We start from the raw sequence: 72,089 nt of genomic DNA on the forward strand, positions 1-72,089 counted from the left end.
ATGTATTCAAAAGGGGAGAGAGACACACGAGAGCGGAATCATTGTGCTACATAAGACAATGGAGAAGACAAGATTTTCATTAAAGCTGTGATCACATGCACCCACTACTCATACACACATTGCAATCACAATGAGTCAAAATCAGCCCTCCCTCTTCCCCAAAGAGTCGATTCTGGGTGCCCCCTCTTGTTGATGTGTCTTGCAAATTGTTCTCCAACTACCAAGTGTCCACTTTGCCTATTTGGTTTGATTTCCTACTACCCACCAACTTATGAAGTCTCATCAAGGGGCTTGAATAACTTTAATTGAGCCTAGCCACTTCTTTATTAGTCAGATTCTATCATTCTAGTGATGATCCGTCCAACCATCTCGGGGCTTGAATAACTTTAACTGAGCCTAGCCACTTCTTTATTAGTCAGATTCTACCATTATAGTGATGATCCATCCAACCATCTTGTGGCTGCTTGGCCCTAACTCCCATGGGTGAAACTCTCAGCCAGCAACCGTTTCACACTAACCATGCAATGTTCGAGCATTTTTTATTTCAAAAAGTGGGTCTCAAAAATTAAATAAAAATGAAGGGAAGGAAACCAACAAATAAAGTTAGTGTTTGTCACAATCTTGTGACACATACCATGGCAGAGAAAATTTTCACATCATGCAATTAGGCAACTATGACACTCTTTTGGGCATGCCGTGGCATGACAAGAATGATGCAACCATCCTTATTCGGAACGACACCATCATTTTGTAGCAAAACTATAAGCCTCTCATCCTAAAAGTTCAACTCACAGAAACCAACCTTGAAAGATTTGAAGTTTGATTTGTATTAACATACTTCTTGAACCTTGTTTGAAAATACCGTCTATAAAATTACTTGAAATAGAAAAGATTTGTTTTGAGCTCACTTTGAGAATGCTTGATTCTAGTTTTGATGTTGGTTTCAATGATGTCTCAACATGCTTTCCTAAGAGGAGTGTTCATGTTTGATGTAGAATCTTTGAACAACATAGCTACGATTGTCGCAAAGTGATGATGTGGCATGACCAACTAGAAGAGAATTGGCCGAGTGGATGAGAAACTGAACCGATCAACTTGAAGAATTAACGAGCATCGATCGTGGGGCCAAGAACCCTTAAAACCCAAAGCTTGAACGTTGGAGGGGTTTTTCATAAATCGCACTGATGATGTTGCAGTTGTACAGACATCCGCATTTTGTGTTGTAACATGGTAGGATGTATGGAATATTGCAAATCATGCTAGTTGATTTCAAGGCTAGATTTTGGGAGCAGACGCTTTAGGGGTTCAATGCTTTTGAACCTGATGCTTTTGGGACTTTGCTTTTGGGCATCCCTTCTACTATTTATTAGAGCCCTTGGGGCCTCACTTTGTAGAGCATCTAGACGTAGATTCTGAAAGCAGAGGACCCTTGCGAGTTGTACCTTGATGTGATCAATAATAATAAAATACCAAAAGAGGTGCAAGTCTTTGGGGCCAGTGCTTGTGGGCGCGAACCCTTTCGTGTTGTGTCAACCCTCTCTCTCTCTCTCTCTCTCTCTCTCTCTCTCTCTCTCTCTCTCTCTCTATATATATATATATATATATATATATATATATATATATATATATATATATATATATATATATATATATATATATATTAAAGTTCAATGATTTTGACATTTTTGTTCATGTGTTGCTATTGACTTCTCGCTTGAGTGTCCAAGCTCATAACATCGATGGTCTATGGAGTGTTTAGTTATAAGCTAGAAACCTCTAAACAACACAAATTGGTAGTCTAGGGAGCGTTTAGTTGTACTTGGAGCCTCCAAGCGACGCATACTACGGTCTTGAGAGAGTTTGGTTGTATCAATCCTCTAATCTCATGGCTCGGCGGTTATTTACGGGGGGGGGGGGGGGGGGGGGGGGGGGGGGGGTGTGATGAGGTAGTCGTTAATTGCCTTCATTCCTAAGACCATTTGTCTAGGAGGAATGTTCAGCGATGTTGTTTTTTTTTATGTCATGTAACATGCATTTGTGTTGCATTGTGATGTAACATGCATCTATAAGCATGTGTGTTGCATCTACCACTAAATATTCCTAATTGGGTGAGCTTGCTTGGGTATGTAACTTTAGTGCATCAAGACACCCATTAAAAGATAAGCACAGTCTAGGTGTGATGGCTAATTTTGCTACGCCAAAATATCAAGTTATTTGCGAGGGGAGTGATGAGGTAGTCGTTAAATACCTTCATTCCTAAGACCTTTTGTCTAGGAGTGTTCAGTTGCATTGTTTGTTTTTTTGTCCTGTAACATGCATCTGTATGCATGTGTGTTGCATCGTGATGTGTCAACCACTAAATATTCCTAATTGGGTGAGATTTCTTGGGTATGTAACTTTAGTGCATCGAGACACCCATTCAAAGATCAGCACGGTCTAGGTGTGATGGCTAATTTTGCTACACCAGAATATCAAAAAGCTCCAATATGAAATGAGAAAACTAAATGGACCCTTGAGATGGACCCTTGGAATGACCGTCGAATAATTTTTATCTAACTTAAGTTGTTTTGTAGATGTAATCATGGACGATTACTCTTTCAAAATGGGGGGATGAAACCAAATCCTTTTAGAATTCAAATGGTGGATCAAAGGATATTCCAGGCCAGTGGCTTAGTTGAAAACCTTTAGATTAGGGTAAGCTCTGAGAAATTCAAAACCAATTTTCTATTATTAGATGTACAAGGAGCCTATAGTATTCTATTGGGAAGGTCTTTGGCTTAGGACTGTAGGAGCCATTCACAACTATGCAGGCCGAATGTTGACAATTCAAGGACCCAATAGGAGAATAATACAGGTAAAGAAAATAATAGCAAGAGCTAAAAGAGGGGAAAAATGAGGCCAGTAGGATTGTGTAATAAATCTGGAACGAAGAAGATCAAATGAATGTTAGCATCCATGAACATAGTTTCTACAGCAGAGATAGACTTAAATGCAGTACTTTTGAATAGGGAGAGTGTGGAGCATCAAAGGTAGCAATATCCACAGATTTTCACTCACATGATTCCAAGTGAAATACCGGTGAATCTAGACGGTAGGCCGCCACAAGAACCACGAGACCAGACTACGGAGAGGAGGCTAGACCAGATGGGGAACACATGCTACAAAGTGTAGATACACCTTGTCCGAATTGTATACAATCAAATAGGAAATCGAATTCAATAGGTATGGAAAATCACTTCAAGAAATATGTAGTGGGTAGATAAATGGATAAGGAGGCTGAATCTATGGAAAAAAGAAAAGATGGTGGAACAAGCTGGGTGTTTCTAGACGACCAAGAAATTGAGGAATGAAATCTTGGTTCAAAAGAAAATACTAAGATGGTCAAAATCAAAAAGCATCTAAAACCAGAGATAAAGAAGAAGGCCAAGTAGTCGTTACAAAAATATAAGGATGTATTGTTTTGGGAGCATACAAATCTAAAGGGAGTAGATCTAGAAGTATGTCAACATTGGATACTATTGAAACCAAATGCACGAGTAGCATGGCTTTAGAGTTACAGATGAATCCGAACTATGCCAAGAAGGTAAAGGAGGAAATTGACAATTTACTAAGGCAAGATTCATCACTAAAGTAGCGAGCAACGACTAGTTGTTTTCGATAGTGTTTGTTTTGAAGGAAAATGGGAAACTCATGGTCCGTGTCAACTATCAAAAGCTCAATGCTCACACCATTAAAGACCCATTTCCTCTACCATTTACCAATATGATGTTGGACGAGATTGTATGCCACAAAATGTATAGCTTCATAGATGGATATAGTGGGTACAATCAGCTGAAGATAGCACCAGAAGATAGGTTGAAAACAACATTCATCACTAAATGGGGAGCCTTCATGTTCTTAATAATTCCATTTGGATTGTTTAATGCTCCAACAACCTTTCAATGGTGTATGATGGGGAGTTTTCAATGAGTTTCTACATAAGTTTCTAGCGATATTTGTGGACGGCTTCATCATTTTCTCTACTAAGGATATGAATCTCCTATTTTTGGCAACATTCGTGGATGACTTCACTGTGTTCTCAACTGAAGATATGCATGTCTTATTTATAGAAATGGTGTTTGAGAGATGTAGAGAGAAAATAATTTTTCTGAATCCCTTCAAATCAATACTCATGATTAGAAGGGACAACTTTGGGACATATCATGAGCAGATTTGGAATTGAAATGGCTAAAGACAAAGTTTCGTGTGTCTAGCAATCTAGATCACCAAGAAGTGTGTTTGAGTTGCTCATTCTTGGGGTACATTAATTTCATTTATATACTTGCGACAAAAGACATTCCGCTATTGAATTAACCCAGAAGAGAGTGAAGTTTGTGTGGACCCCAAAATGCAAAGTAAGTTTCTAGTGTCTGAAAGAGGTCATTAGTATGAAGTTGATTCTTTGTTAGCTAGATTGGGAGGTTATATTCCATGTTCATATGGATACATTTGGTATGGAAATGGGGTCTATTTTGGCACAACCTGATGGGAAGACAGACTACCCATTATACTTTGCCAGTTGCAAATTCGGTATGGTAGATCAAGGGTATTGGGAATGATGTCACAGTGCAACAAAACTCAAAAATTATCTATTGGGAAACTTGTTCCACTTCGATGTAGACCATCAGGCTCTTTTATAAGCCATGAAAAACCCATTGCGTTGCCGACTTCTTTTCCAAAAACACTGAGGAAATTTCAGCCACATCATTAAGAGATGAACCAGTAGATACTAAACTTTTCCAGACTATGGCAATGGATGGGTCGGATCCAAAGTGGCAAGATGTGTATGATTTTCTCTAGTTTGGAGGCTTTCTAGAGGATTGGTCCAACTATGGCAATGGATGGGCCAAATCCAAAGTGGCAAGATGTATATGGTAACACCATTAAGAGATAAACTAGTAGATACTAAAATTTTCTACACTATGGCAACAAATGGGGCACATCCAAAGTGGCAAGATGTATAATTTTCTTTAGTTTGGAGGCTTTCCAGAGGATTGGTCCCAGTCCAACAAAAAGGCTCTAATTATCAAAATCCTAAAATTCACTATCATATTTGGGTCACTATGCATGCATTAGGAAGAGAATGGGCTCTAGCAGCTTAAAATTCACTATCATAGCTGGGTCACTATACATGCATTAGGAAGAGAATGGGCTCTAGAAGGGCCTAATTATTTGGCAATTTAAGGGAGTCAAATCTTTAGTATTAAAAAATTAATTAAAAAACATCTTTTGAATTCAAACAAGCAAAATGGCTAGTTTATTTGAATTCAAATTTTCCCTCCAAAATGAAGTTTAAAATCTAGTGGGTAACACATATCATGTAGCATATCTATAGAAGAACTCAACACGTTTTCCCTCCAAAATGAAGTTTAAAATCTAGCGGGTAAAACATATCATGTAGCATATCTATAGAAGAACTCAACACCTATATCATAGATCTATAATCTTGGCTCAAATAAGAGATTATATGAACATCAAAAATCATAAAATTATCCACCTCATTTTTAGGGAGAAAAGTGCATTCTTTGACCACTCTTACACATCTCTTACATACCCACCATTCTTGCACACATGGTATACACCTATTCGCGAAAATGTTTATCACCTTCATAATGTCATGGCAAATAAAGAGGCCCCCCTAGACCCCATCCTCTTCCTTCCGGCAGGGTTATGGTGGCAAAGCATGATGTCAAATGTTAGGGATTTTTGCAAAAGATGTGATATTTGCCAAAGAATGGGTAGACCAACTACAGCAGACATGACATCTCTAACCACAATACTAAACCATTGGGCAGCTTTATGGAATGGGGTCCGAAATTCATGAATCCATTCAAGCAATTCCACATGTTATGTGAGAAAATGGGTGGAAGCTAAAGGATATATCATAGCTAAGTCAATAGTACGACTCTTAGATGAAGGTTGTCTAATTGAGATAGTGTCTCTTAGCACCCATGCAACTTGTTGTGCAATTTCTATCTATCAATAAACTTCCCCCTTGATTGTGATATGCCCCTTAGTGCAAGAGTGTTACCATGTTTGGATTCCTAATGTTCTTACAATTCACCTCTTCCGTGAGTAAAGCACTAGCAATATCAAAATATTATATGCCACTAGTGGGTAATTGTTATTGATTGTTGCTACCTTAAAATTATTGCAACTATCAAGCAACATAATCAACAAAATCCTAGCTTTCAAGGAATCATTACGAGAAACCATTTTTGCTATCAATTGTTCCTTCATACAACCATCAAGTAAATCTAGCATTCTTTCTTCATACAACCATCAACTAACTTTTTTACTCCACAAACTTGAGAAGTACAATTGTCCTTCTCAATATCCAGAGACATAGAGAGGTACTCCTCGGTCACCTACCACCTCTAGCACAAGACCACACTCACAACTCATGGATTACTTCAATAGAGATATTCCAATACTCTCTCCTATCAAGCAAAGAGGAATCATCTTGTAGTAGGCAATGACTGTCCAAGCTCACAAGAAACGACCCAAAGGACCACAATATTGAGCCCAAAGAGTACACAAGGGTGAGATCCAAAAGATCCACACAAGAGGGAGATCCAAACACTATCCTCCATGTGATTTTCATCCCCTATCCACCCATGCACTTTTTCCTACACCCCAAGTTTGGTACTGGAAGGAGCTAGCTAGATACATGCATTTCATAATTGTACTCCACAAGCATGTACTTCTCATACCCTAGATGTAGAGCTCCATCCATTTCATTACTTACCTCCTCCCAACCCATGTTAACATCACCCTCACCTCATAGGCTTTTATGGATACCCAAGTACATACTCCTGTATATTGATTTGTCTCATAGGCCCACTTCCACCTTCAAAAGACGTCAATAAACGTCTCTCTCTCTCTCCCTCTCTCTCCCTCTCTCTCTCTCTCTCTCTCTCACACACACACACACACAGGCATGCGTGAAATTTGTGCATATGATTGAGAACACATGTTTGAAGTAACTTCCAAAACGTTACAATCTATTTATTCAAGACTATCTACATGAAAAGAAAACACTACATCATTCTATTTATTAGTTTAATTAGTCTAATAGTTATTGTTTGCATTGCATTCACTCAAAAGTTCATAAGAATTGTTATTATGCACATCATGACCTAAAATTCATAGGTACTTTTACAAGTGCCACTTTTGCATGCTTTGTGTAACATGATATGTGTACATACTATAACATGTTTTACCATACGCACATTTATATGTTCATTTGAAAATATAATGTATTTGGCATGTCAAATGACAAGAAGTTTTTCCCAACATTTGTTTTGACAGTTGACCGGAAAAACAACCGTCAATTTTTAGGCCCTGATGCACATTGTTAGTCTAGTTTGTTGCCAAAGCTCCAAAAACAAAAGCCCTCATTGTTCTATGAATTAATCATAATACAAATGAGATTTCCAAATCAAGACCACAAATGTGAGGACAAAAGCTTCAAGATATATGCATTAGGTTTCGACCATCTTAATCTAAAATGGGCCTTTTCAAATGGAATTTGTTTTCCTTTCAATAATATATTTCAATTGTAAATGTTTGTGCCAATTATACTACTGGATGGGCCAAGGCAACAAAAAATAGAAAAGAATTTCATGTGGAAGTTGGGAAATTGGTGTTTAGACGCATGTTGCATGCTTGTATCTTTCACTCTTCCATCCGGTAAAGAATGGAATAGATAATTTAAATTGCGAGTGTTTTGCAAGGTGGGTGAAGGTATGTACATAAATATACGGATCGTAGCAGCAAGAGTATGTAGTGTAAGATCTTGATATGAATTCCTCAATATCCAAGTGCAAAGAGCTAGTGGGAAGGTCGAGAAGCTCCAACTCAGGTCATCATTAAGTAAGGCCGGATCTATCCAACATTCATTGAGGTGGTCAGTTTCTTCCCTTCCAAATTGTGTCTGGCCAAGATGACTAGGGTCCCCACATTGTAACGATGTTGACTACATGCACTTCCTTTAAACAGACCAGGAAACATCAACTAAAACACAACCATAGAACCAGGAAACTGTTCAGCAGCAATGTGGGCACCCTTCCACACCTTCAGTGAAATACCTTCACCACTATTTCAACTCAAGGTGAACGAGCTGGATACTAGAAGAACTCGCATTCATGATTAAAAGAGGAGGCAAACACTCTCCTCTAGAAATATTGATAAACTATTTCCCTTCTTGGACAAGACAGCAAGGCCACCACTGTGAAACCGACAATGCACGATACGCTCTACACAGAGCACAACACAGCAGAGTTATAACCGAGACTGCCCACAAAAGGTGGACATTGAGAGCTAGAACAACGATGAGCCTCGTCAACATATACGTCTGATAAGAGTTCAAGCGTTCGGGAATTTGCATACTTGGCCACCCAAATATTGTTGGCTCAATCTGTAAATTGATAATCATTCTCTTGACACGTCGTCACGTTTTCAGATTGGCAGCCTTTGATGTAGTTGATGGAAGGCACCTACCAACAATCTTCGCTGATCCTCAAGGACCCGTCACAACATGGAAACCTTGCCTCTTTCACGGGATTGGTCTTGTTCCTTGCTATCAATAGAGCTTAGAACAGGCTGAGCTTCAAATTACACTTTTCCAGGGATATTCCTAATGAGAATAAAGTTCCAGCCCACTGGAGCACAACCGACAAGAGATGGGCCTGGATCATCGACATAAATAGGGGCATCAATAACTTGTTGCTTCTTGATGGTAGATTCCTCGTAGCCCTCCTTTGCTGCAGCGGAAGTATCACTTGCCTTCTTCTGCTTTGCCAACATCATTGTCTCCTGCCGCAATTCTTTGCATATTTCTCTGACTTGCTTGGTAACTGGCACAGCAATATCAACAGCTCAATACCAAATCATTTTCAAACATTCTGCGATATCAAAAATTCAGACAAAGATGAAAAAATACAAAAACCAACAGGGTCCTCTATTACTAAACACCGGTTTGCTGTATGATTGCTCAATACGCTCAATGACTTACGCAACAAACTGTTATGATAACAGTAACAAGAAACGTGAGGACAGAACTTTCCCTGCGTCGTTCATTAGCAAGAAACAGCGAACAAACATAAGAGAGTGACAATTTAGCTGTGAAAGGATGTTCGTCAACATAAGATATGCTTTTCTATTTACAACACAGCTATGTCCAGCCAACATGGAAAAAAATGGATCTGCCCTGAGCACAGCACTTTTTCCAGTGTTGTTTCACTTGTCCCCAACCCTAACAGGAGCAAATGCAAGTACAAATTCCAAAGGGGCACAACCTAATGCATGAGGGACATCTGAAAGCTGTTCCAAAAACATATATAAGGAAATTAAAGGCCCTTGTTCACTGAACTTCCATCAGCTTATATGGATGGAATGTGTGTACAGGGGTTGTAAACAAAAAGGCTGTCCACTGGAGTCTGCCCAGAATAGAACTCCATTATGCCTTGGGTCCAGAAATTTGACTATTGTGCTTCTTTGCTGAAAACACCTTTAGTCCATGATTATGTCATAAATGAAACCATCATTATTACTTGTAATACTATTACTAGTAGTAGTACTAACACTGTTATCCCTGCACACAAATTGTAAATAATACACCCCTTGGAAGTCTAAGTTCGTTTACTTTTTGTACAAAATAGATCCTTCTATTAGTTCAAAAACTGCCCATCACACTACGTCAACCCCTGTAGAGAGGGAACACGTACAAAGAGGGGAGACTCCCCCAAGCTAGAACCAAAATATACAATGTCAACCTCACAAAATGGGACAGAGAAGAGCCAAACAAGTGGCCTATAATGCCAGTAGAGACCATGCTACAGCCTACAGAAGAATCCTGGCTGCTAGAGGCTAATGAAGGCCTAGCGGCTCAGCTCCATCTAAGCTATACCTTAAATGTGATCATACTGTTCTCTGAGTGTACCGATCACTTTGAAAGAGGAGGCCCAAAGTTCAAACAATCAATACGGGTGGGCTTAGGCCACCCCTCAACTACTCATAAGCACCCCACCACCGAGATAAACAAATGGCAGGGTTGCTAATCAAACTCCATCCTAGATCTTTCTCCTAGATCCATGCCTCTGAAGAGAAATCCAGCATGGGAAACATGAGGCGCCTATCTTGTAACTGGATGGACAGATTGCTCAGCTCAGTGTAACAGACTTGGGCACCCCAAGTCGGAAATCTGGCACAACACACGAGAGAATCACTTAAAAATACTTCACAAACATAATCACAATTCACTTGAGTCGACACGGCCTAGCTTAGTTCCATGCCCAGAGATATTGGCCCCAAAGTCTGGGACCCCTTTCAATACTTATTTTTATATTAATGCTTGAGCAAAGTTACAAGGCCCGAGGGTCTGCTCTGCTCGATTGCTCATTAGCAAAATTAAGCAAGAGAGTGGCCCTGGGTTCATATTTAAAGGCCCCATGGCCTCTTCAAAAGCAGTACATGAAAAGCTTTCAAACTCAAAAGCTCTAGGCCCAAAACCTGCCAGCACAAAACGTGGAAATCCGTACGCTGCCACATCAGCACTGTCAGCGCGCTTTGCGGAGGTTCCGTACGATGTGGCACGTCAACAGTCAGCACGTTTTGCGGCATTCGTATAGCTGGCTAGTCAACGCTCTTTTATTTTCTTGTGTCACTTGGGCCCTGTCGGCTGGTGCCCATAAGTTGGGACAACTTTAAAAATTTGGTGTCCGGTTAGTAATGCCACATCATTGCTTTGTGACATACCCCCCTCTTGAAAGAATTGTAATCGCCCTCGATTACACCTGCAAAATCAGACATGACCCATAAACCAGTTCAATAGACAGTTACTGAACATCAAATCACTTTCAAATCAAATCACATAAAATCCATCGGGATCTAGGACCATGATTCCTGGCAACGTGTTTAGCAATCGCACCTAGATCCACACTGGACCTCACTGATGTCGGATTAACTAATTCTTATTGCGATCATGTCCATAGAATCTCAACTTCTCAAGACCGAAATGTTGCAATCAGTTCGTCTTTCATACCTGCACTCAAACAAAATCAGATGAGAGAGTATACATAAATCAGATTCATTTTTGAGAATCCCATTTCCAAGTTCTTCATTCATAAAGTCATACAGCAGAATACTGTCAACACATCAGTATCCCTGAAATCCAAAGGAAAATCAGTGACTTTATTCCATCGGGGTAATCTGTGACAAAGGAGCGGAGTAACACCCCTCTTGTGCAGTCCCATCTGCACCAGATTCAACCCTGCTGATCTACGTGATCTCTCAGAATAGATGCAGCTAGACCGAAAGCCTCAAGGTAAAGTTCCAATATCTAAGGAGTATTTGCGAAGTCCTCCTCCATCCACTTCACATCCAATGCCGGATAGTTCTTGAATTTCACTAAGAGCCGCCACATCACTTTACCTTCACTTTTCTTTCTTTGTGAGCTAGTATCTGTTCTGGAACGAGTATCTCCTCGCTCTCTTCCACTTCAGGTTGCTCATTAGGCTCCCTGTCAACTGGCACATCACCCTTAAAAGGTTTCAAGAGACTCACATGAAAAGCATTGTGTGTCACGTGACACATCCAACCCTATGTGTCCGTGGACAAGCTACACCATAACACGGTTCCCGTCAGTCCAATCAGTTTAGATTAGAAGTGATCTGGCACTTTTGTGAGTCTATTCGTAGACCATGCATGCCCAATCACTCAGTGTAGATGCATATCCTCTGGTTGCACACCGCATAAGCATAAACATTTCCATCAGAGTCGGTTTGGGGATTTTTTTAATGACTTTATCCTATTTTTCCCTATTTTTCACTTATTTATTAAGTGACTTTTGTTGGGAACTCGGTAGGGCAAATTGGGTAAGTTAATATATAAGCAAACCCAAGTTAGCACAATTGGGCAGATGAGCAAGGAGCACAGCAGGCTTTCCACGCAACAGGTGTTCCCTCCCTCTCTCAGCAAGAACCTCGTCAAGCTCGCTTGGTGAGGCCACCTCACTTCAGCCCTAGCGTTTTCTGGGATCGCCAGCCTTTCTCCATCCTTGGCGTTTTCCCCACCTCAGCCTATCACCAGCAGAGCCATCACCATTGGCGTTTTCCCCCTACAGGCAGCCAGCCATTGGCGTTTTTGGATCGCCAATTCCCTGCCAAATTCAGCGTTTTACCTCGGCCTTTCAGCATTGAAAAACGCAGCTTGAACAGGGTTTATTAGCAGGTCAAATCAGCCCTAAAACGCAGCCTAAGGCCTGATCCAGATAGCATTTTCAGCCTACGACTTCAAGCCCCCAAAAACGCAGCATTGTCCTGCTTATCCTCAGCGTTTTTGCCACCGCATGAACCCCGACAAAACCAGTCATTTTCAGCCATAAAAACAGCAGTAAATCAGTCAATTTCAGCCTCCCAAAGTGGTGCAGATTCTCAGCCAATACCCCTTTGTGGACAGCAGATAAAAGAGCATCGAATTCAGCCCTAAAGTCTTCATCGTCGTCATCGGCATAGTCCCCGTTTGCATCAGCCCATGCATCATCATTGTACACCTTTGTGCAATCAAAAGTAGACCACTCTCGCCGACGGGAGTGAGGCCTTCGGAGGAGGGTTTTACAAACTCTCGAGTGTCGTATCTCTCATCTCTCTCTCTCTCAGTCTCATAAACTTGCACGCACAATATCCACTCACTTTGTTCGTGATCATAGCACTCTGCATAAAGACGGAAGGCTCTCTCCTTCCCTAAGAACTAAAAGGAACCTTGAGCAAATATAGATCACTAATCTTGAGAAAATACAACATTCATTCCGCTGCACCTTACATTGTGAATCTTCCACGTATCTGGCAACTTCAATCTGAAGGATTTATGTTTTCTTGAATCTGGAAAGGGCCATAATATCTCATACTTAGCTTTGGAAAAAGCCACTCCTTTCCCTTTCTTTTCCTGAGGCGTGCCTTCTGAAATCGTAAGAGCACCCAATCATCTTCCTTCAAATGCAAGTCGTGTGGGGGAGCAGGAGAGAGAGCCCACTTGCTGTCCTATGCAATGAGAGTGAAGGAGAAGAGAAGAGAGGCGCTGAAGAAGCTCACGCAGAGAAAACGTGAGAGAGAGAGAGAGAGAGAGCTCGTTGAATTTTTGGGAAAAAGCCACGCTATTTCATTTTGGGCTTCACCTTTGAGTATATGAGTAAGTGACTAGGGGGCCATTCACACTTGGGCCCCCTCACTTATAAGTCTTTTTAACTTATAAGTTATAAGTACAAGGCACTTAGGCCTTTATTCCCTAACAACCTCCCACCTAAAGGCAATGTACCTTGGGAGATCAAAGAATCAGCTAACTATGATACAACAGCTGATCATGCACTTACTCATCCAACACCCATCATCTGACGGCAATATGCAAACCGCTCTGCTGGAAGACTCTTGGTCAAAAGATCTGCAGGGTTGTCATCTGTGTGCACCTTGACAAGTGTAATGCTCTTGTCATCAAGCACACTTCTGATAAAATGATACTTCACCTCTATGTGCTTTGTCTTGGCATGAAAAACAGGATTCCTTGCAAGCATAATAGCACTCTGACTATCACAGTGTAGCACAGGAACCGGTGACTTAATGCCAAGCTCTTCTACCAAACGCATGAGCCACAAAGCTTCTTTGCATGCCTCAGTGGCAGCCACATACTCAGCCTCAGTGGTAGACAAAGCAACACATTTTTGCAGTCTGGAAATCCAAGAAACTGCACCTCCTGTGAAAGTAAACACATATCCAGAGGTAGACTTCCTGCAATCTGGATGTCCAGCAAAATCTGCATCTGTAAAGCCATGCACAGATGTCTCACTCTTCCCAAAACAAATGCACAAGTCTTTAGTGCCTTTCAAGTATCTCAAGATACACTTCACTGCTTCCCAATGCTTTTTGCCAGGATTGCTCATGTACCTGCTTACTACTCCCACCGCAAATGCAATGTCCGGACGTGTAGCAACCATAGCATACATCAAACTGCCAACGGCTGATGCATAAGGAATCTTGGCCATTTCAGCCCGCATATCATCTGTGTTTGGGCAGTCATGTGCAGTCAGTTTTACATATGGAGGCAGCGGAGTACCAAGTGTCTTTCCCCCATCCATATGAAAACGATGTAGCACCTTATTAACATAATCTCGTTGAGATAGATACAGACGCCTGTTAGGTCTATCTCGAGAGATACGCATGCCCAAAATATGATCAGCATCACCAAGATCCTTCATGTCAAAGCGATTCTTTAAGCTTTGTTGTAATGCATCCAACTCCGTGACATTGTTACCCGCAATAAGCATGTCATCAACATACAAAATCAGCAATAGAAGAGATCCATCACTTGCCGTTTTTATATACAAACAGTGATCAGAATTACTTCTTTTGTATCCTTGAGACCTCATGAATGTATCAAACTTGTGATACCATGCACGGGGAGACTGTTTCAAACCATACAAGCTCTTCAAGAGTCTACATACTTTCTTCTCTTGCCCCTTTGACACAAAACCTTCTGGCTGCATCATATAGATCATCTCAAGCAAATCGCCATGCAAAAACGCTGTTTTGACATCCATTTGCTTTAACTCCATATCTTCAGAAGCAACCAGGCCTAAAACAAGACGTAATGTGGCAAGCTTTACAACAAGAGAAAAAATCTCATCAAAATCCACACCATGCTTTTGCTTGTACCCTTTAGCAACCAAACGTGCCTTGTACTTAGAAGAAGCATCAGATGTGACCTTGGTCTTGTAAACCCATTTACATGGCAGAGCCTTATGTCCTTTAGGCAAATCAACCAAGTCCCATGTATGGTTTTTCTCCAAAGACTGCATTTCCGAAACCATTGCTTTGAACCATTTCTTACTGTCTTCCCGTTGCATAGCCTCTTTATAGCAAGACGGCTCACCACAATCAGTAAGCATGACATAGTCCAAAGACGGTTCATATCTATCGGGGGGCCTTGTCACCCGAGTAGACCTACGCACCCAATGATCCATAACAGATGGATTTTCAGCCTGTAAACCATTAAAAACAGCAGGCTGTTCAGCCGGTTGCATCGCAACAACGGGCGGTCTAGGAGCATCAACCTGTTCCTCTACCTGTGGTGCATCAATGGCAACTTGTTGGGGCTGATTTTCAGCAGCTAATGGCTGATTTTCAGCACCATTTTCAGCATGTAAAGGCTGTTGAACATTGGGCCTTCTTGGCTGTCCATATGTAACATCTTCACGAAAAACAACCCGGCGCACTTCCTCGACCTTTGTGGGCTGTTTGTGCATGCAATTCTCATTGAAGATGACATCATTGCTGCGTATGATTTTCCGTAATGCGGGATCCCATAATCTATACCCCATTTCACCATCCTCACCATATCCTAGGAAAATGCATTTATGAGACTTTGGTTCTAGTTTGGTGCGCAGTTCACTCCGGATGTGAACATAGGCCTCACAACCAAACACTCTTAAATGTGCATATGAGGGTGGCTTGCCAGACCACACCTCCTCAGGCACCTTTCCACCCAAAGCCTTGCTAGGTGAGCGATTAATCAAGTGAATAGCTGTTTGCACAGCTTCTGCCCAAAAACCATGAGGTAATGCAGCATGTGACAGCATACTCCGAACTTTCTCTTGGATAGTCCGGTTCAATCTCTCTGCAACTCCATTCTGAGAGGGATTAAAAGGAGCCGTGAGCTCTCTTTTAATACCTTTAGTAGCACAAAAGTCAATAAATGCTTTTGATACATACTCCCCCCTATTGTCTGAGCGCAAAGACCTAAGCTTCTTGTCAGTTTGATTCTCAACAAACGCAAGAAACTTCTTGAAAGTATCCAAAACATCGCTTTTAGCACGTATTGGATACACCCACACCTTACGTGTAGCATCATCGATAAACAAGAAAAAATATTTCTTTCCCCCTAAAGACAACTGTGGCATTTCACATACATCGGAATGCACTAAGTCTAACCTGTCAGACTTCAAAGAAAGTGACCTTTTCTGCGGTGTTTGACTATGTTTTCCGTAAATACAGTGCTCACAATGAGAAAAATCAGCATACCTCAAACACGGCAAATAACCACAACGAGACAGAGTTTCCATTCCTCTTTTACTCATGTGTCCCAACCGGCCATGCCACAAAGAAACACTTGGCTGCTTGGTTACGGCGACAACATGGTCACGCACACTAGATACATGCAAAGGATACAAAGTGTCCGATTTACAACCCTTGGCTACAATCCGGGGCCCTTTACAAATTTTCCACTTACTATCACCAAAAGTGGTGTGATAGCCTGCATCATCTAGCTGCCCTGTACTAATCAAACTCTTCTTGAGTTGTGGCACATGACGCACTTTGTGCAAAACAAAAGTCATACCATCAGCAAAAGAAAACTGGACACTGCCAATACCTGCAATGTCACATGCATAGTTATCTCCCAAATAAACAGTGCCCTGCACCTCACCTGAGTACTGTGTAAACCAATCCCTATGAGGTGTTACATGAAAGGAGACACCTGAATCAAGAATCCAAGTATGCATGTCCACATCAGAACCCATAGCAAGGGTATGTGCATCCACAGAAGAGGCATTGAGTACGTCAGTGCTGCTGTCACTGTCACAACTGCTAGCAACATTGATTTCCTCAATCAACACAGTGCTCTTCTTGGCATTTCCCTTGTCCTTTGCATCAGTTTCAGCACCCTTGTTCTTCTCTTTCTTCCACTCATAGCATTCCCGTTTATAATGCCCTTTCTTTCCACAATGATGACACACAACATCTTTCCTACGAGATTTGCTGCGTGCCCTGTCCTTACTGTCAGATTTCTCCCTCTGTTGAGACCTGCCTCTCAAGTGCAATGCATTAGAAGACCCGCCTGTGGTGTTCTTCCTGTTCATCTCTTCCATCAAGAGAGAACTCTCTACATCTGCATACTTAAGTGACGCACTTGAGTTACTAAGAGCTGTCCGGAATACATCCCAACTCTCGGGCAATGTGCATAGCAGAAAAGTAGCTTTGAACTCCTCTTCAATCGTGAATTTCAGCTCTGTCAGTTGGCTGAAAATAGAATTGAATTCATTGAGGTGCACTGACATGTGCATACCCTCCTTCATGCGGAGATCCATAAGCTTCTTAAGCCAATACACTTTACTGGCAGCACTCTGCTGTGCATACAACTCGTCTAAACGCTTCCATATGCCCCATGCTGTCTGCTCATTCTCTACATTGAAGAGTAAATTGTCAGACACCGAAAGCATGATCGTAGAGCGAGCCAACTCGTCCACTTCTTCCCATTCTTCAACCTCCATATCAACCGGTTTCACACCCTGTAACTTAATAGGTTTCGCTTGTTTCTTCTGCAACATCACATTATAACATTGCTTCTTCCATATAGCAAAGTTATGGGCACCTTCAAGCTTGCGAATGTGCAACAAATTGCCACTTTCACTGCTAGAAGCCATTCTGAGTGATTGCAAACACTGAAACCCTGTTTTGCCGACCTAAACACGCCCAAATGTGCGCAATCGGGCAAAAAACAGCTTGCTGTTACAGAAAAACAGCGAGCAAATTTCACGCGAAATCACCCCAAAACGGCGTACATTCACTGCCAAGCCCTTACCAAAGGTTTCCACAAGGTGTATACATCATTTGCTTGCTGAATTCCCTGTTTTAGGGCAAAAATCAGACCTGTAAACACCTGTTTTGCTGAATTTTCAGAACCTCGTTGGTGGAAACACCTCTAAGATTGACCTGTGAGCCTTGCCCTAATGAAATTGCATCAAATTGACCCCGAAATTGGTCAATTTCAGCAGAAATAGGCTGCTGTTCGCCAATTTTTGAAACCCTAATTTTGGGGAAACTGTCACCGGAGGTCGATTCTACACGGTGAGAGGATCCCTTCACGATAGAGTTGATCGAAAACGGTTGAATATCCTTCCCGCAGCGAGCAAAAACAGAATTCTGATCTGTGTTGCGAAGATGGCTCTCTTGGAAACCCTAAAGCTCTGATACCATGTGTGGGGGAGCAGGAGAGAGAGCCCACTTGCTGTCCTATGCAATGAGAGTGAAGGAGAAGAGAAGAGAGGCGCTGAAGAAGCTCACGCAGAGAAAACGTGAGAGAGAGAGAGAGAGCTCGTTGAATTTTTGGGAAAAAGCCACGCTATTTCATTTTGGGCTTCACCTTTGAGTATATGAGTAAGTGACTAGGAGGCCATTCACACTTGGGCCCCCTCACTTATAAGTCTTTTTAACTTATAAGTTATAAGTACAAGGCACTTAGGCCTTTATTCCCTAACAAGTCGCATCAACTGCCTTCTTATGCCGTGCTTGAGACTTCTCAAGAGCCTCGTGAACCTTGGCAAAAGCAATGTCCAAATCTCTCATATACTGGTCTGCTTCAAAAATCTTATCTTTGGTGCTTAGAAATGGAGGAACAATCTTAGCACCCTCGATTACTTCAAATGGCACCTTCCCTATCGATGAATGAACCGTATAGTTGTAGGCAAATTCCACCAAGGGCAAGTACTTTTCCCACTAAGTCTTTTGATCCAAAATGTATGACTAAATCCAAGACCATTGACTTTACTATTTCAAACTGCCCGTCTGTCTATGGGTGGAATAAGAACAAGAACTTGAACTGCATGCCCATGTTCTCCCAGATTGCCCTCCAAAACAAACTCGTGAACCGAGACTAAGGACTCAGGCATGCCATATAACCGAAAAATCTATGAGATGAACAGTCTCGCCAAATGGTCAAGATTAACCGTCTTCTTTACCACAATAAAGTGAGCTTGCTTGCTAAATCTATCAATGACTGTCCAGATCCCATCATGCCCACTTTGGGTTTAGGGAAGATCAAAAAATGAAATCCATAGCAATGCTTTCCTAGGGGCGGGAGGGTATGGGTAAAGGCTAAAGAAGTCCTGGTCCCTTATGCCTATCAAACTTAACCTTTTGGCATACCAAGCAACTGCGAACAAACTTGTCCACATCCTTTTTGAGTATCGGCTAGTAAAAGTAACGTTCAATACCCTTCAAGGTGGTATCTATATTGCGGTGGCCTGAAAAAGGTGGACAATGGCACTCTGTCAAAACCTTTTCCCTCAAAGGCTGTGTAACAAACAACATCGTTTTCCGCATCAAATAGCCGTCCCGCATGGAATAGCCTGTGACTGTCTCCCCACTCTATATCCGATAAAAGATGTCGGCAAAATCAAGATATGTGGCGTACTAATCTACCATATCCTCAAAGCTTCGATGGTGTATCGCAGAAATAGCCAGAACCAAGGGCTTTCGAGACAATGCATCAGCCACTAAGTTCTTTTGTCCCTGAACATGGACTATCTGAAAGTGGAACTGTGACAATATGTTAGCCCACCTCATCTGCTTTTTCGAGAGTTGCTTCTGCGACAAGAAGTAGCATAAACTCTGATGATCTGTGAATAGAGTAAAATCAGCTCTGAGTAGATAGTGTCGCCATTGCGTAAGAGCATGGATAACTATCAATATCTCTCTCTCATAAATTTGTGCCACCAACTCAGGACGTGAATACATGCTGCTCTCGTAAGCAATGGCATGGCCTTCTTGCATCAAAACTGCTCCCAGACTGCGACCACAAGCATCACAATAAACTTCGAATGACTTTTGCAAGCCTAGCAAAGCCAACACTGGTTCTGTAGTCAACTTTTCTTTGAGAGTCTGAAAAGCGGTAATCTCTGTCGGTCCCTAAGTGAAAGGAACCCCTTTCTGAGTGAGTAAATGCAAAGGAGAAGCTATCTCTATAAACTTTTGAATAAACCACCGATAATAAGAGCACAAGCCCAGAAAGCTTCGAACTTCATGAATACCCTTTAAGTCAGGCCAATCACGAATAGTCTCAATTTAGGCCGGGTCCATCTTTACTCCTTCTGCTAAGACGATGTACCCCAACAAATGTATCTCAGGTAAGAAAAATTCGCTCTATTTCGCGTTGATAACCAATTTATGCTTCCGCAATGCCTGAAAGACCTGCAGCAAATGATGTCTCCGTGGAACAGGAGGTTTCTTCAGAGCTGACTTGACCGGAGAGTCGATGGCCGTACGCCATAGAGAATGCATCTCATCAATCGGGTGCTGGGTCAAAAATTTCACATACTAGGGATCCTTTGAATATTAATTGTCACAAACTGCTAATATATCAAAGCCCTAAAGAATGGAGCCAAATTGCAGATGCCGGCCGAGGGGCCTAAACCCTAGAAGAAGCAGAAGTAACAGAAGCAGCAACAACAAATTTCTGGAAATTCCGTTGACTGCTGGTGTGGCAGAACTGTACGGATTTCCGCTTTTCACGCTGGCAGTGCTAACGTGGCAGGACTGTACGGATTTCCGCTTTTCACGTTGGTAGTGATGACGTGGCAGAAATGTATGGATTTCCATGATTTACGCTAACAGCTTTTTGGCATTGCTTTTGGACCAGAAGCTCTTGAGTTTGAAGGCTTTTCGGTAAACTGCTTTTTATAGGCCAAGTGCCTTTAAATATGTGCTAAGGGCTCAATCTTTGGCATGCTTCCCACAGAAGGTCCAGAGTCTAGAGTATCGGCTTGTACTGTGTTGATGCAATATAAAGAACTACCGATGGCCAATACTCTCTGGGTGGAATTCTACCTCCGTGTCGCTTGTCGTCTCTCTCTCTCAGTTCAGTTGTTATTGAAGTGCTAAAAGTCTGTTCAGTCTGTTCTTTTCTATTGGCACGTGGTGCCTGTCTTGTGACATTGGTGCATCTGCTTCGCACAAGCATCAACTTGTTGTTGACATTGCATCTCCATTTGCCGATTGTTCTCGAGGCCGGAATTGACAGCACAGATTTATCAGAAAGAGCTTTTGGCGGTTATCCATGCTCTTACTCAGTGGCGGCACTACCTACTCGGAGCGGATTTTACTATCTTCACAGACCATCAGAGTTAACGCTACTTCTTGCCACAGAAGCATCTATCAAAAAAGCAGATGCGGTAGGAAACATCTTGTCACAGTTTCACTTCCAGATTGTCCATATGCAGGGACATAAGAATTTGGTGGCAGATGCTTTGTCTCGGAAGCCGTTGGTTCTGGATATTTCCGCGATTCATCATAGGAGCTTTGAGGATATGGTCGATCAGTATGCCACAGATACAGATTTTGCAGATATTTTTACACGGATACGGGATGGAGAGATAGTAGCGGGATATTCCATTCGGGATGGCTACTTGATGAGGAAAACCATGTTGTGCGTTACACAGCCGTTGAGGAAAAAGGTTATGACCGAACGCCACCGTCCACCTTTTACGGGTCACCGCGGTATTGCTACCACCTTGAAAGGGGTAGAGAGATACTTCTTTTGGCCGAGACTCAAGAAGGATGTAGACGAGTTTGTGCGCAGTTGCTTGGTATGCCAGAAGGCCAAGTTTGACAGGCATAAAGCACACGGATTGTTACAGCCTTTTACCCATATCCAGCCGCCCCTGGATTTAGCAAGCAGGCTCATTTCATTCCAATAAAGAAAACAGTCAAGCCAGATCATTTAGCAAGACTGTTTGTGGCCCAGATCTTCAGATTACATGGCATGCCCGGGACGATAGTCTCCGACAGGGACCCCAGATTCACGAGTTTGTTTTGGAAGGCAATTTGGGAGAACATTGGCACGCGGTTGCAGTTTTCGTTATCTTTTCACCCGCAGACTGACGGGCAATCTGAGATTGCCATTTCAATGGTTTTAGATTTATTGAAGTCTTATATCTCGGATCAGAAGACTCAATGGGAAAAGTATCTACCTTTGGTAGAATTTGCCTACAAAAACACGATACACTCTTCGACGGGGAAGGCACCATTTGAGATTATTGAAGGTGCTCCGAAGGCTCCACCCTTCCTAAGCACGAAAGATAAGATTTTTGAAGCCGATGACTACACGCGCAACTTGGACACGGCTTTTGCCAAGGTCCGTGAGGCTTTGCAAAAATCTCAGGAAAGAAAGAAAAAGGCAGCAGATCGCCATCGTCGCGATTTGAAATTGAAGGAGAATGATTGGGTGCTCTTATGTTTTGTGGAGGCACGCCTGAGAAAGAAGAAGGGAAAGGAGAGGCTTTTTCCAAAGCTTAGTATGCGATACTGCGGACCTTTCCAGATCTCTGAAAAGGTAAATGATGTCTCCTGTCGACTAAAACTGCCTGACACTTGGAGGATTCACAATGCATTTCATGTGAGTCTCTTGAAACCTTTTAAAGGTGATGTGCCTGAAGATGGGGAGCCTGATGAGAAACCCGAAGTGGAAGAAAACGAGGAGATCCTTGTTCCTCAACAGATATTGGCACATAAGGACACAAAGAATAAGGGTAAAGTGAGAAGGCGGTTCTTGGTTAAATTCAAGAACTATCCTGCATTGGATGCGGAGTGGATGGAGGAGGAAGACCTAGCAGATACTCCTCAGATTGTGAAACTTTACCTTGAAGCTTTTAGTTTAGAATAGTCTATTCCAAATGGAACCCCAAATTCAGCTTGGCTGGAGATATGGTGCAATGGGTTTGCACAAGAGGGGCGTTACTCCGCTCCTTTGTCAACAGATGCCTCAATTTTTGAATACTAGAGTCACTGATATCTCTTTGAGCTTCAGGGATACTGAGAGCTGACAGTATTCTGATGTATGACTTTATGAAATGGAATTCCGGAAAATATGAAACTGATTTGTTCTTGACTTGTTTAAGTGCAGGAACTGAGAGACGAAATGACTGCAGCATTTTGGTCTGAATGATCTCGATAGACGTGGTTGCAATAGGGATTAGTCAATCGGGCATCTATGAGGTCCTGAGTGGATCTAGATGCGATTGCTAATTGCATTGCCGATCAATCATGGTCCGAAATCCGAGTGAATGTTGAATGTGATTTGTCATGTAATGTCCTGTGATGTCAAAGGATGTCCTGTGATGTCGTGTGATGTGACTGTCGATTTGGTACATGTGTTAGATGTGTGTTCCTAGTGCGTCAGTACTAACATTCAGTGTCCACTAAGACAATTTATGGCTTTTGACTGTTTTGCAGGCGTAATCGACGGCGATTACAATGCTTTCAAGAGGGGGGTATGTCACAACTCTGTGACGTGGCTGCTCATTACACACACACACACCCTCTTGCAAAGGACCCCCCGGCTGGCGGACTAGCTGACAGGTGGCAGCCTGTACGAACATCTGCGATTTACGACGCTGTTTTTGGCAGTTTGCGTGGGTTGCTTTTCTACGCAAGAGATGAGTGAGAGAGAGAGAGCTTCTACTTTATTTCCAAAAGGGAGAGCTTGTGAGAGACAGTAAGTTTTTGCTTTATTTTTGGCAAGGCTTTTGATTTTCAGCTTTTGGGGCTCTGCTTTTGGCAACCCTTGTAAACTCTTTAAATAAGTGGGCAGGGCTTCCACTCTGCACAGCATTTGGACGCAGAGTCTGAGAGTGAGAGCCTCCCACTCACTTGTACTTTGAGTTGCAGATTAATACAAAAAGAAATACCGAAAGGGGCGTCAGTCTTTGGGGCCAATATCTCTAGGCACGGAACTCCGCCGGGCCAGTGTCGAATCAATTGTGAACTGTGAACTGTTTGAAGTAATTTTCTTGTGGTGTCGCGGTAGAATTTCGACTTGGAGTGTCCAAGTCTGTTACCATCTCTTGGGGTGGAACTCCGCCACTCCTCGTCTCGTGTCTTGTGCATCTCTTTCAATTCAGTATTAATTGAAGTGCTTAAAGGTGTTCAATCTGTTCTTTTCCGTTGGCACATGGTGCTCGTCCCCGTGACAGTGGTATGAGAGCTTCAAGCGTGTGCTTTTCTGAAAGCATACGTCCTACCAAAGAGCACAAGAAGCAAGATGGCGCTTCCAAGTTCTACAAGATATTTTACGAAAGAATCTTCGTGTGCCGACCCCACCCTTACCATCGCGCCTCAGGCCCGCTCCCGTCTGCATTGCTCTATCTTACAGGGCGTTCGCGCGCGAGCGTGTGTGTGTGTATGTGTGTGTGTGTGTGTGTGTGTGTGTCTCACGTGACACATCCCAACCCTGTGTCCGTGGACAAGCTACACCACAGCAGGGTTCAGTCATTCCAGTCAAGTTTAGATTAGCAGTGATCTGGCACTTTTGTGAGTCTATTCGTAGACCGTGCATGCCCAGTCACTTAGCATAGATGCATATCCTCCGGTTACACACAGCATGATCATCGGAATTCCCATTAGAATCCATTCGCATCAGTTAGGGGAATTTTCCAGTGCATTTAGCCTATTTTCCTATTTATTGGGATTTTCACTTATTATTTTTAAGTGACTTTCCTACAAAAGTAGGTAGGGCAATTTTGCTAAGTTAATATATAAGCAAACCAAAGTTCACACTTTCTGGCAGAAGAGGCAGCAGGAGCTTCCCACTCGACAGGCAACTTCTCAACAGTACCTTCCCCCCCCCCCCCTCATGACCCTCTAGCGTTTTGCTTCTCCCCCTCATCCCCGGCGTTGCCTACAGCAGCAGGCCTTCGCCATCGATCACCAGCACCATAGCGGTTGCAGATTCCTGCCATCGCCAGCATACTCCTCAGCACTACCATCAGCGTTTTTGACATCACTAACGCCAGCATGATCTCAGCTTTCCCAGCGTTTTTCAGCATGAACAAAAACGCAGATTTCAGCCATTGGAAAACGCAGGTTTTTAGCAGTTAGAACAGTAGCAGATCAGCCCCATTCAGTTGCAGATGATCCCCCAAGTTTAGCCCAAGAAAACGCAGCCAAAACAGTCATTTTCAGCCACCGAAACAGTCCCCGAATTCAACGATTAGAAGTCTACAGATTTCAGCCATCGAGTCGTCGTCGTCATCACCGTCGTCGTCGTCGGCATAGTCCCATTGCATCCGTCCATTGCATACGCATTGTACACCTTTGTGCAATCAAGTTAGACCACTCTCGCCGACGAGAGTGGGGCCTTCGGAGGAGGGTTTTACAACCTCTCGGGTGTCGTATCTCTTCTCTATCCTTCTCTCAGTCTCATTCACTTGCACGCACAATCCACTCACTTTGTTCGTGACCACAGCACTCTACAAGACGGAAAGCTCTCTCTTTCCCTAAGAACTAAAAGGAACCTTGAGCAATAAAGATCATTAATCTTGAGAAAATACAACATTCATTCCGCTGCACCTTACATCGGTATCAGAGCTTTGGAAGTGTACTGCATTACTCAAGGAAAGAACCACAAGAATTTTTTTTGTTTGTTGCGGTCGCACGAACCCAAGTTTACTTGGGCGTGGCGATTCCTAATCGTGTTTTGTTGAAGAGTGACAGGAATCCCAAGAAAGAAGGGCTTGTCCAACCTCCCCTTGTGTCTCTTTTCACTCATTGAGAGCGGACCGTGCACTTAGCGGCCGGCCAATCGACGTGAGGTGATAAAAAGCAACCTTGGTGTGAGCGTAAGGCCGCCAAGGGGTGCGCCCGTAAAAAGGAGTAGAACTCGGGTGAAGAGAAGCTCCTTCTCCAACGCGATTTGCAAGCGAAAGAAAACCTCAAGAACCCCAAGAACCCAAGACCCTCAAGACCTCAAGAACCCAAGATTCTCACGAATCAAGGACCCCAAGAACCCAAGACCCCCAAGAACCCAAGTTCCTCGTGAACTTAAGAACCTACAAGAACCCACGACTTCAGAATGATCATCACTCGAAGCGGAATGGATACTTCGCTTGGAGGTGATGAGCATGAGAGAGGCGAAGAAGAATTTTCCCCACCAGGAGGTTTTTCCGACCCTTCCCCATCTACGACAAAGATTGCACTAACTCCTATGGAGAAGTTAAAGCAAATGTTTATGGAAAGAATGGCAGAAATGAAACGCAGACACGCAGAAGAAAAAGCAGAAAAAGAAGCCGAAAGAAAGGCAAGCCAAGAACGGCGCGACCGACACATGCAAGAGTTCTTGCGACTCTTGCATCCCGTGCCGACACAGATGCAAGAAATTCAGGGGACGGAGACTCTCTCAGTCTCTTCTTCTCCAAAGCATGACACACAGGATTTGCATGATTGTGTAAAGCATGATGATGATTTGATTGACAATAACTTGTATGATGTTTTGATTGACAATGATAAGCACAATGATTTGGATGACAAAGATAAGTATGATGATTTGAATGATATTGCTAAGCATGACGATTTGGATGACAATGACAAGCATGATGATTTGCATGATCAAGATGTGATTTCTCACGAGCATGATGAATTGCATGATCAAGATGTGATTTCTCCCAAGCATGATGAGTTGCATGAAGATGATGTGATTGTTCACAAGGATGATGAGTTAGTGAATGCTTTTTCTAGCGAAGCTAACCCCGTTGTAGATTCGATCAATCACGAAGAGTCGATCTTGGCTTTCGAGTCGAGGTCCACAAATTTCTCACAAGAAGATTCGATAGATCTTGAGGAACCTATCTTGGCTCTCGAGCCTTGGTCCAACGAACCCTCACAGGAAGTATTGTGTGTTCGCATGATTGATACACACGCATTGTTCGAATGTTTCATTCGTGATCGTTTCCTGTATTTTAGTCAACATCGTTATGTGATCCCTTTTCCTAGGCATGACATAACGTATATTGAGCACGTTCACTCATGGATGAGCACGAATGTATGCGGATTGTTCATGAAAAGCTGAAAAGTTTGTATGTAAGGAAGTCGCATTAAATGTCTCTTTCTTGGCATGACACAGTTTCCGAAAGATCAAATGATAGTATGAGCACCAAGCATGGGCATTTCCATTGTGATTTGCCACAATTGATTGATTTTGATCAAATAGAAAAAATTCGATCTCATTGTTTGCATGTGTTTGATGAACGGGTTGTCACTCCGTCTCTATGTTCATCCACATTGCATACACAGTCTTTAGAGAAGACAAGATTTTTTTCCTTCACTTTACATGGAATGGGTATGTTCATGGTTTTGTGTTGGAGATTGTTTCAGGAATTTTCAGCCATGGAGATTCTTGAAGACGAAAGAAGTAGGACTCTAGACGAAGTTGAAGCAAGAAAGGAGATTTGGAAGACTTTGTGTCGCTTTCGGCGCGGCCCAAAGAAGCAAGCGTTGCAGACCTTTATGAAGTTCAAGTACCGCTCGACCCACACAGCAGAGTGGGCCGGCGAAGACTCCCTTCCAGGATTCAGAATACTGTTGGCGATCTCCCTCGACGCCATACAGTTCGTACCAGTACCTCACTTTGAAAAGGAGGGGATGTCACGTGACACATCCCAACCCTATGTGTCCGTGGACAAGCTACACCACAGCAGTGTTCAATCAGTCCAGTCAAGTTTAGATTAGCAGTGATCTGGCACTTTTGTGAGTCTATTCGTAGACCGTGCATGCCCAGTCACTTAGCATAGATGCATATCCTCCGGTTGCACACAGCATGATCATCGGAATTCCCATCAGAATCCATTCGCATCAGTTAGGGGAATTTTCCAATGCATTTAGCCTATTTTCCTATTTATTGGGATTTTCACTTATTATTTTTAAGTGACTTTCCTACAAAAGTAGGTAGGGCAATTTTGCTAAGTTAATATATAAGCAAACCAAAGTTCACACTTTCTGGCAGAAGAGGCAGCAGGAGCTTCCCGCTCGACAGGAAACTTCTCAACAGTACCTCCCCCCCCCTCATGACCCTCTAGAGTTTTGCTTCTCCCCCTCATCCCTAGCGTTTCCTACAGCAGCAGGCCTTCGCCATCGATCACCAGCACCATAGCGGTTGCAAATTCCTGCCATCGCCAACATACTCCTCAGCACTACCATCAGCGTTTTTGACATCACTAACACCAGCATGATCTCAGATTTCCCAGCGTTTCAGCATGAACAAAAATGCAGATTTCAACCATTGGAAAACGCAGGTTTTTAGCAGTCAGAACTGTCACTAGCCAGTGGCAATTCCATTTTTTTAATTTTCTCTTTCTTTGGGGAATTTCGTTTGTTTTATTTTTTGGAAACACCCCTCTGGAAATCTAACTGCCCTGCATTGCATAGCCAGTGTGGAACTGTTCAGAGAGAGTCCAGGCCTGAGGGCTAAAGAGCACTAAGGTTGGACAAGGACTATGGTTAGCCAAAGTGGGGTCATTGGCCAGCCAAAGCGGAATCCTTTGCTACATAGGCTACATTTCAGTTCTGGGTGTGGCTGCAGTGTACAAAGAGGGTCAGATGACCTAGAAGAATGTAATGGCAGAAACTCCTAAATTTTAGGGACTGCTATTTTTGGACGGCAAAATGTCTTCGCGTCATTACGTGCAATTTGACATGGGGATCATTTGGTTACTTTGTGGCCAAGTCAACAGAGGCTGAGTGACACTTGGCACTCTGAGGTCAGTTTACTACTTAAAGAGAAGGCAAAAACGTGATTTTCAGCTGTGAGCTCGTTTTTGAGTGCTGTCACAGGTGGGAGAGCTTCAATGGAGTGCTGGCTTACCCTCTATGTACAGTGAGGTGCAGGATGTCATGACCTGCACACCTCTCACTGCTCTCTCTCTCCCCTATTCTTTATGGTTATGCCCCTCTAGTGGGTTTTTCATTTGACCAATGTACAGTTATGTGGGTTCATGCGCGATTGCCGAGGCAAGAGCCTCTTGCACAGGTACTGGATTAGCTAGCGGCTAGTCCCCCGCAGGTACAAGTGATTCGGAGAGGTTTCACGTGCCAAATCTTGTCCGATTCAAGGGGCAAGTAGCCCTACAGGTGCGGGAGCTCGAGGACTTGCTACAGATACGACCCGCACGCGAAACGGAGCCCAAAACAGGGAATTACAGCCTGCTGAATATTTTTGCAGGTTTAGGGTTTTGGCCCTAAACGGACCCTAATACCCCCAGGAGGTTCGGGGACGCAAGGGGACCGCTGTACAGGTGATCTGGTGCATTTTCAGGGCAGAAAACAGAGAATTCAGCGTGCTGCAGATTCTCGCCAGGTTTTGTAAAGTGTCCGTATGCGTCGGGAAAGTCATCTAATGCGTGGGGATACTGACTGTGAAGCGTCCTAGTACAGTTATGCTGCTGAAATCGGGCCAGAACAGAAGAAATTCAGCCCAGATTGTGCGGGGCAGCTTGTAGGGAACCACAGCTTTTATTCCCTCTTTTAAAGAATAAAGAAATACCGAAAGGGGCGCCTATTTAGGGGCCGATCTGGTGTGTGACTCGCATACAGATGCATTCTAGCATCTGTATCCCATTCCCCTCTCTTGTGTCATTATAGCACAGGTAGAATAGACGACTAATAATGGGTGAAAGCTAAATCAAGGTTTGAAGTAAAGTCTACCGCCCTTTTTGAAGTTAACAGGCAGGTTTCATTGTTCCATCGACGGGATTAAATCACTTTTTCCTCAAAAAGTGAGCCTTGGTCACTTTGGGTTAAAGACACAGAGAGAGTTTGGGATGACCTTAAAAACACAGAGAGTTTGGGATGACCTTAAAAACACAGAGAGTTTGAAAGTAGATCGAGTGGATTTACAGGTGAGAAAGGCTATGAGAGTCTTTCTTTGGATACAGATGAGAAAGGCTACGAGAGTCTTTCTTTGGATACAGGTGAGAAAGGCTACGAGTCTTTCTTTGGATACAGGATGGATGGCAACAAGGAAGAGGGTTCCTCTTCAGAGGATAGACAACCTATTCCAACTGCACATGAAATTGGCGAGAGTTCAGGCCAAGCAGAGAAAGCTTTGCAGGTTGTTACTGCTGTGACCATGTTCAAGCAATTGATGGAGAATCCAAGATTTATGGAGTTCATACAATCTTCATCAATAGCACATCAAGTTCAAGGCAGTTTTGGCATGCCAAGAACAGTGCTTAGGGGTATGCAAGGCATGGTGCCCAACCCCATGTATGCAAACATTGGTTTGCACCCAGGATTTCAGGGCACACAAGGTCAGTTTGGGGTGTCACAAGGCAACTTGGGTATTGTTGGTTTTTCAATCCCATCAGTGAATAGGACACCTGGACATCAACATGTTACTGGCCAGGGAGTACAGATGGCTCCCACAGGTGTACCCATTATGCAAACTGTCTCTTTTGACAATTTGGAGTCAATGGATAAGCTAAATCCATATAAAGAAGATAATCAGTGAGTCCATTGACACATTCAATGGCTTTGATGAGAGGACAAAGGTTTTCTCTTTCCTCGAACAGTTTGACAAAACATTTGTTGGAAGGAGTATTTAAAGTCAGGAAAGCTGCCACTTTTCTGGAAAAAAAAGATGCAAGTCAGTGGTGGAATACACTGTTGTTACAAGGACAGACTCCTTCCACTTGGAATGATTTCATACATGTACCGAATTAGCTAAAGGCTAATTCAAAACAAGTACAGGATGAGATTTCTTGCGAGAAATCTCATGTAAATCAAAGGGCAAGTAGTCCTACTGATGCAGAAGATCAAAGGCTACGAATTGGTGCGATTGGCACGCAAAACAGAGCCCGAAAGAGGAAAATACAGCTTGCTGTATTTTTCTGCAGATTTAGGGTTTTGATCCTATTTGATGCCTTTTTGTCCCAACAGCTTCGAGGAAGCTAGAGGACAATAATACAAGTGATATGGAGCATTTTAGGAGCTAAAAACAGAGAATTCAGCGTGCTGAATTTCCAGGACAGGTTTGCAAAAGTGCTCTATTATGCGAGGATAATCACTTGGATATGTGGATTTTTGGTTGTGAAGGTTTCTACTACAGTTATGCTGCCAAAATTGGGTCAAAAAGAGAATTCTCAGCCCAATAAAAGTGACAGCATAAGGGTAGATCACAGATTAATCTCCAAAGATCAAGATGAAGAGCAGAGAAAGATTGTTTTCGATGCTCAGTATGCAAATCAGTGATATTGTATAAAGGCTGAAATTGCCTAAGAGTTGGAAGATTCACAATGCGTTTCACGTGAGTCTTCTCAGACCCTATGTGGGTGATGTGCCAGAAGATATGCCAGCTAAAGTTCAGCCGGAAGTCGAGGAACTTGACAAGATCTTGGTCTCGGAACAGATTTTGGCACATAAAGAAAGAAAAGAAAAGGCAAGGTTGCAAGGTGCTGTTTGGTGAAGTTCAAAAGCTATTCACCTCGGGATGTCAAGTGGATGGAAAAAAGTGAACTTGCAGAGTCACTAAAAGTATGGGAGCTTAAAACCTTGGTTTGCAACCTACCTTGACCCTTTGAGATTCAGTGCTACATGGATTGTCAGTGTGACAATGGCTTCTGAAAGAAATGATGTACATGTTACTTACAGTGAGCTCAAATGAAGTGCATGTTACATGAATGTTAGAGCTGTACACATTGTCAGTTTGGCAATTGCTCTTATGGAATGTCCAAAAGTTTGGTTAGTGCTATAGAAGTGAGTATTTCTTGTCAGTTTGTCAAGGATACAGTAATTGCTTCTATTAAAGGGCACATGTGTAACTGCATTCTTAAACTGTCGCTTTGGGTATGCTCGAAGTGTTACTGGATCCAACATGTATTAAAAGACACTGGCAAAATGTGACGCTTCCATTTTGTCATTGGAAAGTTATGGACTCAAAGCAATGGCAGAGTGTGAAGCTACCACTATGTCATTGGGACAGGGTTCACACGCAGGCAATACATGTGTCAACGAGGTGTTGACTGTGAGCATGTATGTGTCGTACATGTGTCGACACGGTGTCCGGACACCCGAGTGCTGACTGTAAGCATGTACGACATAGGTGCAAACGAGGACGTTTGAGATTTCAAGAGGGGGGTATGTCACCAGCCAGTGGCAATTCCATTTTTTTTAATTTTCTCTTTCTTTGGGGAATTTCGTTTGTTTTATTTTTTGGAAACACCCCTTTGGAAATCTAACTGTCCTGCATTGCATAGCCAGTGTGGAACTGTTCAGAGAGAGTACATGCCTGAGGGCTAAAGAGCACTAAGGTTGGACAAGGACTATGGTTAGCCAAAGTGGGATCATTGGCCAGCCAAAGCGGAATCCTTTGCTACATAGGCTACATTTCAGTTCTGGGTGTGGCTGCAGTGTACAAAGAGGGTCAGATGACCTAGAAGAATGTAATGGCAGAAACTCTTAAATTTTAGGGACTGCTATTTTTGGACGGCAAAATGTCTTCGCGTCATTACGTGCAATTTGACATGGGGATCATTTGGTTACTCTGTGGCCAAGTCAACAGAGGCTGAGTGACACTTGGCACTCTGAGGTCAATTTACTATTTAAAGAGAAGGCAAAAACGTGATTTTCAGCTGTGAGCTCGTTTTTGAGTGCTGTCACAGGTGGGAGAGCTTCAATGGAGTGCTGGCTTACCCTCTATGTACAGTGAGGTGCAGGATGTCATGACCTGCACACCTCTCACTACTCTCTCTCTCCCCTATTCTTTATGGTTATGCCCCTCTAGTGGGTTTTTCATTTGACCAATGTACAGTTATGTGGGTTCATGCACGATTGCCGAGGCAAGAGCCTCTTGCACAGGTACCGGATTAGCTAGTGGCTAGTCCCCCGCAGGTACAAGTGATTCGGAGAGGTTTCACGTGCCAAATCTCGTCCGATTCAAGGGGCAAGTAGCCCTATAGGTGCGGGAGCTCGAGGACTTGCTACAGATGCGACCCGCACGCGAAACGGAGCCCAAAACAGGGAATTACAACCTGCTGAATATTTTTGCAGGTTTAGGGTTTTGGCCCTAAACGGACCCTAATACCCCCAGGAAGTTCGGGGACGCAAGGGGACCGCTGTACAGGTGATCTGGCGCATTTTCAGGGCAGAAAACAGAGAATTCAGTGTGCTGCAGATTCTCGCCAGGTTTTGCAAAGTGTCCGTATGCGTCGGGAAAGTCATCTAATGCGTGGGGATACTGACTGTGAAGTGTCCTAGTACAGTTATGCTGCTGAAATCGGGCCAGAACAGAAGAAATTCAGCCCAGATTGTGCGGGGCAGCTTGTAGGGAACCACAGCTTTTATTCCCTCTTTTAAAGAATAAAGAAATACCGAAAGGGGTGCCTATTTAGGGGCCGATATGGTGTGTGACTCGCATACAGATGCATTCTAGCATCTGTATCCCATTCCCCTCTCTTGTGTCATTATAGCACAGGTAGAATAGACGACTAATAATGGGTGAAAGCTAAATCAAGGTTTGAAGTACAATCTACCGCCCTTTTTGAAGTTAACAGGCCGGTTTCATAGAACAGTAGCAGATCAGCCCCATTCAATTGCAGATGATCCTCCAAGTTTAGCCCAAGAAAACGCAGCAAAAACAGTCATTTTCAGCCACCGAAACAGTCCCCGAATTCAGCGACTAGAAGTCTACAGATTTCAGCCATCGAGTCATCGTCGTCATCACCGTCGTCGTCGTCGGCGGCATAGTCCCATTGCATCCGTCCATTGCATACGCATTGTACACCTTTGTGCAATCAAGTTAGACCACTCTCGCCGACGAGAGTGGGGCCTTCGGAGGAGGGTTTTACAACCTCTCGGGTGTCGTATCTCTTCTCTCTCCTTCTCTCAGTCTCATTCACTTGCACGCACAATCCACTCACTTTGTTCGTGACCACAGCACTCTACAAGACGGAAAGCTCTCTCTTTCCCTAAGAACTAAAAGGAACCTTGAGCAATAAAGATCACTAATCTTGAGAAAATACAACATTCATTCCGCTGCACCTAAAAGAGTGTGTGCGCGCTTGCTTTATTTTAATGCCTTTATGTCACTTGGGCCCCATCAGACAGGGTCCCATAAGTTGGTGGGAACTCTTCTTTAAAAATAGGCCACTCAGCAAGACTTTGTAAGTTAGTAGAACTTCTTCTGTTGCTTCGGCTTCTTCTACTGTTGCTTCGGCTGCTTCTACTTCTTCTTAGGGTTTAGGCCGCTAAGCCGGGATATGAAGGTTGGCTCTGTTCTTCAGTGGCTTGAAACGTCAGCAATTTGTGACATTCCCCCTTCCTGAAAGAAAGTAATCGTATGCAATTACAGCATATTTGCAAAACAACTTAAGTTAGCTCAGAAATTTCCAAGGGTCATTCCGAGGAACATTCCGAGGACAATCGGTTCTCATTCCAAATCGGCGCTCTCGATTTCTTGGATCATTGGCTTCCCAGTCTCATCCGATAAGGAGTCTCATTCCAGATTGGAGCTCTTGATTTCTTGGGTCGTTGGCTTCCTAGAAGAATCTCATCCAATAAGGAATATTCAGTGGTTGGCAAATCACAATGCAACACAAATGCTCACATATGCATGTTACAAGACATAGACACATAAAGTCGTCGATGAACACGCCCCCCGCAAATAACCATCCAAGTTCGGGCCATGAGCTATTCAACGACTCCCTCATCACTCCTTTCGCATAACCTAAAAAGGTCCGGGCCGGAAATATAGAAGCCTTTAACAACCAAACGCCCCCCAGACCGCAGCCTACGTCGTTTGGAGGTTCAAGCATACAACAAAACGCTCACCAGACATCGCGTCTGCATCATTCCGAGGTTCAGACAATACCAAAACAGCATTTCTCACTACTCCAAGCGGGAGTAAATCACCACGCGTTGAAACCAATATTCAAACCAAAGTCAAACAGTTCAAATCGATACCAAGACAGGTTCAAACAAATACCATCCATTTCAAACAAATTCCAAATAGGATCACCAAACAAGTTCCCAAACAGATTCAAACTTATAAAGCTATCTCGACATCAATCGAGCTCGAATAGTCAGCTGACTTTCCATCCTGAAACCTACACCAAAAATTAGGGCTAGGTTCCTTCCATAAGGTGTCGTAGCCGATTGTAGCATGGTCCATCTGTCACAAGACGGGCACCACGTGCCAATAGAAAAAGAACAGACTTAACAAACTTTTAGCACTTCAATAACAACTGAACTAAGAGAGAGAGAGAGAGAGAGAGAGAGAGAGAGATGACACGTGACACGGAGTGACGGAATTCCACCCCAGAGAGTACTGGCCCCAAACCTTGACGCCCCTTTCGGTATTTCTTTATATTGGATCAACACTGTACAAGCCGATACTCCAAACTCTGCACCTTCTCTAGGAAGCATGCAAGAGAATGAGCCCTTACCACATATTTAAAGGCCCTTGGCTTATGAAAAGCAGTTTACATGAAAAGCCTTCAAACTCAAAAGCTTCTGGTCCCAAAAGCAATGCCAGAAAGCTACCAATGTAACTTACAGAAATCCATACAGTTGCCACATCAGCAGTTAGCGCAAAACGCGAAAATCCGTACAGCCTGCCACGTCATCAACCAACATAATTTTTGCAATCTGCCACGTCATCAACAGCTACGCAATTTCCTCTGTGTGTGTGTGTAGGGGTCCTACTTTATATCCTTTATGTCACTTGGGGCCCCATCGGACAAGGTCCCCATAAGTTGGTAGGACAACTTCTTATGTTACTTGTTCTTCTTAGGGTTTAGGCCCCTCGGCCGGCATCTGCAAGTTGGCTCCATTCTTCCGGACTTTGACACGTCAACAGTTTCTGACATCTCCCCTTCTTGAAAGAGAGTAATCGTCCACGATTACAGCATATCTGCAAAACAACTCAAGTTAGCTTAAAAATTTCCGAGGGTCATTCCGAGGGACAATCAGTTTGCTCTTTTTGTTAAGGAGTTAGCTTCTCCTTTCGGCTCTTTTGATCAAGGAGTTAGCTTCTCCTTTCGTCCAGATTGGAACTCTTCCTATTCCGGCGTAGTAAAATTAGCCATCACACACAGACCGTACTGATCTTCCACGAGTGCCTTGATGCACTAAAATTACATACCCAGGCAATCTCATCCAATTAGGAATATTCAGTGGTTGGCACATCACAATGCAACACAAATGCTCACATATGCATGTTACAAGACATAGAAACATAAAGCCGCCGATGAACACTCCTCCCACATAATATAACAAGGTCCAGGTCGAGAGATATTCAACGACTCCCTCATCACTCCTCCCGCATAACTTAAAAAGGTCCAAGCCGGGAGATATAGAGGCCCAAGCGTCCCCCAGACCGCAGCCTGCATCGTTGGGAGGTGCTGAGAGTAACCACTGCTCAGACTTCTTAATACTCCTCCCGCATAACCATCGAGGTCCAGGTCGGGAGTCACAACAACACTTTTCAATCATCATTTCTCACTACTCCACTCCGGAGTAAAATCACCAATGAATGAAACCAGTATTAAAACAAGAGTCAAACATTTCAAGTCGGCACCAAAACAAGTTCAAAACAGATACCATCCATTTCAAACAAATTTTCAAACAATACTTTCTAGCTATAAAGAAAAACAAGTAGAGAGAGTTCATTCGAGGTTTTGTTCGGACAACCGAACTTTGAGGACGACTGGCTTGTCCTTCTGCATCACGGTGATGGTTCGGTTCCAAACCTAGAGAGTGGCATCATTCTTGTCGTACCAAGGCATGCCCAAGAGAACGTCGCAATTGCCCAACTTCATGATGTGGAAATCAGCTTTTCCATGATAATCTTGAATAGTCACTGGAAGAGCACCAATGAGCAGTACCACTTTCTGAGTTTGCCCCGTGGCTAGCTCAGCTTCAATTTCTCCACCCTCTGCATCATAATCAAAGTGCATCTTCTTTAAGAATTCTGGATGGATGAAGTTCTCTGTAGCTCCGGGGTCAAAGAAAATAAGGGCTTTGAAGCCATTGACTTTGCCATATGCTCGACACAATTCATTTGTACTCTCCAAGGCGTATGCCATAAATATCAGGAACTAGTCCAATAGCGGGTCTAGCTCTCTTAGCAGGAGGTGGCGCGGGGGTTCTGTCAACCGTTGGTGCGGGCGTCGGCTCCTCTGTTCTATCAGTGCGTTTGTGACAATTAGAATGATTATGCCATGTTTAAGGCATCCAAAGCATCGGCCTTCTTGTAGTAAGGTGTCTCGTTGTTGAGGCATCAAACGAGGCCTTGCGGTTGATTTTTAGGGGACTCTCGAGAATTTGTTCGTTGTTGCCGAGAGTTGTGGTTAGTGGCCGGGGATTCTTCTGTGGTAAACTCTAGCTTTCCCTTCATCAGTTTGTAACCAACCGCGGCATGGTCCATAAGTTCTTGCACGGTGGAGACTTGCTTGGATAGACAATATTCCTGCAATGGTGATGGTAGTCCAATGGTGTATCGCTCGCATTGGGCCTCCAAGGGAACAGATCTGAAGGACACCAAAAGGTACACGTCGAGAAACCTTTGGTTATATTCGTCCATGGTTTTGGTGGCAAGCATTTTCAAGTTGCCCCACTCTGCCAAAATCCGGACTTCAAACATAGAAGTCATGTAACTACGTGCTAAACTGTCTTGAAATCTTGCCAAGTCCTTGGAGCATGAGATTGTGTCGCCACTGAACTCCACCATTGCATAGCATTATCTTTAAGAAATCCCGTTGCTCGAAAAAATTTGGATTCTTCTGTATAGTTCCCCAAAGCATAGACATTATCGAATTGTTGTAGGTTCAAACTGCAATGCTTTCTTGCGATCCTTCACCCCAGAAAAAGTGAAAAATTTGACTATCGTGCCGCCATCTTTGAAATCTTTGGGTTGGTTAGGCGCATATCCTGGGTATGGATAATAAGGGTATCCATATGGGCTCCAACCATTGCAGCCTGGTGGCGGTGGTGGTGGTGGAGGTGGGGGCAATAGCGGTGGCAAAGGCGGTTGCAAGCACTTCAATAACAACTGAACTGAGAGAGAGAGAGAGAGAGAGAGAGAGAGAGAGAGAGAGAGAGAGAGAGACGACACGCGACACAGAGTAGCGGAATTCCACCCCAGAGAGTATTGGCCCCAAACCTTGGCGCCCCTTTCGGTATTTCTTTATATTGGATCAACATTGTACAAGCCGGTACTCCAAACTCTGCACCTTCTCTAGGAAGCATGCCAGAGAATGAGCCCTTAGCACATATTTAAAGGCCCTTGGCCTATGAAAAGCAGTTTACATGAAAAGCCTTCAAACTCAAAAGCTTCTGGTCCCAAAAGCAATGCCAAAAAGCTGCCAGCACAATTTATGGAAATCCATACAGTTGCCACGTTAGCAGTCAGCGCAAAATGTGGAAATCCGTACAACCTACCACGTCATCAGCCAACGTAATTTTCGGAAATCTGCCACGTCATCAGCAGCTACGCAATTTCCTTTGTGTGTGTGTGTGGGTCCTGTTTTATTTCCTTTATGTCACTTGGGGCCCCATCGGACAGGGTCCCCATCAGTTGGTAGGACTTCTCTTCTATTAATTGTTCTTAGGGTTTAGGCCCCTCGGCCAGCATCTACAAGTTGGCTCCATTCTTCGAGACTTTGACACGTCAGCAGTTTGTGACACCATCATCGCTTGGATAGACAGTGTCCTTGTGGGGGTGATGGTAGTCCCAAGACATAGAAATGTCACTGGACCTCCAAGGTTATCAACTCGAGAAGAGACACCTGTTAAGGTGTCCAAACTTTTCAAGTCGTATTCTGCTAGGGTTTCTGTAGCAAGCATTTCAGGATAGCCCACTTTACTAGAAGCTCCACTACGAAGAAAGATATCTAAAGGCATATAACTTCGGACAAAATTTTTCATGAAAGCTTGCCAAGTCCTTGGAGTGTGCGGCTTGGTAGCTATAGACATCCATCACTACATGGCACTGCCTATGAGAAAAACAGAAGCTCAAAAAAAAAGTTTTTATCCTTCTCTACAAGTTTTATGGCTTATGCCCTGTAAGACAGAGAGATGAAGACGTGAACGCGCCCGATGCGCGATGAAGTAAAAATTGGGAGTGGCTAATAAGTTTGGGGTCGGGACACAAAGATTCTTTGAAAAATTTCTTTGTGAAACTTGGAAGCGCCATCTTGCTCTGTCTGCTCTTTGGTAGGAGCAGTATGCTTTCAGAAAAGCACACAACTGAAGCTCTGATACCATTGTCACAGGACAAGGCACCACGTGCCAACGGAAAAGAGCAGACTAAACAACTTTAAGCACTTCATATAACAACTGAACATAATGAGAAAGAGCACACGCGGCATGGAGTGGCGGAATTCCACCCCAGAGAGAGTACGAATGGTTTTTAAGTTATTAAGTAAGTGTGCTACTTGGCACACTTACCATGCAAAGTGACTCTCTCACTCTCACTCACCCTCCCTCATCCTCTAGCACCCCCTCTTCTTGCAAGCTATAAGAGAGCAACCCCTCTCTCACTAGAGAGGTTTGCAATGCACCTACCCCCCCAAATGTGAGCGTGCTCTACGCACTCGAGCTCTCCATTGAAGCTTAAGGATCAGCCCTTGTGGTGTATGTGGAGTCCTTGAGCTCCCATCACCTACAACAAGGGTTCTCTTGATCATAGGCTGCTGTGGGAGAAGATTCATCGCGAAAAGTAGAAGAAAATTCTCTTTCTCTCACGCCTAGCTGCTGCAAATTCTCTATTTTCAGCCCCTAATCACCTCTATTAGGGTGAATTTCAACAAAGTACTCATAGAATCTCATTCTTCTCTACCTACACTATGCGTACACAAAGTTTGGTGCCATCGCGAAAAAAGTCTCTATTGCGACATTAGACCGTGCTCAGGTAACATTTCCAGATTATGTGCAGAAAATTACAGCAAGCATGTGTGCGTGCATTTTGCGTGTTTCTCCCTTGTGTTTATCGCAAGAATGATTATGCATAAAGGGACATAGTTAGCGGAAGATAGACTTTCATTTTTTAGAGCTTCTGAGGAGTTTTGTGGAAGATAGACTCTCGCTTACGAGAGCTTCCCAAAATCTCAGAGCAGAGAGAAAATCCTCTCAGTATTCAGAGAGTAGTTTTCTCACTCTCTCAGTCAAAAGTAGAAAAGGAACAAAGAAAGAATAGAGGACGAGCTTTTGCCCCATTACTGTGCTTGTAAAGATTCTCCCTTAGTAATAAAGATATTCTCTTTATGGGGGGGAACCAGCCCATCTTCTAGTCCCCAATGATGTATCAAGCTTTTCTCTCTCTTCCAAATTCTCTCAAGTATATGAATTGCATTAACACTTAGTTTACGCTTCCATATTTTTGTGACAGTGGTATCAGAGCAAGGTCATCTCTCTCTTTCTTAAGGGATTGACGACTCTTGGCAGACTGCAGAAATGGAAGGACGTGAGATAGAGTTCACCCTCCTCCAGTAGCAGGTGGCAGAGTTGCAAAAAGCTCTCCCATCGAGAAGTTCAGAACATTCTCCATACCCTTGAGAAAGGAAAGGAGAAAGTGCCAATGGGGTCGTGAGAAATCCCGCATAACCCAAAGACACAAGAACCAAAGAAAGATCCTTTAGTTGGAACCTCCCTCATACACGAGAGATAGAAGAAGCCTCCACAATGTCATGTGCGGTTTAATTCAAAGGTTCAAGAGCAGGATCCTTCTGATTCTCCTCAGTTCTCTTTCATGAAGGATCTGGGTGACAGTCTCTCCAGAGGACATATTCCTTGACGATCTACTGCAGCAGGAAGTGCAGTCGAAGGATAGAGCTCCTAACTACAAGGAGTCGAAAGGCAGAAAGAAGAAGGAGTATCATAAGAAGAAGCACCACAAGCAGAAATCATTTGAGTCGGGTAACAAAGATGTGAAATTCGAGACCTACAACGGACGGTAGGACAACGACAAAGCTTTAGCTTTCATTTGCCAGTTTGAAGTTGCATTTGCTGAAGGAAACTTTAAAGAAAGGTCCAAGCCATGCCATGTCAGTATGTACCTGAAAGGCACAGCCAACAGTTGGTGGCTGACTCCGATCCATCAAAAACGTAAGTCTCAGGATTGGACTACCTTCAGAAGGAGTTCTATGCTCAATTCCTCCCTCCAGATTATGAGAAAGAAGTAAAGAAAGAATGGGATCGACTTTCTCAATTAGGGAACGAAAATGTTCCACAATATGTGGACAAGTTTTGGGAAGTTCTCTTGAAAGTTACCCCATTCAAGAAGATTGAAGATTCGGAGAAGATGCGGAAGTTTGAAGCCGTGTTGCATGAAGCCTTGCAAAAGGCTATGAAGCTTTATCCTCGAGGCAACCTACAAATACTTATGGAATCAGCTCGCATAGCTAATGCTATACATGAGAAGGGAACTCCCAGGAAGATGGAGCAAAGCACCTATCATGCCAAGCAGAAGGCTCTCCATGAACAGCCTACTTCCACTTCTTCTCAATAGAAGAAAAGAATCGTCTCCAATGCAGAAGCAAAGTCAAATCAACCCAAGAAAGGGAAATACCACTGTCCTATTGAATTGAGAACCTACATCAGCGAAGGAAGATGCTTCAAGTGTGGACAAATTGGACATAAGAAGGGTGATTGCCCTACCAAAACCCCGCAACCACCTTCTTCCAATACAGTCACAGATGTACAGGGGAATACAACCAAGGATGGCAAAGAAAGATCTCTTCTCAAAGCATGGGCTAGCATTAACAACCAACGGGCACTTATCTTGTTTGTTCCAGACAATACGGATAACTTCATCTCTATGAAGTTAGCCGAAGATCTCAATTTACAACCCAACCGCTTTGGAGTTTCTATTCAAGCATCCTCTGCTTTCAAAGGGCAACACTCCAATTCTACTCCAATCATAGGGAAGCTCAATTTAAAGGTAGATGACTACAAAGATCAAGAATCTTCCTTACTAGCCTCACTTGAAGGATGTGATGTAATCTTGGGGATGCCTTGGCACTACAAGATGCATCCCATTCTTGATTATGTTCAGAAAACCCTGTCCTTCGATCACATAGGAAAGCAATATGTTGTAATTGCGGATGTTGGTGAGTGGTGAATTCCCATCGCCAACCACATTGCGACTAAGAAAATAATGAAAAAGTGTGTTTCAGCGTACTTGATTGTTGCAAGAGAGAGATGTGTCTTCTTCACAACTTTCTTCCTCTTCAGAGCAAAAAAGAAATAAGTTGTTAGAAAGTTTTGAAGACTGTTTTACAGGAACTTCCGCCCTCTCGACCTGAGGATCATACAATCAATTTGATCCCAAGGAGCTCCACTCCATATCAAACCCCTTATCGAGTTAGTCTAATGTAGCAAGAGGAGATCCTCAAGCAGGTCAATGAACTTTTGGAGAAGGGTCTATTAGGGCCTAGTACTTCTCCATAATGTTCAACTGTCTTGCTAGTACAAAAAAAGAATGGCACATTCCGCATGTGCATAGATTATAAATCTCTAAACAAGATCACAGTCAAGAATCGATTTTCAATCCCTCGGATCGATGACATTCTTGATAAGTTACAAGGCACAACTGTCTTCAGACATATAGACTTGAAGAGCGAATATCATCAAATCCGCATTGCTCCTCATGATGTGCATAAGACTTCATGTAGAACAACCTTTGGGTTGTATGAATTCTTAGTGATGCCTTTTGAACTCACTAATGCACCAGCAACATTCAGCAAAATGATGGATAGAATCTTCCACTCATATAGAAGATTTACAAGAGTCTTCTTCGATGACGTCTTAATCTTCTCAGAGACGGAAGAAGAACACTACAAGCATCTCGCATTAGTGTTTGAAGAATTACGCAAACACAAACTATTTGTGAATGCTAAGAAGAGTGAGTTCTTTCTAAAAGAAATTCACTACTCGGGCCATAGTATCTCACAACCAGGTGAGATAAGATTCAACTCAAGGCCACCTTATTCCATTAGGAATGATACACTATATTATCAACAAGCAATATCTATAGCTCAACCCTTAAGAGAGTGGGTGATGGATGAAGCACATAACTCTCCCTTTCCTTGGCATCGGAGAGTTGTTGCTACCACTAGTGCTCTCGAAAGATATTTCTTTTGGCCAACACTCCGGGCGGACATTGAAAAATATGTACGCGAGTGTTTAGTATGCCAAAAAGTGAAATATGACAGACATAAAGTTTATAGCAAGCTTCAACTCAGCCACTCCCTGTGCCTAAGAAGCCATGGGAAAGTATTGCCATGGATTTTATCACACATCTTCCTAGATCCAACAATGGAAATGATGCAATCTGGACTATAGTAGACAGATTCAGTAAGCAAGCACATTTTCTTCAAGTTAAGAAGTTGATCAAAGTTGATCACATGGCTAGAATATTTCTAGCTCAGATTTTTAAACATCATGGATTGCCAAAAACTATTTCAGAAATAGAGATCCTCGCATGACAAGTTTATTTTTGGCAAGCACTATTCGAGAATTTGGGAACTAAGCTTGATTTTTCATCAGCTCATCATCCACAAACAGATGGTCAGAGCGAAATCTCTAATGCCACTGTTTTAGACCTTCTCAAGTGCTATGTTTCGGAAAGATAATCCAAATGAGAACACTACTTACGGTTAGTTGAGTTTGTGTATAATGATACCATACATTCCTCAACTGGTAAATCTCCATTCGAAATCATATATGGATTCTGATAAAAAGCCACTCTTACTTCCTATTTTGGTTCCAAAGAAAACATCTTTGCCACAGACGAATTTGTGCGTGATATTGATAATGTCTATCAACAAGTAATACAAGCAATTCTTCGTACTCAAAAGCAGCAGAAGAGAAAAGCAAACAAACGCAAAAAGAATCTCAATCTTGACAAAGGACAATATGTCCTACTTAAGGTAGAGAAAGCTAAATTGAAAAAGCAAGTCGGAAAAGGGAAGGTTGTTAAACTTTGCCATAGATTTTACGGCCCTTTCAAGATTACAGATGAAGTCAATGAAGTGACTTTTAGATTGGATTTGCCTTCTCATTGACGAATCCATAATGCTTTTCATATTAGTCTCCTCCGACCATATGTGGGTTCCCCTCCCGTGGTTCTAGTACAGGAAAATCCTCCAAAAGTCAAAGAGACTAAGGAAATCCTTCAACCAAAACAAATAATACACCACTCCGAGAGACAACTAAAGTCAGAGAGACTACATCAAAAGTATTTAGTCAAGTTTAAGAATTACACCCCTTTAGATGCAAAGTGGATGACTCACTCGGATCTTAAGGACTCCCTAGACACCTTGCACAATTATGTTGATGCTCTACAGTTGATGTCACGTGACACATCCCAACCCTATGTGTCCGTGGACAAGCTACACCATAGCAGGGTTTCCGTCAAGTCCAGTCAAGTTAGATTAGAAGTGATCTGGCACTTTTGTGAGTCTATTCGTAGATCGTGCATGCCCAGTCACTCAGTGTAGATGCATATCCTCTAGTTGCACACTGCATAAGCATAAGCATTTCCGTCAGATTCCATCAAAGTCAGTTTGGAGATTTTTCAAATGACTTTATCCCATTTTTTCCTATTTTTGACATTTTTCACTTATTTATTAAGTGACTTTTGTTGGATACTCAGTAGGGCAAATTGGGTAAGTTAATATATAAGCAAACACAAGTTAGCACAAATTGGCAGATGAGCAAAGACACAGTAGGCTTCCCCAAGCAACAGGTGTCCCACCCTCTCTCAGCAAGACCCTCTCCATCCCCTTGGCGAGGCCACTCCCACCAAAGCCAGCAATTTCACCATAGCCTGTCCCTCCCTTCTTGGACATTTTCCAGAGTCTGCTATCGCCATCCCAAGTCCATCTTGCCCTGGCGTTTTACCCCCATCTGGCAGCAGCCCCATCAAGAACTACTAACGCTAGCATTTGCTGGCAGATCTGCAGCGATTTCAGCATGTACTAACGCCAGGAAACACCTCATTAGGATCAGTGTTTTTCATAATCAGTTGCAGCAGAACAACCGTAGCCGGCAAGGGTTTATTAGCACTTGAAAAACTGCAATTTTCAGCAAAGAAACCTTTGCTGTCTCACAGCGTTTTTCAGCCAAGCATTCATCTCCAAAAACGCAGCAAAAAGAGTAGAAAGTCCAGCGTTTTTCATCATGATCTCAACCCCGACAAAAGCAGTCATTTTTCAGCCATGAACCCATCAAGAAACAGTCATTTTCAGCCGCCAAGAAGTTCACAAATTTCAGCCTAAGTCGCCGTCGTCATCACCGTCGTCGTCATCGGCACAGTCTCATTGCATCAGTCCATTGCATACGCATTGTACACCTTGTGCAATCAAAGTAGACCACTCTCGCCGACAAGAGTGGGGCCTTCGGAGGAGGGTTTTACAACCTCTCGGTGTCGTATCTCTTCTCTCTCCTTCTCTCAGTCTCATTCACTTGCACGCACAATATCCACTCACTTTGTTCGTGACCACAGCACTCTACAAGACGGAAAGCTCTCTCCTTCCCTAAAAACTAAAAGGCAATAAAGATCACTAATCTTGAGAAAATACAACATTCATTCCGCTGCACCTTACAGTTGAGGTCAACTGTTTAGAAGCAAGAGGCATGTAACAATGTCAGTCTTTGTAAATAATTAATTTCTTTATTAAAAATAATTATTTATTCAATTGTGTACACATCAGAATAGAACTAGTAGTTCTAGGGCCTCGTATGTCCGAATGTGGCATAGAACACCTTAATCCACTCACTTTGTTCGTGACCACAACACTCTACAAGACGGAAAGCTCTCTCTTTCCCTAAAAACTAAAAGGCAATAAAGATCACTAATCTTGAGAAAATACAACATTCATTCCGCTGCACCTTACAATTGAGGTCAACTGTTTAGAACCAAGAGGCATGTAACAATGTCAGTTTTTGTAAATAATTAATTTCTTTATTAAAAATAATTATTTATTCAGTTGTGTACACATCAGAATAGAACTAGTAGTTCTAGGGCCTCGTGTGTCCAAATGTGGCATAGAACACCTTAAGTCCACTATACGACTAGAAAATATACCTAGATGACTCCAAGATAAAGCCAAGATCCACCTTTACAGAGAAAGTGCAAGGTATAGACTCATGGTAGTCATCCACAAGACAATATAACCATCAGCTTCATAATGCATAGTATACTACGACATCCTCCACTAACATCATCAATGCCCAAATCGTGTGTAGATCTACATACCAATATGTCCTCCCACACACCTATAACCCCCCACACACTCATAAGCACACATAAATAGAAAGACCTGCGTATCGAGTTTCTGTCAAGAGATGCTGGCACACTCAGCCATAGAAAGCCTCTTATATTTGCGCAACTGCCAATATGTGTGCACTTATGCTAAAATGGCACTGACCCCAAAAGAAAGCCCTTTTATACATGTAACCATATTCATGTACTATGACCTCTCCATCGGTCATTTTCTTTAGGACAAAACACATAGCGGGGATCCTAGTGTACTCTTTTACCACGATCCAGCATGTCCTAGAATTCCGCAAGTAATTTTCTAAAAGTGATGTTTTTGGTATTACACACAAAAAAAGGGATTAAACATCACCACACCCATCTTATTTCTCAAAAGTCTGATGAAGTGTCTGTGGTAACAAGTTAGCTTGTGATAATCATGACATTCTTACCTTTTCGAACCAGAGGAGAACTTCTATTATTTTGGAAATCTGGAGATCTCAGAACCTGGAAGAGACAAATAAAATGTTCAATACCTTTCACAGATAATGCTTCTTCACAATTCATGACCAATACAACTATTGAAAAGGGACAGAAAGAGACTAAAATGATATCACAAACCACATAATCAAGAGGCAACCATGTACCCAGACATGACAAAAGATTCTACTTTGATTAAAGTAAATCAGGCACAAGCGCAAATTTACACCTTGAATAAATTAGGTTAAAAAAACACAAAACATGTTTGTATGATGTACAAAAACTCAACTGCCACATCCACCGTACCAACAGGATCTAAAAATGCAAAGACTTGACGTAAGTTTGAGCGCATACAACAACAAAGACATGAGCAACAAAACGACATCCTAAAGTTATATACTAAGATGAGAATCACCCACGAAAAACAATTTTTAACACCAATGAAAAACAATTTTTAGAATGAAATAATCAACACCAAAGTTCAACATCACTTTGAAAACTTGAAAGCATCCCGACCACTGAGCAAGCCTTGAAGAATAATTACTGGCATCACCCGATGCTTGGGCAATGCTATGATACCTCGAGTACGTAGGGGCGTAACTCCTGCAACACTCGACGAAGTTGTCCAAACTTAGTGCTTGTGAGATCGACCGAAAGATCAGTGGTCCTCTTTCTTTTCCGAATAGACTTGCCATCCTCCATGTCTAAGATCCTAGGAAAAAGTGACATGTAGTTTAGACCTTCTATTACCAGACCACCTTCAACATTGGTAGATAGAAGATGCAATGGCATGCACATCAATCCGACAATGCACTTGGGCAGTGAACATTTCGTCACTGATTTAGAATATACACATTGTGCACATATTGTGGCAGGTCAGTGCCCAATAAAAGGGAGCACTGTGTCTTTCCCCATGTACCCATCCATTCAACACGCTGACAAAATGCTCTAATCGTAGAATGAACGACTGTGTAATCAAATCCTTGCTCACCAAGAGGACGAAGTGAACCTGCTCTAAATTCCCCGTTGGCGAATGTTGGTACGTGCTACTCCTGCGTTAGTACAGAAAGAAGCCCTTCCTTCGTCGCGAGCGACCTTCCATTTTTGTGTTTTCCAAATTATTTCTTTAATTTGGGTGTTCACACACCTGAAGAGCCCGGCTTTTGCTGGCAGCCTGGCACTGCCTTAGAGAGGCTCGGATAGGTGGGGGTAACTTAAGGGGGCAGGGGCCGAATTTTATTCAAAACCAACCAAGATGCAGCCAATTGAGGGAAAAAGGGACGGATCTAAGGAGACGGTAAAGCAAACAAGTGGCGCCCTTATTTTGGAAAGGGTGTAGCCATAACTATTGTGAGGCTCTAAGGTTGGCTCTCTCTCGCTCTTTCGTGACTTGTGAGGCAAGGCCGATGGGCACCTCTCTCTCTCTCTCTCTCTCTCTCTCTCTCTCTCTCTCTCTCTCTCTCTCTCTCTGTGCGATGGATGAGGCCAAGCAAGTGCATGGCGCGGCTACAGGTTGGCAGTACGCATGCCACCTTCCTTGCTTGGAAAGCTTGCATGCAAATGGGGCCATGACCTCGCTGTCATGCATTGATAGGTAGCACATCAAAAACATCAATAGCTATGACAGAGTTAAGAAATCAAGAAAATAGTGTAAGAAGTGACTGTTCATAAAGTTCAAAAGGTGATTTCTCATTGGTAAACTATGTGATGTTGTTATATGCAAATTGAAAAATATATAAGTAGTCATCCCACTTCTTTTATTGTGAATGCACATATACTTTCAATAAATCAATCATTGTGCGATTAGTCACTTCAGTCTATCCATACAATTCAAGATGGAATGATGTAAAATCAATTGTAGTGCCCAAACTTCCAAAAAAAAGTGGTTCAAAATGCACTAAAGAACTTTGAATCTCATCAAAATTCATAACTTTACCTGAACCAGATGCGGAAAAACAGATTTCAGCTGGCCCAACCAACGTAGTCCTTTGTTGTTGATCTTTCTGGCTACCTTTCTCTATAATGGGATTAAGTTCGTCTCTTTTATTCAAAGTATTCAACGTTTTATTAATACTAACTTAGTTGGAAAAGAAAATGCCATGGTTGATGCTTTGAGTTGAAAACCTTTTTTTAATAATTGTATATCATTAAAGTACATCATTTGCATGCATGCTTAATACATATGCACAAGATGAAGATTTCAGGACTACATGGTTGCACTTGATTGAGGATACTATACATTCACTTTTGGAGTACACCATTCAAGACCATTTTTTGTATTTTAACACTTTGTGTTACACAAACATTTTATCTCATGACCATTGAAGAATCGCATAAACCATCGCATGTTGGTCATCGAGGTTTTGTTGCCACTTATCAAACCTTTTGTCATGGTTTCTTTTGGCTCACTGTGTGCATTCATGTTAAGAAGTATTTTGAATCTTATTGGTTTGTCAAATGATTAAGTCTGTTGTAGATAAGAGGTTAGGTCTTTTGCATCCACTACCCATTCTTGAAGACCTTGAGAACATGATCCAATGGATTTCATTACTATTTTTCCTCTCACTACATATACGCATGATATGATTTGCACAATAATTGATCATTTTAGTAAACAAGCATATTTCATTCCATGTAACAAAACTCTCACTGCACATCAAGCTCTGATAGGATGTTGGATTCCATGCTTCAAAATCTAAATACATTTGTCCTATTCTAAATATACAATTTGAGCTCACAATATTTAACTCTTGCTCTCAATCTTATTGATCTCTCTTTACGAGCTTATAATTTTCCGTTCAAAGGTGTTAGAGGCTATTTTGTTCAGCAAGTTCTATAATACTTGTTTCATTTTTTGAAGATAACAAAGTCTACATTTTCCATGGTAAATGTGTGATAGATATAGGCTAGACTAGTATTTTAGTAAAGTGCTCACCCCCTCTCCAACAAAACTGACTAAATCATATGAGGGACGAAAAGGGTATATTTCTTTCATTTCTTAGGTCTACCCAATACAAGCTACCATTTGTTTACAAAAACATGGGTTTGTTTCCCTTGCTTTGAAGTCCTTTGACTTCATTTGAATCTTTGAGACTTGTAGAGCTTTAGAACGGCTTGATGGTTGTTGGCTGCCTAGCTACGAGTCCAAGTTCGAATGGAAGGCATGGTGGTGGCCAACGAGCAGGAATTTCCTTAAACCGCAAACCAAGGAAGTGTACAACTCCCTGATGGCCTCGAAGGATTGGTTTTCCCCCCTGAACAAACAATGGTGTAAGCAATGGTCGGAAGCGAGGTGGGTGGAAATTATTCTTCGGAAGGTTATGTGGGGAGCTCTACATACTATAGTGAAGGTCCTGGCTAGAGGGATTGGGTTGGATAGATGCTCACAATGTAGAAAGGCTAGTGAGGACCTTCCTCACTTGTTCAAGGAGTTCCTAACGATTCGTGGCTTGGAAAGGAAGATTTGGAAATGGGTCCAAAAGACCTAGAAGATAAGTTTCTTCAAGAACAATCTCTTCTTGGGTGGGAAGGTGTTTAAGAGCCAAGTGATTCTTGTTAGCACGCAAATTGTCACGTTCTGCTACTTAAAACACATTTGGAAGGCCAAGAACTGTTGGGTCTTTGAGAACACTTTGGAAACAGCTAGGTTCACTAAGATATTACAAGATAACAGGAAAATAATTGTCGCCTTTGGGAAGTAGATCAACTCTGATGAGTGGATCATCGCCACTGTTGTTGTTTTGTCGGGTTAGCACTTCCTTGGTAAGCCAAGTTTTTCCTTGGGATCCTTCTCAATGACACGGGGGTGGCTCTTGTTAGACAAGGGGAACTAGAACCTAGGAGTCCACCTCCCAACCACCCACTATATAGCATGGCTCCTAGCCCTTTGCCCTAGTTGGACTCCCTTTCCACGCTGCCTAGTCCGGGCCTTGCCCTTGTCTAGTCCGGCCTTGCCGTTGTCCTAACATTACTCCTACCTTAAAGAGGAAGTTTCGTCCTCGAAAACAAAAGGGGGGAACTTCTTCTTAAGAACACTAATGTTTTCCCAAGTGGCACCTTCCTCAGGTCGATCTTTCCACTTGATTAAGGCTTATTGACGTACATGATGACGCATACGTAACTCATGATAGTCGAGAATACGTTCAGGTTCATGCGGTAAGGTAGGAGGTTCAATGAAATCAACCAAAATCTGTTGGTCAATGACATTGTTGTCCCCATGTAACCGCTTACGTAAATGGCTTACATGAAACACCGGATGAATACGAGAATGTGTAGGTAGCAATAATTTGTAGGCACGATCACCTACTCACTTGAGTATTTTGAAAGGCCCACAATATCGGGGAGATAATTTAGGTGTTGGCCCAGTTTTCAGACTTTCTGAATTTTCTGACACACGTAAAAATACTTCCTCCCCTTCCTCGAAGGTAATTTGCCGACGTTTCTCATCAGCGTACTTCTTATGCCGATCATGCGCTTGTCGGACATTCTGACGAGCGAGTTTCAACATCTCCATGTGGTCTTGGAGAAAATCCTTAACGTGTTGGAGCTTTTCTGTTGCCAACCCCACGATAACAGGTGACCTAGGTTCAAACCCATACATGAGCATGAAAGGACTAAATCCAGTTGTGACATGCTTAGCACTATTGTAGGCAAACTCGAGAATAGGTAAGTATTCTTCCCAGTCTGACTGTTTTTTGCTAACGTATGCTCTTAGCATATCCTCTAGCACTTGGTTAACTCATTTAAACTCAAGGGAAGGAAATTTGTATGTTTGAAAAAATGATTTGTCTCGAACACTACTTCCTCCTCTACCAAGCATGGGACAATCCATGAAATTGTCCCACGCCGGCGCTGTATAGTTTTCATAGATTGTCCCATGCTTGGTAGAGGAGGAAGTGTGGACAAAATATTGAATTGTTAATTTGAGCTTTGCCATGGACATTGTGCCACTACTGCCATCATTGTACTGTAGTATACATTAGATCTCAAGGCATCCATTATAGTTATCATTCACAGCAGGGCACCATGCCCTCTTCACCTAAATCCGTTATTTTTTTTCGTGGCTTCAATCGGATCTACAATGGTGTCATTTTCGAGCTCTAGTTTGGAAGCACAGCAATGAAAAGATTGTCGGTATCCAATTGTGTCAGCATTGTTGCCATTTTGACGGCCAAGGTCACATTCCCAAAAACATACTGCGCCAATGCAGTGTCCTTTGGAGCAACAAACAAGGTCTTGTTGCTCCCTTGTCCTGCCCTTGTCTACATTGGGGCAGCATTGTAGGTTCCATATCCCGTACAATATTTGTAGGTTATACATTAGCTTGTATGTATGAAGTCCCTCCTCTAGTGGTGGTTCTAGAAGATGTAGTCAGAGTGCATCGACTCCATTGCCATTGTTGTTGATCAAGTTAGCTCGATCATTGAGATAGAGTTTCATGACAAGAGTGATATTCGAGATATAGGCTTAGGGTCTCTGTAAAAATTAGACCAAAAGGCAACTACATTTGAAGCCTGAATGGAGATAAAATGAGTCCCAAGATCCAACTAGGAGGTGGTGTTGATGAAGATGGAAGCATATTGCATATGGACCAAGAGAAGGACATCTTGTTTAGAACTAGATCGTCTAGTTACTTCAGGTGTCCTCTTGTGCCATTATGCAAGCTCATTCGGCCACATGCGAGAGCTCAAAGCTTAAGGTCTGATATGATAATCTTAAACTCTAATATAATCTTATAATATTAAAAGTATCTTTGCTCAATAAGATAGTATCTTCTATTTGTTTTTTTCTTCAAAGTCCATTTATGAAGAAATGGAATCTTGTATGGAAACAAACCAGCCAATAGTATGAAGTAGAGCTTGCTACACATCCTCAATTTGAGGGCCTTTCTTAGAAGGTATTCTTTGTTTAGGTAAGGAGCCACAAAACTATGTCTTGGGAGGCATCCATCAAAGAGATGTACACTACAAATGAAGATAAATATTCAAGAGTTTGTGTATTGTGATTGATGCCACAAAGGCGTTAGAGATTTCTCAATTGACACGTCTTCAATGAATGAAGTTGTGAGCTCAGAGCAGCTTAAAGTTAAGTTCTTTATGTCGCAGGACTTTAAAATTTTTAATGGTATTTTTTTGGCACAAATACGTGTCCTTTGGTTACCTGTCAATTGAGAATGGATTTGTTAGTTGTACAAATATTTGTGTGACCGATCATGAAGATTATCTGCATGCTTTACTAGAGGCAGATTAAAAACTTATTACAAGCTTTGGAAAAGAGGGACAAAATGATGAGAGCCATGACATCTTCTTAATGGATATATCTCTCTTGCCTATTATTTTATGTAAGTGGTCCTTGACAATAAGGACGTATTTTGGTCAAGAATTTTATGTATGTTTTGGCTAGATGTAGATTGATGGCAGTTTTATGATTTGTTTAATTCTTTATGCTAAAGGTCCTAGAAAAGACTAATCTCATAGCTTTTTACGCTGCAAAGATAGAGAATATGATTCTATGGTAATCTTTGTTGAAGGCTTTTGATGTTTGTGTTATTGATCTACTTATGAATTTCTATCTGCAAATGTTGGGTAAAGGAGGGATGGCATATGTGTTCCATGGGCGGTAGAGTTGGTTTTCTTATATCCGTGTTTTGGAGAGGTCTTGCATTATACTCCGTCACACCTAGTATGGAATGTATTCATTAAGATCCCCCCCCCCCCCTGCGGGTCTCGCTCGGTTTTTCCATTAGCTCGGTAAATTTTGCTCGGTGTATGGTAAGACTCGCGGCAACCCAAGCAGCTTTGGCAAAAAAGACGATCAAACAGAGAGCTGTAGAGTTACAACTTTTACTTACAAAGAAAATCCGCCAACCAAATCAACAACAAACAAGAAACCTCGTCGTCGAATGCCAATAAGCATCTTGCTTATTCCCTCCTCTCGCACAGCATTAATTTTTCCATGCATTGACTGAGTATGCATCAAATAGGGCCACATTCCAAGGCCGCGCATTAGCACAATTTTTAACCCATGCACTGCACATACCTCGAGGCGATACCTTGTCATCCGGGAGGACTCCGACTAGGAGGGGGGGAGGCATTCTCAATGCGGACCCAATGAAGGTGAAAAGAGCAAAAAAAGGGCATGTTTTTCGACTATTTTGAAGGGTTTTCGTTTGATTGCGAAATTGAGAAGGACTAACCGAAGTACATATGCCCTTATACAACACGAATCTATAAGTATATGGGGCCAAACGCCAAATTAAGCCTCTAGGGGTGTGTATATATGCCATTTTTCAGGCAAAATATTGGTAAAACGAAGAAATCCGGCCATAAAAATTGCATGTGAGTGTACATAGTGTTTTGCGGTGATGTTTTTGAGTTATTGTGATTTTTGGGGATTTTCTGGGTTTATTTTTCTATTTCCTTTTTAATTTTACTAATTATCGGCATAAAAACTTCAAAAATACAAAAAGCAAGTGAAATATGGTCGTAATGAAAAACCAAAAATATGGGGATAATCAGTGACTATAGGACAACCTATGGTACAATGGGGGTGCAATTATGTGAATGGAACGGGAGGCGTGTTTTGGCCAGATTTTGATTGAAACGTCAAATTTCTCGAAAACTGGGCAAACGGAGTCCAAATCAAGAACTTTTCGAACCTAAACCGCATCTCGTAAGAAGTTGGGAGCACATGTCAAATTTCATAGAAAGTAGTCCGGGGACCCCCATTATAAGATTTTTTCACTTCACTTAGAGCTCATTTCTACTACTTCCTTCTTGAGAGAGAGCTCTAGCCACCTAGAGCGAACCGGACTTCCAGCTGCTTCTACGACGCGTACGACCACCCGACAGGCTCCAGATATGAGAGGTGGACTCACCACCTTGAGCTTTTCGTGTATGTTTGATGTTTTGTCGTGAAAACTAGTGTGGGGTTCACACGGGGAACGGACAGTAGAGACCTACAGGTAGAGGTAGCCACCTAACGGCTAACCCAATAGCAATAAGGCTTCATAGGGGGTTTACCCTAGCATAGGAGAACACTCTTGAATGCATAAAGGCGGCAAAAGACCAACGGAAAAAACCCTAACTTCTAGAGCCCTGCAAGAGGCCACCAAGTGGTGAATTGGTGGAAAGTTGCCCAAATGCTACCAAAACTCATGGGTAGGAGCATCTCGACATGCTCTACAAGGCTATATAGCCCACACGGCCATAAGGCAACCCGAAGCGGGACTAAGCTTTAGAAACGGCATCGGACACAGAAAGCATCAACTGGCTCTCACGGCCAAACCGGATGTCCGTTTGACCCCAAACTTCACGAGCGACTTTCTTAGACCATCAACAACCTAGTCCTATGGGGGCAGACCATCGCAAGTCATCGATGGCATGCAAATGCAATCATGGGCGCTTCTAGAGCAACAAATCACCAAACGAAGCTCCAGTGAAGCCAAAGCCAACAAAAACCATATGGCAAGGTTCCCCAAGGAATCATGAAGCTATGGAGACTGACATCAAGAAATTTCATCGTCGAAAAGCACTCCAAGAGTCAGAAACGACTCAGAGGCTCTGAAAGCCAAATAGGGAGTTTCTATCTATCTTTTTGACTTTTTTATTGAAATAAGGCTTAAAGGGGACTCAGGGGGGCTAAGGGCATACACTAGTAGCATTTCTCCAAAAAGATTCATAAGGAGACATCCTACGTGCTCCTACACGTAGGATGTCTCAAGGCCGTGTTTGGGCACCAAACTCAATATCTCACCTCATACACAGCTTCTACATAGCTTATACATGCTAGCCATCAAGTTTCATCACATTTGGACAAGAGTTGACCTCATATGCATCAAAAAACGGAAAGTCAGAGCATAGAGGCAATAAAGGGTTATAGACCTACCAAAACTAGTCCAAATCACATGAAACTTGCATAATATACTCATTATCACATTGCCAAGCTAACAGTGGAGTCACATGTGAAAAATAATGAAATAGACATCCTACGCGTAGGATGTTTAAATGCCCTATTTGACCTCCAGCTGGTGTTTTTGAGTCCCAGATGTCTTTATAACATCTTCACAAGCTCATATATCAAATTTGAAGCCAGACCCATCACATTTGGCCCCCAAAACCTCCAAGATGTACTTTTTTGAGCCTAAAAACACTACACATGCTCCTAACAACACCAATGCTTATCCAAATCAAATCTAAGAGCAGGGCCACGATCTACATGCTAAGGGCTACCCACAGAACCAAAATCAAGTCATTCTGAGAAAGTAGACATCCTACGCGTAGCATGTCTCCAAGGTCATATTGACCTTCTATGCAGGAATTGACATCATGGGAATCTTTTACATGGTATAAGAAGCTTATATATCAAACTTCAATCCAATTGGATAACAATTGCCCATCCATATAGGACATCCTACCCATTTTGTGAGCCAAAAGCCTAAATCTGCTCAAAATTGCACTTTTTGATGTCCAAACCAAATTCCAAGTACATAGCCATGTTGTACAGGTCAAGGGCCACAAGCATGTCAAGTTTCATCAAAATCAGAGAAGGTAGACATCCTATGTGTAGGATGTCTACATGCTTATTTTTCAGCCAAAAATCTACTGTGGGCACATGCATGGTTTCCCTAGTCCCTTTTGAGTTCTTATTTCAATTTTCAAGTCATTGGGGTAGTCAGAACTCAGTTTATCAGCTAATCTGTAAAAAACGCTAACTTTGGACTACTGAGTGCAACAGGATCCATGGCAGCCACAAAGTCACCTGCAAAGAAGAAGAGGATGACTATCAAGGACTACTTAGAACAAGTGGAGCCTTTTGTTATCCCAGAGGGAACCCTGAAGCCCACAAGCACTTGGATTCAAGATGACCTACTAGAAACCAATGATCTGAGAATCTACCAAGGAGTGTTTAAAGATCCGGAGGGAAATGCAGTGGATCTACCCATGATCCCTCAAGAGCTCAATGAATTTGTCAGGAGCAAGATGGGGGACTACTTGGAGAAACTGGATCTCCACAATTACTTTGAAGCCTTGCCAGCAGGGATTGATGTTAAAAGAGTGTGGGAATTTGTCACCACAATAAAAAAGGACGGCATAGCCAGAGTTACAGATCTACAAGGCAAGCCTAACACAATGATTGTCATCACAGAGAAGGTGGTGACAATAGCACTTGACCTCTCTAACAAAGGAGACAATGTGACTAAGAGGCGGGATGACATTAAGGTCTACTCAGAGAAGAAAAATAACTATACATTTGAAGATATTGCAAACCCAAAGGTGGCCATCATGAGCCAACTATACAATCAGTACTTCCACACGTGTACCAAGCGGCCACAGAAATACAAGATGCCACATGGAGCTATTGCCACCACTTTCACTTGGGCGATGCAGAAGAGCTGCCTGAGGGAGATAAACTATGCCGCTTACATCCACGACAACCTTGTGAAAATGGGGACCAAAAATCCCACTTATATTGTACCTGGTGAGTTGATAACCAAAGTCATCTATGGAGCATTGCATGCCAAGGGAAATTAGCCTCTACCTCCCTCCCAAAATGATTGGCTCAAGCTAAAGGAAGACAAAGAAGAAGAGCCTCCTAAGGCTCAAAGGGTAGCCACAAGGTTGAAGCGCCGTTTAGAGACAGTGCTAGAAGAGCCGCCAGAGCCCAAGAAGGGAAAGAAAGAAACTCTACAGGTGCCAGTAAAGGAAACAAAGTCACAGAAAGCAGCAAGGCTGTAAACACTAATGGAAAGTTTCAGAGCAGAGAGAACGCTTAAAGGGGATCTGAGCGATGGAAGCCCTCATTTGAGGCTATGTCTGGATCTTCTCGAAGAACTCAAAAAGATCGCTTTGAAGATTATATAAAGAATTTTGAAGAACTCAAAGAGATCGCTTTGAAGATTATATAAAGAATTTTGAGATCTTAGATGCTACAGCTGAGAATATCCCAAATATACCTTTTACCGAAGAAGAAGTTGATGATGTGTGACGGCAGCTGCTGGAAGAGCAGGAAGGCCAAGAAAGAGAGAGGAAAATAAAGGCTGATTGAGACTTCAAGAAGAAGCAACCAACCCCACCATCAAGCCGAGAATCCAGCCCTCCACCATCACCACCTCCTCCTAGTCCTCCTCAAACCCAACAAACTGAGGAGTTGAACAAATCTGATGGGCAACAAGACTCCAAGGAAGAGGAGAACAAAGAAGAGGAGCAAAAGGTAGAAGTTGAACCAAAAGATGAGAAGCTAGATCCAGAAGAAAAAAACTATATAATATTTCTTGATCTACTAGCTGCTGGATACTCTCGAGAAGAGGCAGCTAATGCAGCTTTTGAGTTGTCTAGCACGAGGCCCAAAGAATATATGCTGAGCCCTCGATTGGTGGAGTTGAAGGAAATGGCCACAGATACAGTGGATTTACAGCCACAAGCCAATGATTGGGATGAAGTGATGCAAAGACTCACTGGGCTCAGAGCAAGGTCTATGGCCACTAAGATTGAAGTTGATAATCTCAAAGCAAATGAAGTTCAAATCAAAGCCGAGGTGGACTCGCTGCAAAAGTAGGACCAAGAGAACACATAGAAGCAAGCCAAGCTGCAAGCCGATCTGGACGCGGCACTAAAAAGATGCCAAGAGATGGAAAGTCAGAGTCAGGCAGCAAACCAAAAGCTTCAAAGAGAAGAGGAGGAGTACAAGAAAATCAGCAAATCATTGAAGGATGCGGAGAAAGAAAGGGATAACTTGACACTCCAGCTTGCTGATGAGTCCAAAGAAGTGGAAACTTTGAGGAATGCTAAGGAAAAAGCTGAGCTAGAACATGAGGCAAGCCAGGACGAAGTTATAGAGCTAAAAGATCAAATGAAAGTGAAAGATCAGACCATCTAGAGGCTAAGGGCATCTCTGGGTAGAGTCAGAGCTGCTACCTCAACTAGCACTGCTTCAGAGAAGGATATATATGAAGAACAGATGAAGGAACTCCAAAAGGAGTTGACACTAGAGAAGAGACAAAGATTGATGCTGGCAGAGGGCTCCCTAGTGATGCAAAGCCGTTTGGAGGATGAGAACAAGGCCATGAAAGATAAGCTAGTAGCCTTGAAAAAGAAGATGGACGAGGATCTAAAGAGGATGCAAACAGAAAATGAAGACACCAAGAGGAAGCTAGAAGAGGCTGAAAAAGCCAATGCTGAATTGAACGAACTCTTAGTGAACATGGGGGATCAAGCTGAACAGGAAAAGAAAGCATATCAAAAGCAGATTGATGAGTTGAAAGGCCAACAACAGACTGAAGAGCCAAACTTGAGCACAAGGCTAGCAGCAATGGAAGGAATTGACATAGACAATGTGTCAGATCCAGTGGACACAACAATGCAAGAGGACATCCTTGTGGAACCATCCCAAGAGCCCCGGGATCTGACACAAAAAAAAGAAGAAAATATACAAAAGGCAATAGAAGCGGCAATAAAAGACACCGCCAAAGAAGCAATGGAGTGGGAGGAGAGGGTATTGAAGTCTATGACCATTCAGAAGTTAGATGCAAATGTCATTCGACATGAATGGCTACAACCGTCTCTCCCATATCCTCTTCTCAAGTATGAAGCTACTACAATAAATAAGCAGATTAAAGAGGAGCCGATAGTGCCACTATACGTAGAAGATATCTCCAAACCAAAAGGTGTTAAGCTTATTGTGGACTCTCAGCCAAAATGGAGAAAGGCATGGCTAACTAAATACCCCCAGTATTTAGTACATCTGGTAGAGGCGCTTAAAATGATGAGAGACAACCTTAGGTTTTGCCCTCTACCAAGGATGCGAACCTGGAAAGAACAAGAGCTGCTGAAGAAAAGCCACCCCACGTGGCTCAACTACCCAAAGCTGTCAAGCTTGAAGGCAAGCAAGAGAATGAGTGAGCAATACATGGTGAAAACCCTAACGGGCGCCATTAAATTGTTCAATGGCTCGCCTGACCTATCTTGCATTATGCTCAGGAAAATATGTAAAACCCTTCTGGTAGTTTTTGAGATCTTTAAACCTGGACAGGCAACAGACATCATATTATTCTTCCAAGACACATATAGATGTGCATATGAACTGTCTGCTCAACCTTCCCATGAGGTGATACATGCCCTCTACCAGCGAATAATGTTTTTGCCCTCCTACCATCTCCAGGACTTTTAAGAAGCCATCTACACCGGGTTCTTCACCATTGATACAGATATATTCGGCCCTACATTACTGGCCCAGCATGCACGGTATGAGTCTCTTTTGAAGATGCGCGAAAGCCTCCACTGAAGAAGCAGCTATACTGTCATGTCGGGGACGACATGATCTAAGAGGGGGGGAGTGTTAGCGGCTGGACACACCCAACGGAGGATGATTGGCTGGCGGGATACTAATTTTCTTTGTAATTATTCTTTAATTGAGAAGAAACAGTCATTTCACCTTTGTAAATAGTGGGGCTTGCAAAAGCTTCCAAATTGTATCCCATTTTTGACATTTAGACTTAGTAAATAGTCAAATTGGAACAAGGTTTGAGATTGTAAGGTATTTATACCACTTTTAACCTTAATGCAAGGACCTTTGTCATTTTTTAAAGTTTTTGTTTGTGTGAGTTGAGCGTACTTTGTGTACGAGAGAGAGTGAGAGTTTTATCTTGACGCTACGCACGCATTGGTGGTTGGAATCGAGTGCGGAGAAGTGCAGTGTGTTGCCCCCGAAGAGAGCTACACGCCAACACCTACATTGCAGGTGTACGGCCCGGCTTCGCGAGATCGACCCACGAGCTATATTTGGTGAATCGGTGAGCATACATTGTCTGTTTTTGCATTTCAGCATATCGACGCGTTCGCAATGAGTAGAGCTACACATTAGGTACTTTAGTTTTCAGAAGCGTCGACCTGTAAACTTTGACCAGACATCCTACGTGATTTTGCACCGGGTGCTTAGGGTTAGAGTTTTGGTTCTTGGACCTTAGGGAGAGCGACCTATTGATGTTAATAGAATTTTCCTCAAGTTCTGTAGCGTTTCGAGAACGTTTGATGGGTATTTGGCTCTTGAAAGCGTTGTAGGAAATCTCCTCTTGTGTACTCTTGTGTACTCTTGAAGGCTGTAGCTTAGACATTGGGAAGAGACCTCTGTAGGAAGTAGTCAATAGTCGGTCAAGCGTAGGTTGACACCCTATGCTTGCTTCCACGCGCCTGCGGGTCGAGCTTCGTCTTTAGCTGACAAATCTTGTTAGGTGAGTTCTCGCTGTGTTGACGTCCGTCGCGGCGTATCCGCCACAACAGGTGGTCTCATGATCAACTATTTGTGCAGGGATGAGTTGTTCTTCTTGGTCCACAAGTGAAGGTGTATCCTCATAAATGTGATGTGTAGGTAGCGGTCCTCTGAAAGGTCTTAGAAGACTAATGTGTTAAGCATTGTGAATGTGCCAATGTGAAGGTAGTCTAAACAAAATGAAAGATCATTGATCACATTTTTTTTTAATGGGCCGTAAAAACGAGGAGCAAGGTTAACAAAAACATTACTATCAACACTTTTGATCCTTCGTTTTCAATGTAAAGCATAACATAATCGCCTTCTTTAAACTGATGTGCCTTGTGGTGCTTGTTAGCATGTTTAGTGTAAAGTTCCTGTGAGTGATTAATGACAGAATGCACACTTGCATAAATATCATAAAAAATCAGCAGAGTAAAATCATCAGCGACAGTACAACATTAGAAAGATGCAAAGTAGGAGTAGGCAAAGAATGACCATACACAATTTCAAACGGAGATTTACCTGTGGCAGTGTGAGTGGTGTTATTATATGCAAACTGTAGAATATGCAGGTAATCATCTCATTTCTTGGGTTGAGAAGAAATATAAGCTTTTAACAAGTCAATGATAGTACGATTAGTAGTGACTTTGGTTTTGACCATTAGATTCAGGATGGAATGCAGAAGTAAAGTGTTGTGTTGTTCCAAGATTTTCAGTAGCAGTAGTCCAAAAAGCACTACAAAATTTGGAATCTCCATAAAATATTATAAATTTAGGCAAACCATGGTGTGGAAAGACAACTTTAAGAAATAGAAGTGCAGCTTGATGTTCTATGAGTGTTTTCTTACAGGGAATGAAATATGCTTGTCTAGAAAAATGGTCAATAAGTCCAAACCATATCATGCTTGTGAACAGTGAATGGAAATCTATTGACAAAATCCATTATAATATGTTCCCAAGGTTTTTTAGGAATAGGGAGAGGGTGTAAAAGTCCCAATTTCTTACCTGTTGTTGCTTTGACCTTTTGACAAATTAAACAAGTTGAAACATACTGTTTAACATCAATTTTCATAGTAGGCCAAAAGAAATCACGACATAATTTTTGAAAAGTAGCAGCGAATCCTCTATGTCTAGCATAGGGTGGTTTTTGCAACTCTTCAATGATCAATGTACAAAAAGGTTTAGCTACACACAGTTTTTGTTTGAAATAAAGAAAGTTTTTTTGAATAGTGTATTCCAAAAATGTGTACACACAATTCTCAATCATATGCAACCATGTGGTTTTGAAATCATCATCTTATGCATAAGTGTCAGACAGTGAATCAAATGAAGTACCCGTAATGGTTGATAGACTATTGAGAGAGGGTCTTCGACTCAAAGGATTAGCTACAACATTCTCCTTACCAGGTTGCTATTGAATGTTGGGTTGAAAACTTTGAATGAAGGCAGCCCACTTAATATGTCTATCATCTATAAAGGGTTGAGATTAAAGGGTGCTTCAATTTTCTTAGGGTCTACATGGATTCCCTTGCCCCGATACAATGTGTCCCAAATATTAAATTTCAGATTGAAAAAATGAACTCTTTTCAGGATTCATATACAAGTGGTTGTGTGCAAGAAGTTCAAATACACGTGTTAAATGCTCTTTATGTTCTTGTTTTGATTTACTGAATACAAAAATGTCATCAAAGAATACAATCACAAAATCTTGATGGTTAATGAAAATTCTGTTTATCATGCATGTGAAAGTGGCTGGTGCATTTTTTAGACCAAATGGCATGACAAGAAATTCATAATGTCCAGTTTGTGTTCTGAAAGCAGTTTTATAGACATCTTGATCAAACATTTTGACTTGGTGATACCCTGATTTGAGGTCAATTTTGCTAAAGATGTTTGCCCCTTTTAGTTTGTCTAATAGATCATCCACTCTAGGATAGGAAACCTATTCTTGATGGTGATCTTGTTTAAAGCCTTGTAGTCAATACACATACGAAAAGTCCCATTTTTCTTCTTAACAAGAAGTACTGGAGCTCCATATGGTGAACTACTAGGTCTGATAAGTTCTCGATCAAGCAAGTCAGTGATTTGAGTCTATCTCCATATGTGCAGTTGAATTTACACGATAAGGTGCTCTACAAGGAGGTTCACTACCAGGTATAACATCTATTTTGTGGTCTTTTGGACGTGAAGGTGGAATTCCTCGTGGTAGATCATGCATGAAAAAATTCTTAAATTGTGAGAGAAAATCATTATGTGAGGTTTTAGTTTCAACAGAGATTTGATTTACCAGCACCAAATATGTTTTTTCTTGTTTTTGAATTGCTCTTTTGGCTTAAATGTGAGAGAGAAGTGGAAATTTTTGATGTGCTACTGTTGCTTGGATGGATAAATTTTGATTATTATGAGTGAGAGACAGTGTACGTGTTTTAGTAATTAAATAAAAGGATCAAATTCATGACAAAATGGCATTTTCAAAATCATATCAAGACCATGCAATGGTGCAACCAGAAATATACGTGCTTGTGTAAATTCACCAATGCAAACTTCAATAGTGACTTGGGTTCTACAATTAAAACATTGATTATTAAAAACAGTTTTGACTTTGTGAGGTGAAGAAATTTCAGAGAGAGAGAGAGAGAGAGAGAGAGAGAGAGAGAGAGAGAGAGAGTTGTTGTGCCAAGCGTGCATAAATAAAATAATGGCTACTGCAATCATCTAAAAAAATGGTGGCACTTTCATCCTTGACCGTGCCTTGCACTTTAAACAAAGTATGAGGAGATATAGGAGTACTTGAAGATGGGTTGTCATCGTGATCATACTCAAGATCATATCCCTCACCGTAATTAGCTTCCACTTCATTGTTGTCAGGATTAACATCTTTGATGAGGTTAACAATAGCACCGTTGGGACGGTTGTTGTTGAAGGGTCTTTGGTTTGAATTTTGGGTGACTCCATTGGATTGGCCGTTGGGATGGCCATTGCTCTTAGTAGGACCTTAGGCACTTATCTGGATAGTGACCATACTAAAAACATTTGAAACACTTTTCCTTTTTATTACCATTAGAGTTTTGAGTAGGACGTTGATTGGAAGGATTTTGGTTGCCTTGCTGCATGTTGTTGTTGTTGTTGCCATAAGGTTGAGAAGTTCTAGCAAAATTTTCAAATCTGCATCTCTTGAAAAAGGTACGGTTTTGATGTATGTTCCTGTCAAAGTTAGGAGAGAAAAAAGCTCTCTTATTACGGTTAGTGTTAGCAGTTTGTTCGGTGTGAGAGGGATGTCCACCTTTCTTCTTCTCCTCATTAAGGGCCAAATTCATAGCCTTTGATAGGGAATCATATCTACCTCAGCACCAATTTGTAGCGCTAAGCCAGATATATACTTACGCTTCAATTTCCTACAACTGACATGTTCAATAACTTGCAATTGAATTAAACAATTCCAAAGTTGATCAATGTAACCTTGGTCATCTTCATTTCAACCCTGACAAATAAATCCCAATGGCGTCGTGCTTTAGCTTTATATATGGTGTGGGAAAAGATTGAGGTAAAAACAACTTTTTGAATGCATGCCCGGTACATGGTCTTTTTTTGTGTTGTTTGGTGGTGTTCCACCAAACAATGCAGCGCTACTGGTGAGATGATTTGATGCACATTTTACCATTTCACGTTTGGGAAAGTCTTCATCATGAAAATAGTCATCTAATTGACTAACCCATACTAGAACCGTGCTAGCATCCTTAGTGCCATCAAAATCCTTAAAAGTGAAGGCTTTTTTGCTAATTTTGTTTTGCTTGGGTGCCGATGCAAATTCTATGCGTGCAGAATGCAATAATTTATCTTCAAGTTCTTGCCTTTGCATGCGTTCATAAGTGAGATTGTTGCATTTTGGAAAGCTGCTCGACAACTGTGGGTCCTCTGAAAGGTGTGCCATGATTACATGATTTCTTTCTTTCTTTTTGACAGTCGATGGAGGCATCCAGTCCAAAACTATGGTGCACCAGGTTCGGTTGGGAATGATAAACAGTTGAACGGTTGGTCTATAGATCAATTGAATTTTCACCGGCTTTTGATCTCCCGTGCCCCAAAAGCAATGGCAATCAGAAATCCCGTGGTTGAAATGGTTTGATAAGGATTATGGCTCTCAAAGTTTTAAAAAAAAGAGCGGCCAAAATAAAATGGTGAGTAGACGACCAAAGATTTTTGAAGGTTGGCGGCCCAAGAGTTCTTAATGAAGGGCGGCCAAGGTGATCTTTGCTTTTACGCTTGTGTTCAAAGCGATGCTGACCAAGGGGTTGAAGTGTTACTAATTGTGTCCAAGGCCAAAGTGTTGAGGATATTGAAAGGGTGTTTGGCTTCTTTAAAGGTTATTGGTCTTGAAGATTAAATGGACGGCAGACCATTGATATACCTTCTTTGAAGTTAACTAAAAGCTTAACTTTAAGTTTTTGAAGATAACTTTAAGTTTAAGTGTACAAGGGATTGTGTGGATGGCAGTGAGTATCAAATGAAAGAAAAACTCAAGTAAGAGAAAAGGTTGAGATGGCAACTTGAAGAAGTTTTCCAGGCTACGAGACAAAAGCAAGAAATGATGCATAAACTGAGGCACTACTTTTGATGCTTTTTTTTTTTTGCAGCTTTTGATGAGGTTTACATTTAGCTTTCCTTGTGTGCAGGAGGTGTTCCCACGGATTGTGGTCGAGCTCAAGGAATTTACTCAAGATGTAATTGATTTGGGGGTTCAAGTGCGATAAGGGATAGCTTTGGGGTTCTCAATGGAGTTCCCAAGGGTTTTGATGCGCAGTAGTTGAAAACCTTTGAGCTTCAAAAACCATTAAAATTCTTTGGAGCTTCAAGTTATCCAAATTCGAGTAGTAGCCATAGTGTTAACAAATCCCAATCGAATAGCTTCCTCGCCAATCGGTTTTTTTTAATAAAAAAAAGCCCTTCTTCTTTCTCTTTGTAAGCCAGAATCGGCCTTACCAAACTTCTTAAAAGCCGCATCTTTCCTTCTCTTGTCCATATAGATTTCCAAATCCGTTGATTTTAGCATTTATCTCAAAATAAATGCTATGCCTACCCGTTTTTGACTGTTGTTAAGCCAAAATTTGATGGTCGATTGCTAATTAATACCCAATTAATCCATGGTTTGCAAATTTGATTTTGTCAAGTTAAAAATCTTTCAAAAATCTGAAATCTCATGCGGATTAACTTGAACCAAAGCTTTGATACCATTGTTGGCAGAAGGGGGTATTAGAAAGAGGCTGACAGGTTGACAGGTTGATGGTGATGTATGTCAACACTTGCTCTGGAAATTGGAGAAAGAGGTTGACAGGTTGATGGTGATGTATGTCAACACTTGCTCACATACATCACCATCAACCTGTCAACCTCTTTCTCCAATTTCCAAGCACGCGCACGTACGCGCGCCACCGCGCGCACACACACACACACACACACACACACACACACACACACACACACACACACACACTAAGAGCATAGAATTGACAGAGACAAGCTGTAAGAGGGTGTAAGGATATGGAAGAGAAGATGTAGACTGAATTAGGGAGTACACAACAAACACATGATAGCTTAAGAAAGGGGATATAGAAAATTGAGAACATCTACACAAGAAAGGCCTAGAGATATGCAGCCCCAAACTCCACGGCACCTCTTGTGGAGTTTGGTATTTGATATTTGATATTATTGTTGGTGCCAAAAATTGGAAGCCCCTCTTTTACACTTTAGTCCCACTTTTTTAGTTATGAGTGGAACACATTACATATTGCATGACCCTCTTAGGGTGAGTTCTCACTATCCTATTTACAAAGAAGCCATAGTGGCTTATTGATAAAAGATCTAAAATACTGTGCTAGAATAAAATGACTGAGAGGATTATTATTTGCTGGCGCCTCTTCATAAACTCCCAGAATTGCAATCTACATGTTAAGTATGGAGCTTGATTTACTCTGTAATTTTTTGTGGTAAAAGCGCACATTTGTAAGGCCCCCATTATGAGGAGAAGCCATCGTGCGTGAAGGAAAATCACTCGCCGGAAACCAAAATTTTCATGGCAAAAAATCAGGGGCAACTTTAGGGGCCTCGAGGGCGGAAGCCCCTGAGATTTTTTTCCCCTCGCCGGAATATTCCTTTTCGCCGGAATATTATGGCCGGCCGGCGGCCGAAAAGTGGTCGGAAAACAACCGTCGGTGGCCGGTGGCCGAATTCAAAAGTGGACTTGTCTTCTCAAGGGCGGCCACACATGGGCGGATTGAAGGGTCCGATTTGGACTTATCTACACAAGGGCTGCTACACATGGCTCCCTCTCATGAGAGAGGGCAGCCCTTTTGGCCTATAAAAGGAGGCCATTTCTACACACATTTCATAGTGTGTGAAGTTGATGCAACAAGGTGAGTGTGAGGTGGTGAGAGTGAAGCAAGGTGGGAGCTCCATTAAGGGTATAATCCCTTTGTAAACTACTTCTTGTTTTGAAGTACTAAAGCCATTGAGTGGCTGCTTTCCCGTGGACGTAGCCCACATTGGGTGAACCCCGTATATCGTGTGTACTCTCTCTCTCTCTCTCTCTCTCTCTACTTCATAATCTCGTGTATGTAAATCTGTCTCTCTCCATTAAGTAATCTACTCAATTATCTATTTAGCTACGTCTTATTTCCTAACAAAAATTGGTATCAGAGCAGGGTTTGCTCGTAGCTAAGTTATCTCAAGGAAAGGATTCCTTGAATTGAGTGGGAGTTATGGCGTAGGAAGGGAAGCTCAAGATTGAGAAGTTCAATGGCAAAAACTACCAACATTGGAAGATGCAGATTGAAGACTATCTCTACCAAAAGGACCTCTATTTGCCACTAGGCAGTCTTGCAAAGAAGCCCGCAACCATGGCAGATGAAGCATGGATTGTCCTTGATCGAAAGGCACTGGGAACAATCCGATTAAGCTTGGCATCAACGGTGGCCTTCAATGTTTCGGAGATGAAGACCACAGAGGGCTTGATGAAGTCACTTGACGACTTCTACGAGAAACCATCGGCATCCAATAAGGTATTTCTTATGAAGCGCTTGTTCAATCTAAAGATGGTAGAGAATGGTTCAGTTGCAGAACACCTAAATGACTTTAACACAAACATAAGTCAACTTCGATCGGTGAAAATCAATTTCGATGATGAAGTGCGAGCTCTTCTTATACTATCATCTCTACTGGATAGTTGGGACAGCCTTGTGATGGCTGTAAGTAATTCTATTTCTGGCACAAATACTCTTAAGTTTGATGATGTTGTGGGTGTTCTCCTAAGTGAGGAAATATGAAGGAGAAGCATAGGAGAATCATCAAGTGCTGCATTGTCAGTGGAAACAAGAGGAAGGCCTAAGGAGAGGTTCAAAAACCAAAAGGGTCGTGATCGCTCAAGACGAAGCAAGTCACGCACAAAGTCAGTTCTTGAATGTTGGAACTGCGGCAAGAAGGGCCACGTCAAGAAGGATTGCTGGTCCAAGAAGAAGAAGGAAACAAAGTCTCAAGACAACAAGCCAACATCGGAGGCCAATGTGGCAGGTAAAGTAGAGCAAGATGCTCTAATTCTCTCATTAGACAATGTGTCTAATTCCTGGATAGTAGATTCCGGGGCTTCATTCCATGCGACACCACACAAGCAACATTTCCAAGACTACACCAAAGGTAATTTTGGGTATGTATACTTGGGAGATGATGAAGCTTGTGAGATTGTCGGCAAAGGTACAATTTCTGTCAAAATTGCTAATGGAAATGAATGGAAGCTTAAAGATGTTAGGCATGTTCCTTCTCTTCGTAAAAATTTGATCTCTATAGGACAATTAGACGATGAAGGTCACAACATTGCATTCGAAAACAAACGGTGGAAGATCTCTAAGGGATCTTTGGTGGTTGCCAAAGGAGAAAAGGTCGGTACACTTTACTTGTGTACTGTTAGCACGCAGCCTTCAGCTTGTGCAACAACTACAGAAGTTGATAGTGTGGTGTGGCACTATCGACTTGGGCATATGAGTGCCAAAGGAATGCAAATCCTTCAAACAAAGAAGCTTCTACCAGGTTTGAAAGAAGTGGACTTAGAGTTCTGTGAAGATTGTGTTTATGGTAAACAAAAGAGGGTAAAATTTCAAAAATCAGGAAATGAAAGAAAAAATATAAAACTTGAGTTGGCTCATTCTGATGTTTGGGGTCCTGCAAGTACACCATCACTTGGTGGCTCATTGTACTATGTAACATTCATAGACGAAGCAACTAGAAAAACATGGGTTTATGTCATGAAGAATAAGTCCGATGTATTTTCCATATTTCAAAGATGGAAAGCCTTTGTGGAGAATGAAACAGGTACCAAGGTTAAATGCCTTAGATCCGACAATGGAGGTGAATATTGCAGCCAAGCTTTTGAAAGATTTTGTGCTAGCAATGGCATTCAGAGGCAAAGGACAACCCTAAGGACGCCTCAACAAAATGGGATTTCATAAAGGATGAACACGACAATCATGGAGCGAGCACGAAGCATGCGGCTACATGCAGGCCTACCGCTTGAGCTTCGGGCGGAGGCTGTAAGTACGTCTGTGTACATAATCAATCGCTCACCCTCAACGGCATTGGATGGGGGAGTTCCAAAAGAGGCATGGACAGGTAAACCGGTGAATTATGCATTTCTCAAAGTGTTTGGGTGTGGGGCTTTCATGCACATATATAGAAGCCTAAGATCAAAGCTAGATGCAAAGTCCAAAAAGTGTTTCTTCATTGGCTATGGAGAAGGTGACTTTGGGTATCGCCTATGGAATCCTGAAGATGGTAAAAGCTTAAGGAGTAGGGATGTAATTTTTAACAAACAAAATATGTACAAAGATTACTTGGAAAGAAAACAAACAAAAGAAACAGGTGATGAGTACATGGAGCTTGAGGACGGTGAAGACTCAAGGACTGCAAATGGTGACAATGTGCAACAACGTCAACTAAATGAGGAGCCTCAATCTATTCCCAGAAGATCTACAAGAGCGAGTAGACCTCCAGAAAGGTTTGTCCCTTCAACCATCTCTTGATCTCAGATTCTGGAGAGCCAGAATCATACGAAGAAGCTCTGCAACATGAATCCAAAGAAGAATGGACGAAGAGCATGCAAGTGGAGATGGACTCACTACATCGCAACCAAACATGGGAGTTGGTTGAGTTGCCTAAAGGTAAGCGGGCACTTCAAAACAAATGGGTGTACAAGCTGAAGGAAGAAGAAGGTGGGAAGAAATGGTACAAGTCTAGGCTTGTGGTAAAAGGGTTTTCTCAAAAGAAAGGTATTGACTTCAATGAAATATTTTCTCTTGTTGTAAAAATGAACTCAATGAGGCTTGTCTTAATCCTTGTGGCTGCTCACGATCTAAATCTCGAGCAAATGGATGTAAATACGGCATTCCCTCACGGTGACTTAGAGGAGGAAATCTACATGCTTCAACCAAAGGGGTATGAAGTAAAAGGTAAGGAGAAAATGGTTTGCAGATTAAAGAAGAGCTTGTATAGTTTAAAGCAAGCATCAAGACAATGGTACTTGAAGTTTGATCGATGGATGTTAGATCATGGATTCACAAGATGTAACTCGGATCACTGCGTCTACACGAAGAATTTGGGAGATGGGAAATTCATCATCCTAATGTTGTATGTTGATGACATGTTGATTGCAAGTGCTAACATGCAGGACATCAAAGACCTAAAAGAGGAGCTGTCTAAATCTTTTTCAATGAAAGATTTAGGTGCTGCAAAAAGGATACCTGGTATGAAAATATCAAGGGACAGGACGAAGAAGACAATAAAGCTATCTCAAGAAGATTACATCAAGAAGGTACTAGAAAGGTTTGCAATGAAAAATGCAAAATCAATTTCTACACCTTTGGCTGGTCATTTTAAACTAACGAAGGATATGTGTCCAAAGACACAAGAGGAGATAGCCTATATGTCTAAAGTTGCATATGCTACAGCGGTAGGTTCTCTAATGTATGCTATGGTCTGGACAAGGCCAGACATTGCACATGCAGTGGGAGTTGTGAGTAGGTTCATGGACAACCCAGGTAAAGAGCATTGGCAAGCTGTGAAGTGGATACTTAGGTATCTAAAAGGGACAACAACAAATGCTTTGTATTTTGGAGGAACTGATATTTTTCTAGAAGGGTATGCTGATGCAGATATGGCAGGTGACAAAGATACTCGAAGGAGCACTACTGGCTATGTGTTCACGATTGGAGGCACAACAGTAAGCTGGGCTTCAAAGTTGCAGAAAGTGGTCTCACTTTCATCCATGGAAGCAGAGTACGTAGCAATGACGGGGGCAAGTAAAGAAATTCTGTGGCCTCACAGATTCTTAGAAGAGGATTTTTTTCCTCGCCGGAATATTCCTTTTCGCCGGAATATTATGGCCGGACGGCGGCCGAAAAGTGGTCGGAAAACAACCGTCGATGGCCGGTGGCCGAATTCAAAAGCGAACTTGTCTTCTGAAGGGCGGCCACACATGGGCGGATTGAAGGGTCCGATTTGGACTTATCTACACAAGGGCGACTACACATGGCTGCCTCTCATGAGAGAGGGCAACCCTTTTGGCCTATAAAAGGAGGCCATTTCTACACACATTTCATAGTGTGTGAAGTTGATGCAACAAGGTGAGTGTGAGGTGGTGAGAGTGAAGCAAGGCACGAGCTCCATTAAGGGTATAATCCCTTTGTAAACTACTTCTTGTTTTGAAGTACTAAAGCCATTGAGTGGATGCTTTCCCGTGGACGTAGCCCACATTGGGTGAACCACGTATATCGTGTGTACTCTCTTTCTCTCTCTCTCTCTCTACTCTATAATCTCGTGTATGTAAATCTGTCTCTCTCCATTAAGTAATCTACTCAATTATCTATTTAGCTACGTCTTATTTCCTAACACTACAAATCATCATGCACTCACTATTAATAAACATCAAATAGACATCACATAATTAACCATTAAGCTAGCTATCCCAATTGCAGTTAACCACATGCAACAAGAGGGTGCCCAATCTCATAACAACATGTTCAAGATCACGACCTTCAACAAACTCCTTACATGGCATGCCAATAGTCGCTCTATGGATGGTATAATGCGTATCATAGAGCGGATTCACAAGCTTGGAAACACATTGAGGAAAAATGACCAGCGTTCAAAGTAGACACAATATCTTTGTTTGGGCCTTGTAAGTGATGGTGTCAACCCTTTCAGCACCAACATTACATCATGGAGTACATGGACATTTTTCTTGATCAATTACAACATCCCCCCTTGGAAGAGCACCAATAAAGGCTACATCATGCTATCTTTATTGATCCTTGGAAAGTACAAAGTCAAAAACCTAGATGTGTATCTAGTCCCTCTTATTGATGAGCTAAAGGAGTTATGGACCAATATCCTTGTCCACGATGTGTCTCTACCATCAACGGAGCATCAAACCCATACTCA

General features: G+C 42.4%; 1 protein-coding gene across 2 annotated transcripts; it reads right to left on the reverse strand.

The window, feature by feature from the left end:
- Positions 1-8,166: 8,166 nt before the first annotated feature.
- On the reverse strand, positions 8,167-47,517 carry LOC147445175 (uncharacterized). 2 transcript variants are annotated; one of them, XM_086528013.1, is made up of 4 exons: positions 47,372-47,517; positions 46,942-47,074; positions 46,335-46,389; positions 8,167-8,897 (listed from the first exon to the last, which is right to left on the reverse strand). In XM_086528013.1, the coding sequence occupies exons 2-4, from the start codon at positions 47,062-47,064 to the stop codon at positions 8,656-8,658; spliced, it is 420 nt and encodes a 139-aa protein (XP_086384139.1). In that variant the 5' UTR covers positions 47,065-47,074; positions 47,372-47,517; the 3' UTR covers positions 8,167-8,655. The 2 variants fall into 2 exon arrangements, with proteins under 2 accessions (XP_086384139.1, XP_086384138.1); XM_086528012.1 differs by having other exon boundaries at positions 47,354-47,510.
- Between the last annotated feature and the right edge of the window lie 24,572 nt (positions 47,518-72,089).

The sequence above is a fragment of the Adiantum capillus-veneris genome, chromosome 13, assembly GCF_014529385.1.
Source record: "Adiantum capillus-veneris isolate H3 chromosome 13, ASM1452938v2, whole genome shotgun sequence".
In the NCBI taxonomy this organism is placed as follows: domain Eukaryota; kingdom Viridiplantae; phylum Streptophyta; class Polypodiopsida; order Polypodiales; family Pteridaceae; genus Adiantum; species Adiantum capillus-veneris.

Bases quoted from the DNA above. Each gene is read 5' to 3' on its own strand.
- LOC147445175 (XM_086528013.1), bottom strand. From the start codon at position 47,064: ATGGAGGATGGCAAGTCTATTCGGAAAAGAAAGAGGACCACTGATCTT. The intron at 46,390-46,941 runs GTATCATAGCAT...TGTCTCTTCCAG, and splicing joins TACGCCCCTACGTACTCGAG to GTTCTGAGATCTCCAGATTT. The intron at 8,898-46,334 runs GTAAGAATGTCA...TTGCTGTGCCAG, and splicing joins TTCTCCTCTGGTTCGAAAAG to TTACCAAGCAAGTCAGAGAA.